Source organism: Dendrobates tinctorius, unplaced genomic scaffold (assembly GCF_039654945.1).
Source record: "Dendrobates tinctorius isolate UK_male_01 unplaced genomic scaffold, ASM3965494v1 ptg000326l, whole genome shotgun sequence".
Lineage (NCBI taxonomy): Eukaryota > Metazoa > Chordata > Amphibia > Anura > Dendrobatidae > Dendrobates > Dendrobates tinctorius.
In genome coordinates, this window is record NW_027361993.1 from 6,633,523 (window position 1) to 6,705,611 (window position 72,089).

General features: G+C 44.6%; 1 protein-coding gene and 2 pseudogenes across 6 annotated transcripts in view; all 3 read right to left on the minus strand.

The window, feature by feature from the left end:
- Positions 1–21,321: 21,321 nt before the first annotated feature.
- Positions 21,322–22,248, minus strand: LOC141074160 (polymerase delta-interacting protein 3 pseudogene; annotated as a pseudogene).
- Positions 22,249–22,269: 21 nt separating this feature from the next.
- On the minus strand, positions 22,270–27,097 carry LOC141074161 (polymerase delta-interacting protein 3 pseudogene; annotated as a pseudogene).
- Positions 27,098–69,897: 42,800 nt separating this feature from the next.
- CAMTA1 (calmodulin binding transcription activator 1) overlaps positions 69,898–72,089 on the minus strand; it is a 2,204,257-nt gene continuing 2,202,065 nt past the window's right edge. For all 6 annotated transcript variants that reach the window (XM_073561724.1, XM_073561725.1, XM_073561726.1 and 3 more), the window contains one exon: positions 69,898–72,089. This exon is cut by the window's right edge and continues 1,928 nt beyond it. The gene's annotated coding sequence lies outside the window, so the exon portion shown is untranslated.

The following is a 72,089-nucleotide window of genomic DNA, read 5'->3' on the forward strand; positions in this document are numbered from 1 at the left end:
ATATCAGCTTCATTGACATATTTATTTCAGTATGCCATGGTGTGCATTCCTTTTTTCCAGGCTGATTCATGCCTTAATTGTTTTATGTGGTATAGTGGTCTGCTTTTTCCATGGGGGATTTATTATGCAGCTCTTTATTTAGTGACCATTTATGTCTGAATTGCCATTTATATGATTGTATTTGATGTTCACTTGGCTTTTTTTCTATGGAGCTGTTATTTTTACCATCTTTATAATGCTTATGGTGTGTACAGGACCAATGCGGTTTTCTCTTGTGTGTGTGTGTTTTTTTAATGTTTTTAATCATTTGTTATCAATAAAGTCATCTCTTTTTATGATTTATTGGTAGTGTGCATTCCTATCAGTGGCCTGCTTTTTCTTTTTTGTTTTGTGCCAATGTTCCGCCGGTTCCCTTGGGTCCACCCTGTGATGATGTCTGTCCTCGGTCGGTGTCTCATGTTCTCCTGCTGTGCCTGTGCTACGCTTGATGTATAGCATATGAACTTGGCACACACAAGTGAATTCCGATGCAAAAGTATTTAATAAGGTACAGTACATACCCAAGTTCATATGCTATATATTCACGGAGTGGGATCCTTCTTGTGCACCACTACTTGGGGTTGTGCCAACGGTTTTGTTTGTGCTACGCTTGAGGCATGAGAGAGAGGCCATCCTAGTTTGACCGTGCCAAGCAACCCTGGACTGCATCAACCTGTGATGACCCTAGCTATCGTCTGAAGTCTGCCCGAGGTCGGTGTCTGATGTTCTCCTGCTGTGCCGGTGCCTCTCTTGTGGGCCAAGATAGAGGTCCTCCTAGGAAGCCCGTGCCAGATGGCCCTGGACTGCATCAACCCGTGATGACCTCCTGCTTCATCTGTCAACCTGAGATACTTACCCTTCTTGATGTGCGTAATCGGGAGCCTGGTGTCTGGATGTTTTTTGCTTCATTTAAGTAAACTTTATGTTTCTTCATACCTGGAGTTGTGTGGTGTCTTTTAGTTCTGCATATGGCCATCCTGTCCACTAGCTCAGCTGCCACAGACCCCGGTTGCTACCCTTCCCTAGTTCGGGTAGACCCAGGTCCCCCTCTGTTGTCCAGTGGTTCCACATTCCACGATCACCTGGGATGCATACCCCGTCGTCGTTATGGTTCGACGACGTGGGAGCGTTGGCTGGTAAGCCACGCTGCGTTCGCAATCGTAACAGAATCCCATCGCTGCCACCACATGTGACGAGCCCACATATCGCCATCCCGCCTGACATCACTATTATGTCCGAGGGATCATGTGGTATGGTCTACTCACTTGCACCAATGTGATGTTTCGCATCCCCTGTGGTCAAGTAAGGTTTGCTTGGCACAGTTTTACACAGACATCCCCTGTTCACATTGGCCATGGAAAGCACGGATAGTGAGAGAAGAAGCCCAAGCAGCAGCTGACATGGCACCACACTTCTCACTTCTGACAGACTGAGAGGCACGTTTCACTACACCACTTAAACTGAACCTTATCAGTCCAGTAGGACTGCCACCAGTTCCTTGTTAGATAAAAGCCCGATCCTTTAGCAGGATTATATCGGGCCAGAAACAAGCCTCTCTATTAAAACCAGAAACACTACATACACAATGATTATACATATACAATAGTAAGATATGCAAATATAAATAATGGTAGAACAAAGTATGCAGAAGATAAGGTTCAGTTACCAGTCAGACAAAAGTCTTGGCTTGTGGGGGAAGGACTATCACATGGGAGGCTGGTGTCCCTTCTGTTCCTTGACTTCTCCCCACAGGATATGTTGTTGTGACCCCCAGAAAAAAGCAATAGGTCATGCTTTACCTGAGCATTTAAACCCTTGTGGTAACTCCCCTCTTGCCCCCTGGACTGGACCTAAATCCCCTCCCTTTGCATCTAGCAGCTAAAAACGCCAAAACCTAAGATGGGTCATAACTCCTTAAATGACAGTCCTTGGGAAGCTACCTGACTCCTACTAGCCATTCTACGTATATCCCCACACTGGGGTGCTAGAATGGATTGGGACCCTGGAAGGCATTCAGCCTGTTCCAGAGTTTGGCTAGGACGTACAATAGTTCCATATTTTCCTTAAATCACTTTATGAAATTCCCCTCTGACTGGAGGAGCAGTACACAGGATAACCCCCTGTGTATACTAGCTAAGCTGAAGTGGGTTTGAATTTCTTCTTTGAAACTGAGAAAGCTGGGCCACCTGCTAAGCCAGGTGTCCTGATACAGCTACACGTTTTCAGGTGGATTGTAAAATGCCATTAAATCCCCTCATCCTTCACACATACAGTGGGTTTTGGAAAGTATTCAGACCCCTTTAAATTTTTCACTCTTTGTTTCATTGCAGCCATTTGGTAAATTCAAAAAAGTTCATTTTTTTCTCATTAATGTACAATCTGCACCTCATCTTGACTGAAAAAACAGAACAGAAATGTAGACATTTTTGCAAATTTATTATAAAAGAAAAACTGAAATATCACATGGTCATAAGTATTCAGACACTTTGCTCAGACACTCATATTTAAGTCACATGCTGTCCATTTCCTTGTGATCCTCTTTGAGACGGTTCTACTCCTTCATTAGAGTCCAGCTGTGTTAAATTAAACTGATAGGACTTGATTTGTAAAGGCACTCACCTGTCTATATTAGACCTCACAACTCACAGTGCATGTCAGACTAAATGAGAATCATGAGGTCAAAGGAACTGGCCAAGGTTCTCAGAGACAGAATTGTAGCAAGGCACAGATCTGGCCAAAGTTACAAAAGAACTTCTGCAGTACTCAAGGTTCTTAAGAGCACAGTGGCCTCCATAATCCTTAAATGGAAGAAGTTTGGGACCACCAGAAGTCTTCCTAGACCTGGCCATCTAGCCAAACTGAGCAATCGTGGGAGAAGAGCCTTGGTGAGAGAGGTAAAGAAGAACCCCAAGATCACTGTGGCTGAGCTCCACAGATGCAGTAGGGAGATGGGAGAAAGTTCCACAAAGTCAACTATCACTGCAGCACTCCACCAGTCGGGCCTTTATGGCAGAGTGGCCCTACGGAAACCTCTCCTCAATGCAAGACATATGAAAGCCCATATAGAGTTTGCTAAAAAACACATGAAGGACTCACAGACAATGAGAAATAAGATTCTCTGATCTGATGAGATGAAGATAGAACTTTTTGATGATAATTCTAAGCGGTATGTGTGGAGAAAACCAGGCACTGCTTATCACCTGCCAGTACAATCAAAACAGTGAAACATGGTGGTAGCAGCATCATGCTATGGGGGTGTTTTTCAGCTGCAAGGACAGGACGACTGGTTGCAAATGAAGGAAACATGAATGTGGCTAATTACAGAGATATCCTGGATGAAAACCTCTTCCAGAGTGCTCTGGACCTAAGACTTGGCCGAAGGTTCACCTTCCAACATGTCAATGACCCTAAGCACACAGTTAAAATAACAAAGGCGTGGCTTCAGAACAACTCTGTTACCATTTGTGACTGGCCCAGCCAGAGCCCTGACCTAAACCCAATTAAGCATGACTGGAGAGGCCTGAATATGGCTGTCCACCAATGTTCACCATCCAACCTGACAGAACTGGAGAGTATCTGCAAGGAAGAATGGCAGAGGATCCCCAAATCCAGGTGTGAAAAACTTGCTGCATCATTCCCAAGAAGACTCATGGCTGTACTCTCAAAAGGGTGCTTCAGCACGGTGGCTCAGTGGATAGCACTGCAGCGCTGGAGTCTTGGGTTTGAATCCCACCAAAGACAACATTTGCAAGGAGTTTGTATGTTCTCCATGTGTTTGCGTGGGTTTCCTCTGGGTGCTCCAGTTTCCTCCTACATTCCAAAGACATACTGATAGGGAATTTAGATGTGTCCCAAATGTAAAGCTCTGCGGAATATGTTAGCGTAATATAAAGATTATTATTCTACTCAATACTGAGTAGAATATTATTCAATATAGTCAAGTTTTTATTTTTTAATAAATTTACAAAAATTTCTACATTTCTGTTTTTTTCAGCAAATATGGGGTGCAGAGCGTACATTAACGAGAAAAAAAAAGTTTTGTCAATTTACCAAATGGCTGCAATGAAACAGAGTGAAAAATGTAAAGGGGTCTGAATACTTTCTGTACCCACTGTAGTTTTCTAATTATTTTAGAAATATAAATCTTAGAACTGTGATGTGAATTTGTATTCAGCCTCTTACAGCCTGATACCCCCAAATAAAATCCTGAGTGACCAGTTGTCTCCAGAAGTCACATAATTAGTAAATTGAGTCCACCTGTGTGTACTTTCTTCTCAGAGTTACGACAGTTGTTCTGTGAAGGCCCCTGTGAAAATCTGAGGTTGTGGGTTGTAATAATCACCTAGGCAGATTAACGATACAACTATTTTTTATTCCTCACATCCATGGTTTTAGAAACAAAATGGGGGGATGTCCAATATACATTGCCCCCAGTCCACAAGATCCCCTCCACGATGCCGATAATCCCACTGCCCCCGTACCAGACAATAGTAATTGTCTCTCAACTTTTCGTTGGCCCACAGATTTCATATCTCTCACCACTATAGTCTGCAGTCACAGTTCACGCTCCTCTAGACAACAGGTAACACAACCGAAGCCCATGTGTCTCGCCCAGAACGGGGTACTCAGGTGGCTGGGCAGCGTTAGATTCAGGAGGTCACGGGGGTGGCGGCCGTGCCCGATGCCCGTGTTCCAGGGACAGTGAAATGGGGATTGAAAAAGAAAGTAAAAATGAAAGAAATTGGAAAAAGAGTACGTGACGCCAGTTGGAGTGTTCGACTGTACTGCAGATGATCCCTGGGGGAGTAGATGATGTCAGTGCAGATGTTTAACCCTCTCCAACCAGGGCTGACCCCCAGAGATTGTGATGGAAGTAAAAGGCACGGAGTAATAAGGCAGGAGACAAGGAAAGTCACTTTATCATTTACTGTAGTTCAGGTGCAGTTCAGAGGAGATATTATAACTCTCACCAGGTTACAGTCTGATCTGCAGAATGGGAGTTATCCTTCTCTCTGCTGTGACTCGGTGTAAGCTTCCTGCTATTCTAATCCCTTCTGGGACCAAGGCTTCCTGGAGTTTGGAACTTCCAGTATAGCCACTACTCACTGTATTTTCCTCCTCTGGCAACTTGCAGCTTGGATCCTGTGTGAAGCTCCAGTTCCTTCTTGCACAATCCTTCACTGATCCTGGTTTGCTGCAGTCTTCCCAGGGAAAACACTATGCTGTTGGTTGTATAAACCCACACAGTCTCTCAGCTTACCACCCTGCTCTGAAAGCATGGATGGCCTAGGGGCTGACTCCCTGATTCTTCTTAGCTTTACTCCTGGAAGGAGCACATGTCATGGCTTCCAGGAGTGTTCTCCATCTTCCTCACATTCTTCTTCACTGAAAACAACAACTCAACTCCTCCCCCTCCCAGTAAGGGTATGTCTGCAAAGCTCTAAGGTTCAGACAAGTAAGGGAGTAAGGTAAATTGTGTTTGTGTTGTGGTCTCTAGCAGAGAAAGCATAACTCCCATTGCTCACAAAACACATACAAAACAGTACATATTTAACCCTTTTGTGGCGGTAAAGACGTAGGGCGCCATACATGTATCCAGCAGCGACAGTCCTTAAGAAAGTTTCTGAAATCCAGCCGACAAATCCCTTAACAGAAGCTTGTGTGTCTAGCCAAGTCTACAACTGATCTCCAAACTCCATGGGTCATCCATGTCCTCCAGGACCTCATCCTAGATCCTCTCCCTTCGATGTCACTCTCCCCAACTCCCTGACTAAACAGGTGGCTTCTTCCTCCCTCCCTAGCATCAGCCCCCTTTTGGGCACAAGTGTTCATACCCTCCTCCTTAAACATTTTTTTCAGCTCAAAGAATGAAGAATATTCCAGAAGGCCATCACCTGGGATTGTATGTGAGACCCCCTGTGGTGATGCTCCCCTGGGCCTAGTATCCCTATTCACACAATGGACCTAGTGGCTGGGAAACAATAACTTGAGGCCCTTGAGATACTGATAATATAAATAGAATGATTGCTTTACATTTACCTTTAGCAATTTCCTGTCTTGCCTTATGTGTACATAAGATTTAACAAGCACGTCTTCCTGTGCTTGCTGTCACTGAATGGAAACATTGATTCCTGAGGCTAAACTGACAAGCAAGCCAATCTGTAAAATAGCACAGGAAGCAAATCTGTAATGAAACACAACAATAATATTAACATAACCAATGCTCCATGCTGGAAAAAGACTATGTCCCTCAGAGCAGTGGACTAACCTCTTCGTGCATTGGTCTAATAGTCTTTCTTTAGTGGTCAGCTCCCCACAGCCTCAGAGGTTTGTTTGAGAACATTAGGGATCAAACAACATCATGAAAACCAAGTAACAAACCACATAGATCAGAAATGAATTTATTGAGAAATGTAAAGCAGGGTTGGGTTATAAAAAATAGCCCAACCACTGAACACCTCGTGGAGCACTGATCAATCCGTCATCCAAAAATGGAAAGAGTATGGCACAAGTGTGGGTCGCCCTCCCAGGGCTGTGGGGTACTCGGTACAGGGCCGGTATCAGCGGGATGTGTCACGGCAGCAGTGACCCGGTCCCTGGCCCTGGGCGCCCAATTAATAGGGGAGATTGAATGGTGGAATGTAGTGGATTAAATGAATAGTTTGTGACGCCATCTGTGGTGTTCGGCAATTGAGATGTTAAGCCGACGCTGCCTGCAGATCTTCTGGGACTGGTGGTGTGGTGCAGCAAAGATGTTGAAGCTCCCCACAGGTGGAGCTGTAGTCCCAGGGCAGTGTAAAGGAGATGATAGTTGGGAGATGTGAATGGTGCAGCGATGTAGCTGTGTTGGGGATGTTGGTGCCAGAATGCGTAGAGGACACAAGGGCCTGTAGTTCCAAAGCTTTACTCACAGTCTGTTGTACAAACAGGTGCCTGCCTCCGCGCTGTGTCCTCCAGGTCAGGGGCTCAGTCAACCTCCAAGCAAGATCGGATTCTCCCTTCCAACACTCCGCCAACATGTGCCTTTCCGAACGTCTCCTCTATAGCGCCTTTGAGTGAAGTACTCCCAGTACTGAGTTACACTGGAGTTTCTCCTGTCAGATGTTCCCAAGAACTATACTTGTACGGCAGACAGCTGTAGCCTGCTTTGGGGACTCCTTACTCCTAAGTCCCGGCTCACTATCCAAGTTGCTGTTGTGCCCCCAAGTCTTAGATGCGAGTAGTGCATTTACAGCCCACTACTCCACCGGTGTCTGCTGTAGGACCCTTAGTATCCATACAACCTCGGGGACCGGGCCCCGGCCTTGCGCTTAGAACTTCTAGGCAGGGTTCTCTTCTAACCCACGTCTTCTGTTCCCTTTTACTCCTACATTCCGTACTAGACTTTTCCTTCTTATGGAAGATCAGGGTTCTCTTCAATGTCTGTCTCTTTTTTTCCTTTCCCGTGCCAGCAGACCCAGGTCACTGTGATCTGCTGCAGCACCTCCTTCTTCCATCCCTCTCCCAGGGATCTCCTCTCCTCCACTCCGAACTCTCAACTGAACTGAACTGAACTCCTAAACCTTCCCACTCTTTTATGTATTCTAACTCCACCCACCTCCCAGCACGTTTCGTGTTCCAAGCAGGGAGCCACCAAAGGTGCTCTGCTACACTCCAAGCAGGGAGCCGCAATGTGGCTTTGCTACACTACTTTGTGATGATGGGTGCAGGTGTTGGAATGTGGTCAGGAGCCTCCAACTTACCTGGATGGTGGAGTATCACACCTCAGGAGGAGGTGCAGTACCTCTGTGGCAACTGAACCCTCAGGGGCGCCACAACTGCAAAGCTACCAAGACATGGCCCTCCACCAAAACGACATCTCATCAAGGACAGCACTAATTAGAGAATCAGCTAAGAGGCCCATGGTCACTCTGCAGGAGCTGCAGAGATCCACAGCTCAGGTGGGCGAATCTGTCCACAAATTATCTGTCCACAGATTAGTCATATACTCCACAAATTTGGCCTTTATGGAAGACTGGCAAGACGAAAGGCATTTTTGAAAACAATTCACAATAAGTCCTGTTTGCAGTATGCAAAAAACCACGTAGAAGACACATGTGGTAGAAGGTGCTCTGCTCAGATGACACCAAAGTAGAACTTTGTGGGCTAATTGCTAAAAATGTGTGTTAACTGCACATTATCCTGAAAACACCTTAACCACCACCAGACATAATAGAATCATAGAATCATAGAATGGTAGAGTTGGAAGGGACCTCCTGGGTCATCTGGTCCAACCCCCTGCTCAAAGCAGGATTCACTAAATCATCCCAGACAGATGTCTGTCCAGGCTCTGTTTGAAGACTTCCATTGAAGGAGAATTCACCGCCACCTCTCATGGCAGCCTGTTCTACTCATAGATCACCTTAACTGTCAAAAAGTTTTTTTCTAATATCTAATCTGTGTCTCCTCCCATTCAGTTTCATCCCATTGCTTCTAGTCTTTCCTTGTGCAAATGAGAATAAAGATGATCCCTACAATGTGATATTTGTAGACAGCTATTAAGTCTCCTCTCAGTCTTCTCTTTTGCAAGCTAAACATTCCCAAATCCTGTAACTGTTCCTCATAGGACATGATTTGCAGACAGGTCACCATTTTGGTCGCTCTTCTCTGAACTTACTCCAGTTTGTTGATGTCTTTCTTAAAGTGTAGTGGCCAAAACTGGACACCGTATTCCAGATGAGGTCTGACCAGAGGAGTAGAGGGGGATAATTACTTCACGTTTCTGTTAATACATCCCAGAATTGTATTTGCCTTTTTGCTGTTACATCACACTGTTGACTCAAGTTCAGTCTGTGATCTATTAGTATATCCAAGTCTTTTTCACATGTGCTGTTGCTTAGCCCTATTCCTCCCATTCTGTATATGCTTTTTTCATTTTTATTGCCCAGATGTAGTACTTTGAATTTCCCTGTTAAAAGCCATTCTGTTACTTGCTGCCCACTGCTCCACTTTATTTATATCTTTTTGAATCCTCTCTCTCTTCTCTAGTATTAGCCATCCCTCCTAGATTTGTGTCGTCAGCAAATTTAATCAGTATACCATCAATTCTTTCATCTAATTTATTGATAAAGATGTTGAACAGTACAGGGCCCAGGACAGAGCCCTGTGGTACCCCACTTGAGACTAATCTTTGGGTCCGATCACTAAGCCAGTTATGAATCCACCTAACATTTGCCTTGTCCATTCCATACTTAAACATTTTTTCAATAAGGATTGTGTGAGATACTTTGTCAAATGCTTTGCTGAAGTCAAGATATACTATATCTACAGTATTTCCCTGATCCACTCAGTCAGTGATTCTGTCATAGAAGGAAATTATGTTAGTCTGATATGACTTATTAGTTACAAACCCATGCTGACTCTGGTTAATCACTTTATTCTTATCCAGGTACTTACATACATACTGTTTAATAATTTGTTCAACGATCTTTCCTGGTAAAGAAGTGAGACTCACCGGCCTATAGTTCCCTGGGTCCACCTTCTTCCCCTTAAAGATAGGGACAGCATTTGCTCTTCTCCAGTCTTCTGGGACTTCTATTATCCAAGAATTTTCAAAGCTTATGGAAAGTGGTTCAAAAATTTCTTCTGCTATCTTCTTCAGTACTCTCGAGTGTAATTTATCTGGACCTGGAGACTAGAATTTATTTATGTTAGCTAAGTGTTTTCTCACTATATTTCTGTTTAAAGATATCCTGTATTCTTCTATTCCTTTAATAGGACAGTGAAGATCAGCTAATGTTACATTTCTTTTCTGAGAGAAAACAGATGCAAAATAGGAATTTAAAAGTTCGGCCTTCTCAACATCCTTTCTTACCATTTAATCATTTTCATCCTGTAAAAATCCTACAGCATCTTTGACTTTTCTTTTACTTTTGACATATCCCCAAAATCCTTTTTTATTGCTTTTTTCAAGCCTTAATTCATTGTCATCTTTAGATAATCTGATTCGCGCCCTGCAGGCTCTGCAGACAGCATTATATTCTTCTTTAGGCTAGGTTCACATTTGCGGTTGAGTCCACAGCGTATCGTCCGCAAACACAAACGCATGCAAAAACGCTTTCAAACGCATGCAAACGCAGCATTTTTTAGCCGCATCAGCTTATGCATGACAGCAAAAAAATGCTGCATTTTTATGCGTTTGCATGCGTTTTTGCATGCGTTTGCATTTTTTATACGCACGCGTTCCGTAGGGAAAAAAAATTCCAAGAAATTTTCCTTGACATAAGCCACGCCCAATGGGCATGTCTCATGGGATTTCTGTGTATAGACCCTTGTACAGAGGAAATCCTCAGATTTTGCTACTGTATCCCGCGTCAAGATGGATCTTTGCGTGGAGAGTTTCTATCGGAATCTGGATTTGGATATCAACTTGTTTCTTGCCTTTGTCTTTGCTTGTGAGCAAGAACTGAAAAGACAAAGATGGAGAAGACTGCATCTGCGCTTTTGGCAACACCCCATTGTTGAAGTCCGGGATAGCCGTGAAGCCAACCACTCCTTATTCAATGAGCTCCATGAAAACCCGGATAAATATTTTGAATACACGAAGATGTCTCAAGAGAGCTTCCGGGATTTGCTGGGTCGTGTACAAGGAGCCATCAGCAGGCAGGACACACAGCTATGTAGAGCGATTCCTGCTGAGGAACGTCTGCTAGTGACACTAAGGTACGTAATATTTAAAAATAAACGCCTGTCATAATTATTATTGTTCTGCAATGTACTTATTTTTTTTTCCTTTTTTTGTTTTTCAAAACCCCTGTCCTAAATATTATTGTTCTGAATATTTTTTTTCTTTCTCTGTTCGGCAGTTTCCTGGCTACCGGAGAGAGCCTATCATCGCTCCATTTCCAGTTCCGGATTGGCGGTTCCACCCTTTCTGGGATTGTTGCAGACACCTGCCGGGCTTTGGACGTTCTGCGTGTGGAATTTTTCCCCCTACCCACCATGGAAATCTGTCAGGAAACTGCAGAAAAATTCTTGGAAATTTGTAATTTCCCCAACTGTTTGGGAGCAGTGGATGGAAAACATAATTGGATTACCAAACGGGCTCTAAGTGGATCCGAGTACTTTAATCATAAAAAATATTTTTCCATTGTGCTCATGGCCATTGCGGACTGTAGGTTTGTCGCCATGGACATTGGATCTTTTGGCCGTGGTAATGACTCGCAGACATTTAAAAACTCGGACATGGGTCAACGTTTGTATGGGAATAATTTTAATTTCCCCCTGCCACGACCTCTTCCTAACACTGAAGGCCCGTCAATGCCATTTGTTGTGGTTGGGGATGAGGCCTTTCAGATGTGTGGAAACCTACTGAAACCATACTCCAGTCGGGACTTGAACACACAAAAAGGACTTTTAATTACAGACTGACCAGGGCACGAAGAGTGTGCCTTTGGTATGCTTGTCTTGAAATGGAGCATTTTAGAGACAGCAATTAATCTAAAAATTGAGACAGTTGATGAGGTGGTCAAGGCGTTTGTGGTTCTTCACAACTACATAATGACTAAAGAGCGACCAAATTTTGAACTTGATGAACCTGTTTGTAACCCATTGCCAGATTACCATCATCACCCTCTGAGGACAACAAGGGAAGTTGCCCAAATGAGGGATACATTCGCTGACTACTTTGTTTATGATATTGGACGTGTGATTGGACGTGTGGCATGGTAAGATGAAATGGTTTAGTAAAATGTAATTTTATGTAATGTTATGGACCTGGAATGTTAAAACGTACCTTTAATGTGTGCTGACAATAAAAAAAACTCTAGTGAAAACATCTGTTCACTCCCTGTCTCATGCAGATTGGGTTATGTCACCCATGCTTTACACTACACCTGTTCTCTCTGTCAGTGCGATGGTAGGTGACTTCTCATTAGCTCCATCATCTCTTTAGTCTGCATTAATCTATATTCCAATAGATTAATGCAGACTGAAGAGAAGATGGAGCTAATCCACCTCCTATCTTTACTCACCTGCCCGTGTGTCAGAAATAGTGCACTCAGGATGCAGAAAACCCAGCATCCTGAGTGCACTAGTGCTTACACCTGGGCAGGTGAGCATTGGTGACCCCTAAATCCTTTGTGCTGTATTATTTAATTTTTTTGGAGGATTTTCAGCTTTGTTTTTGCCATCTCATAGCTCCATGACAGACACAAGAAGCAAAGCTGCAGTGTAAATCAAAGATAGAAAAGGAGGAGCAGATTGTGTGTCATGGAGCTATGAGGTGGCAAAGTGGCAAAGACACAGTGTGTGTAGACGGCGATGTGTGTGTTTACGGTGCACAGTGTGTGTTGCCGGCGAATAAAGACAAAGAATAAGCAGTGATAGGGGAAAAACAACACAATTTTTTTTTTTTAAATTAACTTTTTAGAAAATAATGATGTGGAAATGTTACGGACTTGGGGGTGTGAAGCTGGGAAGATTCGCTGGGGGTGGACAATGAAGGGGTTCCAGGTGAAGAGCCTAATAAATGTGTGGGGTCTGGGAGGTCAAGGATGGAAGTAGACACATTAGGAGTGGAAACATGGGACGGGAGAGAAACATTGGAAGGGGGAGACAAATTGGATAACACAGACACATTGGGAGGTGAGGGTGGTGGCAGTAACACAACCAGGGGTGGGATTCGGCCGGTTCTCCCCGGTTCGATGGAACCGTTTGTTAAAAAAGCATCCAGTTCCCTGAACCGGGGAGATTCAGAGCTGCGATCTGGTACTGTCATTGGGGGCCCTGCAGGGCGGCGGGCAGGGAGCGATCCAAGTAGCTCTGCTGCCTGCAAGAGAAAATAGCAGCGGAGCTGCAAGGATCCGTCCTGCTTCCTGCCCGCCGCCTGCGCTTCCTGACACAGAGAGCGCCGCTGAATGACATCATCATTCAGCGGCCACTGCTGTGCCAGAGCGAGGAAGCGCAGGTGATGCTGCGGACAGGTGAGAGGTGCTGCTGCTGTGTGTGTGTGTGCGCGCTGTGTGTGTGTGCGCTCTGTGTGTGTATATGTATGTATATGTGTATGTCTGTGTGTGTGTGTGTGTAGGTGGAGCTTCGCCCTGGAGGAGAAGGCAATGATATGATGGGGACATGGGGAGAAGGCCATGATGGGGAGAGAAGGCCATGATGGGGGTGATGGGGAGAGAAGGCCATGATGAGGTGATGGGGAGAGAAGGCCATGATGGGGTGATGGGGAGAGAAGGTCATGATGGGGTGATGGGGAGAAGTCAGTGATGGGGTGATGGAGAAGACAATGATGGGATGATGGGAGAAGGCCATGATGGGGTGATGGGAGAAGGCAGTGATGGGGTGATGGAGAAAGCCATGATGGGGTGATGGAGAAGGCAATGATGGGGGTGATGTGGAGAAGGCAATAATGGGGGTGATGAGGAGAGAAGACTATGATGGGGTCATGGGAGAATGCCATGATGGGGGTGATGGGGAGAGAAGACCATGATGGTGGTGATGGGGAGAAGGCAGTGATGGGAGTGATGGTGAGAGAAGGCCATGATGGGGTGATGGGGAGAGAAGGCCATGATGGGGGTGATGGAGAAGGCAATGATGGGGGTGATGTGGAGAAGGCAAAAATGGGGGTGAAGGGGAGAAGGCCATGATGGGGGTGATGGGGAGAAGGCCATGATGGGGGTGATGGGGAGAGAAGGCCGTGATGGGAGAAGGCCATGATGAGGTGATGGGGAGAGAAGGCCATGATGGGGTGATGGGGAGAGAAGGCCATGATGGGGGTGATGGGGAGAGAGGACCATGATAGAGTGATGGGAGAATGCCATGATGGGGGTGATGGGGAGAGAAGGCCATGATGGGGTGATGGGGAGAGAAGGCCATGATGGGGTGATGGGGAGAGAAGGCCATGATGGGGGTGATGGGGAGAAGGCAATGATGGGAGTGATGGTGAGAAGGCAATGATGGGATTGATGGGGAGAAGGCAGTGATGAGGTGATGGAGAAGGCAATGATGGGGGTGATGGGGAGAAGGCAGTGATGGGGTGGTGGGGGAAAAAGAAATGATGATGGGGTGGTGGGGGAGAATGCAGTGATGGTGGTGGTGGAGGAGGAAATGATGGAGGTGGTGGAATGGGCAATGATGGGAGTGGTGGGGGAGAAAGCAAAGATAGCGCTGGGTGAGAAGAAAATGATGGAGGTGGTGAAGAGGGCAATGATGGAGTGGGGGAGAGGACAATAATGGGATGCAAAGGGAGGAGGACAATGAGGTTGTGGGATGGGGGACTTATAATGGCCTTAAGAACAGGGGGAGGTGGAGGAAGACATTATTATCGCATATTATGTCTAACACAGTCCCTGAGTATATAGTGTACTCACTAATTCTGTATAACACCATCCTTAGTTACATAGTTTCCTCTTTTATTATATATAACACCATCCCTTATTACGTACCATCCTCTCTAGGTATATATTTGGGCCGTCCCTTATTATATAGCTTCCTCTGCTGTTATGTATAGTGCTGTCTCTTACATAGTGTATACTTGTTAATTTTGTTATTCACAGTGCCCTCTTTTATTACATGGTCCCCTCTGTTATGAATGAGTCACCGAGGAGGAAAAAACAAAAAGCAAGCTAAGCCCAGAAAACCGGAGAGGTTGGTAACTAACGGATTGCAGACCCCTGATCCTATCCACACAACTAGCAGAAGCCGTGGAGCGTGCCTACGGTGGTCCTAGACACCTCGTCACGGCCGGAGAACTAAATAAGCCTAAAGAAAGAAAGGGAAAATCTAAACTGCCCCAGAGCAGACCCCAAAGCAATAGACAGCCCCCAACAAGTATTGTCGGTGAAACAAGATGAAAACACAAACACAGATAGAAAGATAGGCTGAGCAAACGATGGGGCCCTCACTAACTAGAAAGGACAGGAAAGAAAAGCTGCTGTCTGCAATCACGCAAAAACCCTGCCAAAAAATGTCTAACATGTCTGATAGAAAAAGGCCATGAAGTCGCTAGACTTCAATTCCCTATATCAGCACTCAGGTATATTCTGAAGACAGCGCAAAAGAGATCAACTGATCAGAGACAAAATGGGGATTCAGCCCAGTCCCAGCCAGGGCTTGCTGAACACAAAAAAAAGTAAACCAGACGAAAACTCATATGAACAATAGCAGAGAAAACTTAGCTTTAAGAAGGCAGGAACCAAACTGGAAAGCAGAAGCCACAGTCAGAAGAAATCACCAGCAAGAAACTAGGGAGTCGGCTGCCTTAAATCCAATCAGAAATTCCTGATGTCCAATCACAGTCCTCTTCCTCAGGTGGCCGTTCTCTGCCATTTAGATCAGCTTCATTACCTCCCTTCACCAACAGAGGGAGTCCAGATAGAGAACTCACTACTCTTCCGTCAGCACAGCCAGCTCCATAACCCTCACCAGAAGCCAGAGGCAAACCCGAAAATGAGCTCACAACACTCCTCTCTTTTTTTTTTCTGCATTTGGTTGTTGATACTGCAGAATACAGCCAGATACTTTTTATAGTAGAGGCTGAAAATCAAGCCATTTTAAACGGGTTTGCCCGTCTCAGCGATCAAATCTGAATGCACAAAAAATTCTTCCATTTTTGTTGTACTGTAAACATTTTTTGGAGTGTCTTATACAATTTCTTGACCTGTTTTTTGCTGCGTGTTACCCTAGCTCTTGACACAAATTTCCTGTAAAAAAAAATAAAAATTCAGGCCACATATTTTACTGTGTAGTATCTCCATCACACGCCTCATCTATCTGTGGGCTACAAATTTTGGCATTTGTGGCCTCCATTACAATCTTTTTCCTGTGTCTTAGACTTAGTTATTGACACCAGTTAGCTGAAAAAAAAATTGTTACCTACAGGCCAGATATTTTAAACTGTGGTTTTCCTGCACACGGATCACATATAAGTTCGCTCCAAATTCAGCCAATTGTAATGAACATGAAAAATATTGTAGTCCATTTAAAATGGGCAAGGCGCGTGGCAAGCGACGGGGAAGTGGACATGATGGTGATGGTGCATGCAGAGGTCGAGGCTGAGGTCGTGGGCAAGCTGAAATTATGCCACAACAAACACCCACATCTTCTCGCCCGATCTTCTTGTCCGAATTACTAGGGGACCGCAGGACACCACTATTGAACCCAGAGCAATGTCAAAAGGTTGTTGGTTTGATAACTGATAATGCTTCCAGTCACTTTGCCATCACCACTACCACCCTGTCTTCCACACGATCAAGTCTGAGTAGCCATGAGTCTGGACCGCATATTCCTCACCCTGATCCTCCTTCCTCCCACCATGCCGAGTGCTCGGAGACAGCTGATTTTACACTTGGACAATCCGAAGAGCTGTTCTCTTTTCCATTTATAGATTCAGGCCTTTAGCCCGGTCCACTTGAAGCAAGGCAAGATGAGATCGCAGGTAGCAAAGCCCAAATATTTGAGAAGTCACGGTCACACAAAGGCGACAGTGGGAACGTGTCATAAGAGGTGAATGATGATGAGACACAATTGCCAGAAAGTCAGGAGGAGTACCAGGGGGCATGAGTGGAAGACAAGGTGGTGGATGATATAGTAACTGACCCAACCTGGCAGGAGGACATGCAGAGCAAGGACATCAGCACACGGGGAGGGAGGCATAGCATCCCAACAGGCAAGAAGAAGCAGTGTGGTGGCCGCAGACAGGAGGCTGGCAACAATTCCTCGTAACACCAGCACGACGGAAGTTGGCAGTACAACTGTTAGGTCTTCCCGAGTCTGGCTGTTTTTGAAAGACTCTGCTGATAACCCCAATCAGGCCATTTGCACTACCTGCCATGCAAAACTACCTGGCTGACCACCATCAGCATGATCATGCCCATGGCAGCAAAGCACCTGACTTTTGGGGCCGAACACCAGGGTCCAGGAACATTGTCTGAGGGTGACACCACTGCTTCTTCCACTGTTGTGTGTGGAAGCCAATCCCCTCTCCATGGTGCCTGCAAAGATGCTTCCTTCCCTGCACCTGTCGTTGCACACACTCAACTACCACCATCATGAAGCACGTCCACGTCCTTGTCCCAGCGCATCATTCAGTTGAACATACCCCAGTCCTTGGATTGAAAGCCTAAATATGCAGCCAAAGCCCCACAGACCACAGTACTAAATTCACACATTTCTCGTCTGCTTGCGCTCGAACCTTTTAGGCTCATGGAGAAGGAAGCTTTCCGCAACCTGATGGCGGCGGCCGTCCGAAGGTACACGGTCCCCAGCCGCCACTATTTCTCCCGGTGTGCTGTCCCATTACACAAGCATGTGTCCCACAACATTACCCGTGCCCCCACATTCTACAGCTCCTGCACCTCCTCCTCCTCCTCTACAGCCTTCATCTCTGGAATGATCACATCATTCACAAGCAGGAAGCACTGCAGCACTGCCTCAGCCATGCATCAACACACTGTGCTGAAGCTAATATGCTTAGTGCTTAGGTGACAAACTGCACAATGCTGAAGTGTTGTGGACAGCTCTGAAAGAGCAGACAGATCTGTGACTGACACCACTGAACCTACAGCCAGGGATGGTCGTGTGTGACAATGGCTGGAACCTTGTGGCAGCTCTGAGGCAAAGCAAGCTCACACACATACCATGCCTGGCCCATGTGCTTAACTTCGTTGTTCATCGGTTTCTCAAAAGCTACCTGGAGCAGCTTGATCTGCTTGTGAAAGTATGCCGCCTGTGTGCCCATTTTAAAAAGTCAGCTACAGCTTCCACTGCCATTGCCGTGCTTCAGCAGCGTTTGCAGCTTCCGTCTCATCGACTGGTGTGTGATGTCCCCATGCACTGGAACTCTACACTGCATATGTTGGATAGGATTTGTGAGCAGAAGAGGGCAGTTGTTGACTACAGTCATCAACAAGGCAGTCGGTATTCAGTTCAAGCTCCACATATAAGACCTCAGGAGTGGACATGGATGTCAGGCATATGTACCATCCTACAAAACTTTGAGGAGTCCACCAAGATGGTGAGCGGGATGACGCCATAATTTGCATCACCATCCCGCTTCGCTGTATTCTGAAAAGCTCTCTGCTCACAATGAAACAGAATGCATTGCAGGCGGAGCACAATGAAATGGAGCATGGAACCATACAGGGTGATTACACACTGCCTAGCCTCATGTCATCCCAACATGGATTGGTTAACAATGAGGAAGAGAAAGAACAGGAGCTAATTTCATGCGCTATAGATGGTGCTACAAGCACAACTGTCATACTGTCACGATCCATTTTTGGATTTGTGTCAGATCTGGTTTCTTTAACTTAAAACTTTTTTCCTTTCAGGCCATCGGGGGTTAATGTCAGTTTTTTGCCCTGCTGGTCTTCTGGTGTAATTGCATTGCTGGGTCAGCTGATGTGGGGGTGACTACTCCCACATCCTTTAAAAGGTCACCTGATGCATCAGCTGACTGTTGTTAGTTCATTCTATAGTGACTAAGCTGCAAGAAGGAGCTCTCTGGGTGCAGTGGTGCTTTGCCGAGTTTGCTAGTCAGGTACCTTACTCTGCTGTGCGGTGCTTTTCAGCAGAGGGAGCTAAGTGTTGCATTTTTTGTTTACCCTGTCCATTTAGGTGTCTGTCTGTCCTTACCTTTTGTTGTATTACTGCAGCGGTGGGACCAGTGCTCTCACCTGCCAGTTCCACACATAGGAAGGGCAAGGGCAAGTGAGGGATTAGGTATCCTGCTTGGCAATGGGGTGAAAGAACCTGTATAGGGATGCTAGTAAGATTAGGGCACTTCCTCTGATGAGTGCAGGAGGTGTCCATTTCCCCCGATCCCTATCGACAGGGTCCACCATTGTTAAAGTTTCCTTGATGTTCCCTTGTGTGTTGTGCTGTTCGTTGACCAACCTATTGTGGGGTCATGTCACACCGCTTCAGTCACATCATGACACATACCATCTGTTCAGTGTGGATTGCCTGAGGACAGGGAGGAGGAGAGCATGGTTAGTCATCCTCTTCGTGAGGACATGGAAGTGTTGCCTGTTAGCAGTGTGGCACACATGGCTGACTTTATGTTGCGCTGCCTTTCCCGTGCCCCTCGTATTCTCCAAATTTTGGGTGACAGTCATTACTGGTTGGTGACACTTCAATACCCACACTACAAGGAGAGCGTTTAATTTCTTCTTCCAGAGGCAGACAGGTGTATTAAAATGGTGCAATACCAGAAGGTCCATGTTGCAGAAATATTAAAAAAATTCCCATATGAAAACGCTGGTGGCATAGGTCACAGTTCATTGGTCAACTAAGAAGTACAGGCAAGAGAGACACAACTCCAATCCAGCAGAGGCAGGGGAACACTGGCAAAGTTCTGGGAGTTTTCTCAGAGCCTCCCATCGCACTGGCCTTGAGACGCGGGGTACTCTCACAAGGAGTGCAATTTTTTGGAAGATGAGAACCTTGATGACCGTACCAACGTCCTCCATGATTCCGCTGTGCCTTTTAATTATTGGGTATCCAAGCTGGACACATGGCATGAACTGGCTCTCTATGCCTTGGAGGTCCTGGCCTGCCCTGCCTCTAGCATTTCATCAGAGCAGGTTTTTAGAGCCGCTGGTGAAATCATAACTGATAAGTGCATCCGCCTGTCAACTGAAAATGTTGACAGGCTGACACTTATAAAAATGAACAAGGACTGGAATGGGCCAGACTTCTCTACACCACCAAATGATAACAGTGAAACATAACCTCAAATTCAGTGTCATTTTTTGGGATGTGTATTCCCATGCACCTCTTCACACCCACACATGGGTATACACTTCCTGATTTTGCCTGTTTGCTGTTATCCTCCTCCTTCTCCTCAGCCACCACCACTAGATCACCATGTTGATCGTGATCCATGATGCAACAGCCACGTTATTGTGTTAAAGTGTGTTTTTGATGCCTGTAAAAATTTTTTTACACATTATGTTGATGTGTACCCCCCAGGGGGAAATGTTTGGCAGCCCATACATTTAGTGTATGTGCATTACAATTATAGGAGACCTGCTCATTTAGATGGGGAAAACATTTTTAGGAGGCCATCCTCCACCTCTCTTCTGACACCACCACTAGATCACCAGGGTGAACGTGTTCCGTGATGCAACAGCCAAGTAATTTTTTTCAAGAGTGTTTATGATGCCCGTTCAAAAAATGTTTACACAGTTTGTTGAGGTGTACCCCTCAAGAGGAAATATTTGGCAGCCCAGCCCATACACTTGGTGTATGCACATTACAACCATAGGAGACCTGCTCCTTTAAAATGGGAAAAGATTTTTAGTAGGCATCCTCCACGTCTCTTCCGACACCACCACTAGATCACCAGGGTGAACATGTTCCGTGATGCAAGAGCCCTGTTATTGTTTTCAAAGGGGTGTTTTAAGTGTCAGTGGAGTTCTTGTGCCCCCCTTTCAATGAGGAGTCCACATAAATATCAATTTAAAAAAAATTAATAGGGTTGTACAGGAAGATGAAATAGACAGTTGTGGTATGCCACTGCGCCCTGTCTACACTTGAGAATTTTTTTTTTTATTGCCAGTATTAAATACAAATTTGTAAATGCAGATGAAGTTGATAGAAAACTACAATCTTTGTCCTCCCAGCATTCCTCTGTACACATCTCAGTATTTAGATCACTATTAGCGTGATCTACTTCCCTTCAGAATTTCTTCGTATTCAGATCACAGATATCACAACATGCTTTAGCAGCAGGGCAATAAGTATTGCCTATGATTGTAGAGTTCTGGATGACATTTTCACAGTGTGAAACATTAATTAGGCATACAATTTTTTTTGTCTAGAACACAGTCGGCGGACACTTAATAATACCCCCCACCCCATTTACTAGAATATGCAGGTCTTCATATCCATTTGGAGGAATCCAGATATTAAAACTACAAAACAACAAAGATGATCTTTTAAGCAGAAACAGATTATTGAAGAAATTTAAACAAGTTATTCGACATTTAGCCTTCCTTGACATAACAGTAGAACCATAATCGTGCAGCATCAGAATACTAGAGCAAGGTTAAAATGGAAATTCTTGAGGCAATAACGCAACTGCCCCACAATGAAGGTGAACTGTAATACAATAATGGGAACAGGATTGATTGTCCAATGTCTGAAGCCAGACTCCTTCAAACATCAACTACCTGCTGGTGATCAGGGCTAAACAAAACACAAGAAGCAAAATGAAGGTTTTTTTTAAGGAGTCTCTGGGCCCATATGTGACTTGGGAATCTCTCTTATTACAGTCTCCAATTTGTGTTGGTCTCATAAGAGCTTAATCTTAAATGCAGTTGGTTGGATAACTGCCAATGACACTGAGGATTTAAAGAGTGCTTTTAAGATAGTATCAGGATCAACTTCAGCTGGAGGATTTGAATCAACACTGGAGGAGGTTGTGTTTCTTCAAGATTCACCTCCCATATTTGATGGGGTGTAACTTAATCTTTGAAAGATGGGCTGGTCTGATGTTATCACCCTGCCATTCAAATAAAGATTGCATTTAATTGGTTGTCCATCTAGGTATCTGTTGTATTTTTGTAGACACCAACTGCATCTTCCTTTTTTATAAACACAACCTCTGCAACTCCGTAACTCAAGAAGTGAGCGAGCTTCAGGGCACCATATACACAAAAAAACTACACAATATATTACTGTGACTCTTGGATGCAAATTATTAACGGTCATTTTTTTGCCTTCTAAAAGGATAAAGACAGACTCTTTTGGTGTCGGCCCTACTGAAGAACTGTCCTCCTTTGTGACAAGTGTCCATGACATGTTGGTTAGAGCCTTTGTGTGCAATAAAGGTGATGAAGTCTCATGCTGAGTAAACATTGGAGCTCTGTATGCATCATTCTGTAACACTTTAGTAAGAGGTAAAGTTTGCCCAAGAGAAAATGAATTTCCAGACATTCCCGGCCTTTTTTACACAGTGTTGGCAGCTGTGATTTTCATCTTCTTGGTAGGGATGTGGGAAAGTTCCAAGTCGTCATCAATACCATCATTATTCATATCTTGTAAAGAGGAAATTCGTGGTTTCCCTGGTTCGTGGTTAACAACGTTTATTCGCATTCCTTTAACATTGTCCATTACACCTGAAGAAATAGTTTTTGGCTGTGAAATTTTGATGGTCTTGGCAATATTTATGGGTGAAGATGAAGAACCTTGTGCCACGGGAGAGTTGATAGTTACAGTCTCCAATTTGTGTTGGTCTCATCAGAGCTTAATCTTAAATGTAGTTGGTTGGATAACTGCCGATGACACTGAGGATTTAAAGATTGCTTTTAACATAGTATCAGGATCAACTTCAGCTGGAGGATTTGATATAAACACTGGAGGAGGTTGTGTTTCTTCAAGATTCACCTTCCATATTTGATGGGGTGTAGCTTAATGTTTGAAGGATGGGCTGGTCTGATGTTATCACACTGTCATTCAAATAAAGATTGCATTTAATTGGTTGTCCATCTAGGTATCTGTTGTATTTTTGTAGACACCAACTGCATCTTCCTTTCTTATAAACACAACCTCTGCAACTCCGTAACTCAAGAAGTGAGCGAGCTTCAGGGCACTATATACACAAAAAAGCTACACAATATATTACTCTGTGACTCTTGGATGCAAATTATTAACGGTCATTTTTTTCCTTCTAAAGGGATAAAGACAGACTCTTTTGGTGTCGGCCCTACTGAAGAACTGTCCTCCTTTGTGACAAGTGTCCATGACATGTTGGTTAGAGCCTTTGTGTGCAATAAAGGTGATGAAGTCTCGTGCTGAGTAAACATTGGAGCTCTGTATGCATCATTCTGTAACACTTTAGTAAGAGGTAAAGTTTGCCCAAGAGAAAATGAATTTCCAGACATTCCCGGCCTTTTTTACACAGTGTTGGCAGCTGTGATTTTCATCTTTTTGGTAGGGATGTGGGAAAGTTCCAAGTCGTGATCAATACCATCATCATCCATATTTTGTAAAGAGGAAATTTGTGGTTTCCCTGGTTCGTGGTTAACAACGTTTATTCGCATTCCTTTAACATTGTTCATTACACCTGAAGAAATAGTTTTCGGCTGTGAAATTTTGATGGTCTTGGCAATATTTATGGGTGAAGATGAAGAACCTTATGCCACTGGAGAGTTGATAGTTACGGCAGGTGCACTCTTCTTTAAACTTAGTTTTTCATGAGCATCCATCAGTTTGGTTGGTTGTTCTCCAAAACTGATCTGCTGCTTTTTAGAATTCAGCATCTCACAAGCATCTTGCACTTTACCCTTTATACGGAAACGTGTCTTTGGCAACCAGTTTTTCACAATCATCTTTTATGCCTAGCATGAGACACGCATCTGTTACAGCTATCTTTCTGACGGGCATCAAACGCATTCCGCTAATTGGTGGTGGGTAAATGACTAATAATTGTAGGCTGGATCCTGGATCTCATACCTCCCATAGCCCAACTGTTATTAATCCTGTACATTCCCATTCCCGCCGTCACCATGTCCCTTTTCCTGATCACTTCATTCAATGACACTTACGCCATATTTCTGCTACAAACCTGCAGCTTCCCAGCAACAATTGTGTAGGAAACCACGTTATTGTTTTCAAGGGTGTTTATGATGCCCATAAAAAAAATGTTGGCAAAGTATGTTGATGTGTATCCCCTCCAGGGAAAAATGTTTATCAGCCTATACACTTAGTGTATAGGCATTACAAGTATAAGAGACCAGCTCCTTTAAAGTGGGGAAACATTTTTCAGAGGCCATCCTCCACATTTTCTTTTCTTCCTTGGGGGATTGGAGTGTGTGCAAATTTGGGGCAGGCCTTGCATTCACTTCATGGGCAAACTTTATGTGACTTAAAAAAATCATAATAAAGGGAATTTTGGTTTCATGTGGTCATCCAGTATGTGGGTTCAAAGGCTTATTAGGGTGCGTGTAACTTTGCTGCAGGGAAGGCCTTGCATACAATGCATAATCAAACAGCATGGGAGTACCAAATTGGTTTTCCTGTGGCCATCCAGTTCGTGTGTTCAAAGGCTTATTGGGGTGTGTATAATTTTGGTGCAGGGCAGGCCTTTCATTCAATGCATAAGCAAACAGTATGGCAGTACCATATGAATAATATGAACTTTGTTTTCCTGTGGCCATCCAGTACGTGGGTTCAAAGGCTTATTGGGGTGTGTGTAACTTTGGTGCATGGCAGGCCTTGCATTCAATGCATAAACAAACAGTATGGGAGTACCAAATGAATTATGCGAACTTGGTTTTCATGTGGCCATCCAGTACGTGGGTTCAGAGGCTTATTGGGGTGCATGTAACTTTGGTGCAGGGCAGGCCTTGCATTCAATGCATAGGTAAACAGTATGGGAGTACCAAATGAATAATTTGAACTTGGTTTTTATGTCGCCATCCAGTACGTGGGTTCAAAGGCTTATTGGGGTGTGTGTAACTTTGGTGCATGGCAAGCCTTGCAATCAATGCATAAGCAAACAGTATGGGAGTACCAAATGAATTATGGGAACTTGGTTTTCATGTGGCCATCCAGTACGTGGGTTCAGAGGTTTATTGGGGTGCATGTAACTTTGGTGCAGGGCAGGCCTTGCATTCAATGCATAAGCAAACAGTATGGGAGTACCAAATGAATAATATGAACATGGTTTTCATGTGGCCATCCGGTACGTGGGTTCAAATGTTTATTGGGGTGTGTGTATCTTTGGTTCACTGCAGGTGTTGCATTCAATGCATAAGCAAACAGTATGGGAGTAGCAAATGAATACTAGGAACTTTGGTTGCATGTGGTCATCCATGACGTCTGTTCAATGGGTTGTTGGGGTGCGTCCAAATTTTGGGCAGCCCTGCCATTCACTGCATACACAATAACAGTATAAGGAACCCACTATTTAATAATTGGAACAACAAAGCATAGCCGGCTGATTGCTCTCTAAGAAAAGTGAGGGCTGACTGCTGGCCCTATAAAATTAGACTTTGTGACTTTCAGAGTCCTTCCTTCATAAATGAAACAGGATGTACCTGATGTGTCACACACCACATGGCCAAATAAGGTTGCAAAATGTTAAAATGACATTTCCCAGTGAACGCATTTGTCTTGGTTGAAAGCAATGCTAAAGTTGAAAAACTCATAAAAAACGCTACATTTGAACATAGCCCAAGTGGTGGAGGATCATTTTTGTTTTGGGTCATTTATTTTGCCTTATATACAAATCATTACCCTGGAAAGGATGTTCCTATTTCCCAGAAAAATCCATTTTGGTTTAGTTTTTGTATGTTTTATTGTATGCCTGTAACAGTGGGGTAAGACTCTGACAACATTGTTCCCGTGGCATTTGAGCACTGTTCCCATCGATTTCAGACATTTTTAGACCCTAAAAGGACCCCGGGGGGGTCGCAGCAAAAATGCTCGGTTTTCCCATAGACTTACATTTGCCTCGTTGCTCGTTGCATTCTAATTTGCTCGACCCGAGCAACACGCACCCGAGCATTTTAGTGCTCACTCATCACTAATCAGTACTACTGTACATATCACCGCTGCAGCCAATCACTGATCTCAGTTAATTGTGCTGTCTACATTAGCCAGTTAACAGAGACTGATGCAACGGTGGAGGGGCAGAGCTGAATCAGGGGAGAGTGAGTAACATCTGATTTTATTTTTGTAATACAGTGCTGTCCCCAGAGTCCAGAATGCTGGAACCAGAGAAATCCTTTAATGGAAATCAGCTATAGCTATGGAAGGTTTCTCTGAATCTTTTAACCAATATAAGTCTACTGTATATGGTGCTGCATCTTGTTGATGTCAACAACATCTTTGGCAGCTGCTATGTCACACATAGTAAATTGCAAACAGATGTATAATTTGCTGCAGTCATGAACTTGAAAAATATTTACCCAACGTGGCCACATAATAAGCAGACTATAGCTGGAAGCAAAAGGAAACTACTGAATAACAGGGCAATCTCTCACAATCATCATCCAAATCATACATTCAAAACACCACAGTCCTGCCCTGCGCTAATACGGCTGCTCATATCTAGGGACATCAGATTGTTCTAACGTCTGTTGGAGTGCTTGACACCCTCAGGATCCTAGAAGTTAGATTCTTTATTTTAATAAAAAAAAAAACTCTCAAAGATGCTTCTATTTAGTCCCAGTTTCCAATTGTATTGGTGAATTCTGTTATACTGGGGTTCACAACCTTTTTGGCCCAAGGGCCTCATTGCTGTATTGTATTGTACCTCTCTATTGAGCTGTATTGAATGGGTCTACAAAATTAGCATAAGCCAATAGTACAAGCAGATATAAGAAACTTTGTGAGATAAATCTGCTTTTTTTTCTATACATATAAATCACATCTTCCCTTACTTCCTGATCTAAACATCTACACTAAAACAGAGCTCAATTCCTTCTTAGTTAAAGCAAGATTGCTGCCAGCTCAGTGAGCTGTCAAGTTAATCCTCTTATTATACTGTGTGGGAACGGGATAGGGGAAAGGGAAGTGAAGTGGACTCAGCACAGTGAGAGACCAGATAGTCACAGACAGATCAAGTTGCAGCTTTTAGCAAATGTATCTCACTTCAGTGCAGGATTCACAGCTACAAAAATCAGTACAGCTATGTAATTAATCCATGCTGCTACTTATGTCTGTGTACCACAGAGAAAAGTACAGGAATCCATCTCTTTGAGTAAAGACAACATCAATCATTCTCCCTCCATTGCCTAAAAAGCCAATCCTACATATTAATAGAAGCTACATGGTATCAGTGGACAATAGAAATTACTCTGTAGATTTGGTCGGATTTGCTAACATTCTTTCGCCGATCATATGAGTGAGTAACTAATATATTAGTTCCAATGACTTTTATCTGCATGAGTAGAGAATACAAAAGTTCATATCCTTTAACATTGTTGTTACAGAAGGTGCTCTCACTTACCTTTCCACACTCCAGCATTGTGCTCTCACATAATTGATGCGTTCTCAGCATGCTGCAGGTGATCAGTGCCCACAGCTGGTGTAGACTGGAGCCCACATTGATAAATGTCATGTGTGGCGACACAACATTTAATCTTAATTATCCAGGTGTCTATTTTCAGTAGGTCAGGAGAAATACTCAATTTACTGAATGTTGGCTATTGAATTTATGTGTTTTTCTTCACTTGGTCAAGAAACTTAGATTGTTGTCATATGATTCATACACTATTGTTTGCATGTTAACTCTTCAGTTGTTTTTTGCTGCAGCTTATTGTCTGCTATCTTTGAGGGACAGGGACATAGGGTAATTGAAGAATAAATGTTTGCTAATTTGTTGATTATCCATTGTATAAGTCCAGCTAGTTTGTTGACCTGCAAAACAGAGAAGGATTAATTATGTAGATTGATTAAATACTCAAGCAATGAGAGTTAAACTCATCCCACCTCCCCCTGACCTGTGGATGATGACCTGAACCACAGATGTGGTTATAAAAGGGATTTCTAGTCTTCTGAAAAGTAAAAGGATACTCTTTACAAAACCACTGCAAGGAACATTCTACAGGACAGCTGCCAGGGCATCCTGGATCCATCAAGTGGGACACAGATTTGACATTCTACAGAAGTCAGCTTAAGGGCCACAGCCCTAACTGGAAGAATACAGTTCTGCTCCATTGACCATCGCAGAATCCATGGATAAGTTTGGGGAAGTCATGTTGTGACCCTCCAGGCATATAGGTGGACTCCACTATGCTCAACCCCACCAGCTCTTTCTTGAGAAGACTAACCTCAACAAGAAACAGCAACTGCAGGAGCTATGCCAGCTTTGAGGGATCGAATACCGGGTAACCGATGTGAAGAACGCCATGTAAGTTTGCAATGGATATGAGTCGGTTCTCGTCAATTACGTAAGAAGTTACCCAGGTTAAGCCAAGGACCAGGAGAAGGGTGATCGGAATCCTATCACATCACATCTAGTTAATTAAGATGGGGGAGCAATGTGATAACACAGTATTTAATCTTAATTATCCAAAAGTCTATTTTCAGAAGTCCAGGAGAAATAGGCTATTGTCTGAATCTTGACTATTGAATTTATGTGTTTTTCTTCTGTTGGTCAAGAAACATACACTATCGTCATATGACTCATACTAAACAGCAATAGCACAAAAAGAGGACTTAAAATTCCTCCAAAAATTCAAAAACACAGCAAAAAAGGCAGAGATGTTTACCTGCCCAGGCCTCTAAACAAATGCACTATCAGGATGCAGTGGACCCATATAGTTAAGATGGCGGCAACACAGGTGCAAGAATACCGATGAGACAACCGCTCACAGCCTACCAATACATGGAGGGGGCAGTTGCTTGGTATAACCTGGATGCTGTGCATTGCTATAGTGTGAACAGCGCCACATACAAGTCGTCATTGTGCATTAATATAAAAAGCAACCGCCCTCTCCATGTATTGGTAGGCTGTGAGCGGTTGTCTCATCGGTATTCTTCCACTTGTGTTGCCGCCATCTTAACTATATGGGTCCACTGCACCCTGAAAGTGCATTTGTTTATAGGCCTGGGCAGGTAAGCATCTCATATGACTCATACACTATTGTTTGAATGTTAATTCTTGAGTTGCTGTTTGCTGCAGCTTATTGTCTGCTATATTTGGGGACTAGCACAATGGATGTTGGCTAATATATATAAGTCCAGCTATGCAGATTGAGTAAATACTCCAACAATGAGAGTTAAACTCATCCCACTTGCCTCCTGACCTGAGGATCATGACTTGAACCACAGATGTGGGTATAAAAAGGGATTTAGGGGCTTCCTCAAAGTAAAAGTAAATTATTTACAAAATTACAGACATGAGCACTCTACAGGACAGCTGCCAGGACACCCTTGTTCCATCAAGAAGAACACAGATTTGACATTCTACAGTATTCCAACTTAAGAACCACAGCCCTAGCTGGAAGAATACAGCTCTGCTCCATAGTCCATCACAGAACCCATGGATATGTTTGGGGAAGCCAGATTGTGACCCTCCAGTCACCTGGCCCCATTGATACGTTTGGGGAAGCCAGGATTGGTACTCTCCGGTCAGCTGGCTCCACAGAGACATTTGGGGAAACTGGTTGGGACTCTCCAGTCTCCTGACCCCCATGGATATGATTGCAGAAGCCAGGTTGGGACCATCCAGTCACATGGCCATGGGCCTTAATGGACTGTCAGCTTCCTAAGCTTGTCGTTACCTTGTCTCTGTGGGTGCACGCCAAAAGCGGGGTGCCATGGGGGGTAGTTGGCCCTGTAATCTCTGAAAATGTAACTGCTCTGATCCAGGCGAGTCAGTGGAAGTTTGAGACTCTGTAATTTGCACCATATTGTGTAATTACTTGGACTATTCTAAATTATATTGTCTATTTCGTGGTTCAATAAAGTATTGCCACACTATTTTACCCTTACTCTGTGTTGTCTGAGTAGTATTATGTCCACAGGAAAGGAGAGTAGGCGTTCAGTGGGATGAGCCCTGGTCCATGCGTTCTCAGACCAGCGGACGAGAGCACCCCCTGGCCCTCTGTGTCTCCACATCATGCTGTTCTGATTTTCTTAAGCATGTAACCCTACTATCCTGCAGTTTGTGATTAATAAGTCCTTCTTTGCTGAGCGCTATTATTTTAGAGCAATTCCTTAGTTTTGGCTGCTTGGAACAATGAGATCCTCAACGGTCTGCTATGTAACCCATCAAGTTGTGCCATATACTGTGTGAATCTCCAGTCATTTCTATGTCTGCCCTTAGCTAGTAAATTCCTGTTTAATTACCCATATACAGCAGGTGAAATAAGTGTTAAACACATCACCAATTTTCTAAATAAATATATTTCTGAAGGTGCTATTAACATGAAATTCTCACCAGGTATTGGTAAGAACCCATCCAATCCACACAGGCAACAAAATCAAATCATAGATGTCTATAAATTAAGTTATGTGTAATAATGAGAAATGACACAGCAAAAAAGTATTGAACATATGAAGAAAGAGAGGCACAAAAAGCCATGGAAAGTTATAACACCAGCTGAAATCTGTAATGCTAATGCAGATAATGCAGATAATGCTCTTGCATGGTTTCTCTCCCCACCATGCAGGGATGCCGGCATACCCACCACCTCGGTCACTTGATGTGGTCCCCGGCATGCTCCCTGCATGCACCGCACTTCCCGGCGGCGCACCTACTGCGTGTGCTCTCCCCTGCTCTTAAAGGCATCTGCGTATAAAAGGCACTCTCCCCATTATGGAGGTGCCTGAGCAACCCGTATAGTTTACTAGTAGTTGGTAGCGTGTGCAACTGTATGTTGCCAGCTCGTCCCATGTCCTTGTATCCAGAAGAGGAGTACTACAGAAAGACCTGGAATCAGCAGGTACAATTGTTTCAAAGAAAACTGTAAGTAATGCACTCAACCTCCATGGCCTGTATGGACGTTCACCACGCAAGACTCCATTGGTGAACGAAAAGCATATTCTATCGCATTTAAAGTTTGCTCAACAACATATAGACAATCCTGGGAAATACTGGGAGAATATCTCATCTGGCTAGATGAGACCAAAATTGAACTCTTTGGATGCCATAATACACATCATGCTAGGAGGCCAAAATGCACTGAATATCACCCCAAAAACACCATACCAACAGTCGGGCAGGCTGGGCCGGGTGGCAGGGAGGCACATGCCCCCCGGGCCGCTCCCCCAGCAGCTGTGCAGGGTCGGCCGCCTAATGGCCCTGCACAGTGAACTGCGTGCGGCCGTGTCTGCTGTGCTGTGATGCTGCCGGCAGCAGATAGTGACACATCGCCCCGAGCAGTAACCCATTACAGCCGTGACACAGGCCGGCCCAGCCCGCCCCTGCACAGGAGAGCCCCTCCGTCACAGCCTCCCTTAGTGGCGGCATTCCTGCATGTCTCTCTGCTCCTGGCTACACACTGCATGGACTACAGCAAGAAACTCCAGGCTCCCCATCAGCTGCGGTCTGCGGCTTATGAGTGGCGCGATGACGTCATTGTCTTGAGCCGCTCTAGTCTCTACAGGCCAGAAGAGGACATGGAGGCCGCGGTGCCGGGAATCAGTATGAGGTGAGTATAAACTTTATTATTTTCATATGAACCGGCTGTGGGGCCATCATACTGTATATATAGGGGGGGTGAACTGCGACCATCCTACTGTATATGGGGGGAAAAGAGCGGCCATCCTACAGTGTATGGGGGGGAAACTGCGGCCATCCTACTGTGTATAGGGGGGAAACTGCGGCCATCCTACTGTATATGGGGGAGGAAACTGCGGCCATACTACTGTATATGGGGGGTAAACTGCGGCCATCCTACTGTGTATGGGGGGAAACTACGGCCATCCTACTGTGTATGGGCGGGAAACTGTGGCCATCCTACTGTGTATGGGGGGAAACTGCGGCCATCCTACTGTGTATATGGGAGGTAAACTGCGGACATCCTACTGTCTATTTGGGAGGGGAACTGCGGCCATCCTACTATGTATATGGGGGGGAAACTGCGGCCATCCTACTGTATATGGGGGGGAAACTGCGGCCATCCTACTGTGTATATGGGGGGTAAACTGCGGACATCCTACTGTGTATATGGGGGGGAACTGCGGCCATCCTACTATGTATATGGGGGGGAAACTGTGGCCATCATACTGTATATATGGGGGGAAACTGCGGCCATCCTACTATGTATATGGGGGAGAAACTGCGGCCATCCTACTGTATATGGGGGGAAACTGCGGCCATCCTACTATGTATATGGGGGGGAAACTGCGGCCATCCTACTGTATATATGGGGGGGAACTGCGGCCATCCTACTGTATATATGGGGGGGAAACTGCGGCCATCCTACTGTATATATGGGGGGGAAACTGCGGCCATCCTACTATGTATATGAGGGGGAAACTGCGGCCATCATACTGTATATATGGGGGGGAAACTGCAGCCATCCTACTGTATATATGGAGGGAAACTGCGGCCATCCTACTGTATATATGGGGGGGAAACTGCGGCCATCCTACTGTATATATGGGAAGAATCTGCAGCCATCCTACTGTATATATGGGGGGAAACTGCGGCCATCATACTGTGTATATGGGGGGGGAACTGCGGCCATCCTACTGTATATATGGGGGGTAAACTGCGGATGTCCTACTGTGTATATGGGGGGGAACTGCGGCCATCCTACTGTGTATGGGGGGGGGAACTGCGGCCATCCTACTGTATATGGGGGGGAAACTGCGGCCATCCTACTGTGTATATGGGGGGTAAACTGCGGACATCCTACTGTGTATATGGAGGGGGGGACTGCGGCCATCCTACTATGTATATGGGGAGGAAACTGTGGCCATCATACTGTATATATGGGGAGGAAACTGTGGCCATCCTACTATGTATATGGGGGAGAAATTGCGGCCATCCTACTGTATATATGGGGGGAAACTGCGGCCATCCTACTGTATATATGGGGGAGAAACTACGGCCATCATACTGCTATGGGGGGAAACTGCGGCCATCCTACTATGTATATGAGGGGGAAACTGCGGCCATCATACTGTATATATGGAGGGAAACTGCAGCTATCCTACTGTATATATTGGGGGGAAACTGCGGCCATCCTACTGTATATATGGGGGAGAAACTGCAGCCATCCTACTGTATATATGGGGGGAAACTGCAGCCATCATACTGTATATATGAGGAGAAACTGAGGCCATCATACTGTGTATATGGGGGGAAACTGCGGCCATCATACTGTGTATATGGGGGGAACCTGCGGCCATCAAACTGTGTATATGGTGGCTGGGGCGATCCTACTTTGTATATGGGGTGGAACAGGGACCACCATACTGTATATATGGGCTGGGGCCATCATACTATATATATGAGTGAACTGGGGCCATCATACTATATATATGAGTGAACTGGGGCCATCATACTATATATATGGGGGGTAAACTGTGGACATCCTACTGTATATATGGGGGGAACTGCGATCATCCTACTATGTATATGGGGGGAAACTGTAGCCATCATACTGTATATATGGGGGAGAAACTGCGGCCATCCTACTATGTATATGGGGGAGAAACTGCGGCCATCCTACTGTATATATGGGGGGGAAACTGCGGCCATCCTACTGTATAAATGGGGGGAACTACGGCCATCATACTGTATATGGGGGGAAACTGCGGCCATCCTACTATGTATATGAGGGGGAAACTGCGGCCATCATACTGTATATATGGGGGGAAACTGCAGCTATCCTACTGTATATATTGGGGGGAAACTGCGGCCATGCTACTGTATATATGGGGGCAAACTGCAGCCATCCTACTGTATATAGGGGGGAAACTGCAGCCATCCTACTGTATATATGGGGGGGAAACTGCGGCCATCATACTGTGTATATGGGGGGGAAACTGCGGCCATCATACTGTGTATATGGGGACTGGGGCGATCCTACTATGTATATGGGGTGGAACTGGGACCACCATACTGTATATATGGGGGCTGGGGCCATCATACTATATATATGAGTGAACTGGGGCCATCATACTATATATATGAGTGAACTGGGGCCATCATACTATATATATGGGGGCTGGGGCCATCATGCTATATACAGTGGGGCAAAAAAGTATTTAGTCAGTCAGCAATAGTGCAAGTTCCACCACTTAAAAAGATGAGAGGCGTCTGTAATTTACATCATAGGTAGACCTCAACTATGGGAGACAAACTGAGAAAAAAAACCCCAGAAAATCACATTGTCTGTTTTTGTTTCATTTTATTTGCATATTATGGTGGAAAATAAGTATTTGGTCAGAAACAAAATTTCATCTCAATACTTTGTGATATATCCTTTGTTGGCAATGACAGAGGTCAAACGTTTTCTGTAAGTCTTCACAAGGTTGCCACACACTGTTGTTGGTATGTTGGCCCATTCCTCCATGCAGATCTCCTCTAGAGCAGTGATGTTTTTGGCTTTTCGCTTGGCAACACGGACTTTCAACTCCCTCCAAAGGTTTTCTATAGGGTTGAGATCTGGAGACTGGCTAGGCCACTCCAGGACCTTGAAATGCTTCTTACGAAGCCACTCCTTCATTGCCCTGGCGGTGTGCTTTGGATCATTGTCATGTTGAAAGACCCAGCCACGTTTCATCTTCAATGCCCTTGCTGATGGAAGGAGGTTTGCACTCAAAATCTCACGATACATGGCCCAATTCATTCTTTCATGTACCCGGATCAGTCGTCCTGGCCCCTTTGCAGAGAAACAGCCCCAAAGCATGATGTTTCCACCACCATGCTTTACAGTAGGTATGGTGTTTGATGGATGCAACTCAGTATTCTTTTTCCTCCAAACACGACAAGTTGTGTTTCTACCAAACAGTTCCAGTTTGGTTTCATCAGACCATAGGACATTCTCCCAAAACTCCTCTGGATCATCCAAATGCTCTCTAGCAAACTTCAGACGGGCCCGGACATGTACAGGCTTAAGCAGTGGGACACGTCTGGCACTGCAGGATCTGAGTCCATGGTGGCGTAGTGTGTTACTCATGGTAGGCCTTGTTACATTGGTCCCAGCTCTCTGCAGTTCATTCACTAGGTCCCCCCGCGTGGTTCTGGGATTTTTGCTCACCGTTCTTGTGATGATTCTGACCCCACGCGGTGGGATTTTGTGTGGAGCACCAGATCGAGGGAGATTATCAGTGGTCTTGTATGTCTTCCATTTTCTAATTATTGCTCCCACAGTTGATTTCTTCACTCCAAGCTGGTTGGCTATTGCAGATTCAGTCTTCCCAGCCTGGTGCAGGGCTACAATTTTGTTTCTGGTGTCCTTTGACAGCTCTTTGGTCTTCACCATAGTGGAGTTTGGAGTCAGACTGTTTGAGGGTGTGCACAGGTGTCTTTTTATACTGATAACAAGTTTAAACAGGTGCCATTACTACAGGTAATGAGTGGAGGAAAGAGGAGACTCTTAAAGAAGAAGTTGCAGGTCTGTGAGAGCCAGAAATTTTGATTGCTTGTTTCTGACCAAATACTTATTTTCCACCATAATATGCAAATAAAATGAAACAAAAACAGACAATGTGATTTTCTGGATTTTTTTTTCTCAGTTTGTCTCCCATAGTTGAGGTCTACCTATGATGTAAATTACAGACGCCTCTCATCTTTTTAAGTGGTGGAACTTGCACTATTGCTGACTGACTAAATACTTTTTTGCCCCACTGTATATGAGTGAACTGGGGCCATCATACTATATATATGGGGGGGAAACTGCGGCCATCTTACTGTATATATGGGGGGAAAACTGTGGCCATCCTACTGTATATATGGGGGGGAAACTGCGGCCATCCTACTGCATATATGGGAGTAAACTGCAGCCATCCTACTATGTATATGTGGGGGAAACTGTGGCCATCATACTGTGTATATGGGGGGGAAACTGCGGCCATCTTACTGTGTATATGGGGGGGAAACTGCGGCCATCCTAATATATATGGGTGGGAAACTGCGGCTATCCTACTGTATATATGGGGACTGGGGTGATGCTACTATGTATATGGGGTGGAACTGGGACCACCATACTGTATATATGGGGGCTGGGGCCATCATACTATATATATGAGTGAACTGGGGCCATCATACTATATATATATATGAGTGAACTGGGGCTAGCATCCTTTATATATAAGGAAACTGGGGTCATCCTACTATATAAGGGAAATGGGGACATCCTACTATATATATGAGGGAACTGGGGCTATCATACTATATACAGGAGGGGTCTGGGGCTATCATACTATATATGTGGGGGAACTGGGGCCGTCCTACTATATATGTGGGGGAACTGGGGCCATCCTACTATATATGTGGGGGAACTGGGGCCATCCTACTATACATGTGGGGGAACTGGGGCCATCCTACTATACATGTGGGGGAACTGGGGCCATCCTACTATACATGTGGGGGAACTGGAGCCATCCTACTATACATGTGGGGGAACTGGGGTCATCCTACTATACATGTGGGGAAACTGGGGCCATCCTACTATATATGTTTCTGAACTGAGGCCATCTCACAGTAAACAAGGGGGGAACTGGGGCCATCATACTATATATGAGGGAACTGGGGCCATCCTACTTTATATGTTTCTGAACTGAGGCCATCTCACTATATACAAGGGGGTAACTGGGGCCATCCTACTATATATGTTTATGAACTGAGGCCATCTCACTATATACAAGGGGGGAACTGGGGTCATCATACTATATACATGGGGGAACGGGAGCCATTCTAATATATATATATATATATATATATATATATATATATAAACTGGGGTCATAATATATATGGGGTGAGCTGGGGATATCTTACTATATATATGGGGAGAACTGGTGCCTTCACACTATATATATGGGGCTGTGGGACCATCATACTTTGTATATGAGGGAACTGGGATCATCATGTTATATACATGGGGGCAACTGGGGCCATCAAACTATTTATTTGGTGCAGTGGGGACCTTTATACTATATATAAAGGGCAGTGGGGCCATCATACTATACAGTTGAAACCAGAAGTTTCCATACACTATATAAAAAGACACATATGACCTAAAACGGGAAAGGTTTATTCTGATTTCATGTCAGATAGAGAAAAACATGCAGATTTGTATTTTTATACAGTACTAGCTGAAGAGCTCGGCGCTGCCCGGGCATAGTAACTAACTGCGCTGTGGTTAGTTATAGCAAATTATAATTATCCTCCATCCCATAGTCCCATGCCCATATACCCATCATACATATCCACGATCCCATAGGCCCGTGCCCATATACCCATCATACATATCCTCCATCCCATAGTCGAGTGCCCATATACCCATCACACATCCTCCATCCCACAGTCCCATGCCCATATACCCATCACACATCCTCCATCCCATAGTCCCTTGCCCATATACCCATCATACGTATTCGCCATCCCATAGTCGAGTGCCCATATACCCATCACACATCCTTCATCTCATTGTCCCATGCCCATATACCCATCATACATATCCTCCATCCCATAGTCCTGTGCCCATATACCCATCATACATATCCGCCATCCCATAGTCCCGTGCCCATATACCCGTCATACATATCCTCCATCCCATAGTCCAGTGCCCATATACCCATCACACATCCTCCATCCCGTAGTCCAGTGCCCATATACCCATCACACATCCTCCTTCCCATAGTCAACCATTATGACGTCATAATGAGCGGCGGAGCTTGCAACCTACGATGACATCAGCATCGCCATAACAACCACTTTGACATCATAATGAGGGGCAAAATTGTTTGGTGAATTGGAACGCGCGGGGTTAAAATTTCGCCTCACAACATAGCCTAGGACACTCTCGGGGTCCAGACGTGTGACTGTGCCAAATTTTGTGGCTGTAGCTGCGACGGTGCGGATGCCAATCCCGGACATACACACATACATACATACATACATACATACATACACACACTTGAGCTTTATATATTAGATATAGTTGATGTAAACTTCTGGTTTCAACTGTATATACATGGGGCAGAGGGGATTTCATACTATATACAGGGAGCAGTGGGGACCTTCATACTATATATAGGGGGCAGGGGAACCTTCATGCTGGGTCATTGGGGTCCATCATACTATATTTAGGGGCAATGGGAACATCTTATTTCATAAAGGGGCTATGTAGCGATTTTACCATATATAGGGAGATCTGGGGTGCTCCATGTATAATAAAGGGCTTTGGGGACCATCGTATTTTGTTTTGTGGTATGTAGGACCATCATTCTGTAAATTCAGAGCTTTGTGGGCACTCAGAGGACATTGTTTGTTATAAATGGGGACATTCATAGAATCATAGAATCATAGAATCGTAGATTTGGAAGGGACCTCCTGGGCCATCTGGTCCAACCCCCTGCTCAAAGCAGGATTCGCTAAATCATCCCAGTCAGATGTCTGTCCAGCCTCTGTTTGAATACTTCCATTGAAGGAGAACTCACCACTTCTCGTGGCAGCCTGTTCCACTCATTGATCACTCTAACTGTCAAAAAGTTTTTTCTAATATCTAATCTGTGTCTCCTCCCATTCAGTTTCATCCCATTGCTTCTAGTCTTTCCTTGTGCAAATGAGAATAAAGTTGATCCTTCTACAATGTGACAGCCCTTTAGATATTTGTAGACAGCTATTAAGTCTCCTCTCAGTCTTCTCTTTTGCAAACTAAACATTCCCAAATCCTGCAACCTTTCCTCATAAGACAGGGTTTGCAGACCGGTCACCATTCTGGTCGCTCTTTTCTGAACTTGCTCCAGTTTGTTGATGTCTTTTTTAAAATGTGGTGCCCAAAACTGGACACAATATTCCAGATGAGGTCTGACCAAAGAGGAGTAGAGGGAAATAATGACTTCACGTGATCTAGACTGTATGCTTCTGTTAATACATCCTAGAATTGCATTTGCCTTTTTTGCTGCTGCATCACACTGTTGACTCATATTCAGTCTGTGATCTATTAGTATACCCAAGTCTTTTTCACATGTGCTGTCACTTAGCCCTATTCCTCCCATTCTATATATGCTTTTTCCATTTTTATTGCCCAGATGTAGTACTTTGCATTTCTCCCTGTTAAAAACCATTCTGTTAGTTGCTGCCCACTTCTCCAGTTTATTTAAATCTTTTTGAATCCTCTCTCTCTCTTCTCTAGTATTAGCTATCCCTCCTAGCTTTGTGTCATCAGCAAATTTAATCAGTTTACCCTCAATTCCTTCATCTAAATCGTTGATAAAGATGTTGAACAATACAGGGCCCAGGACAGAGCCCTGTGGTACCCCACTTGAGACATTCTTCCAACTGGATGTGCAGCCATTTACGACCACTCTTTGGGTCCGATCACTAAGCCAGTTATGAATCCACCTAACAGTTGCCTTGTCCATTCCATACTTAATCATTTTTTCAATAAGGATTGTATGAGAGACTTTGTCAAATGCTTTGCTGAAGTCAAGATATACTATATCTACAGCATTTCCTTGATCCACCCAATCAGTGATACCGTCATAGAAGGAAATTAAGTTAGTCTGACATGACTTATTAGTTACAAACCCATGCTGACTCTGTTTAATCACTTCATTCTTATCCAGGTATTGACATACATGTTGTTTAATAATTTGTTCAAAGATCTTTCCTGGTATAGAAGTCAGACTCACCGGCCTATAGTTGCCTGGGTCCACCTTAGTTAGTGATAGGGGCACTCGGGTTCCATTATTTTTTTTTCTTAGGGCTCGGTTCTGCTTTCATATCTCTGTAGTAAGCTCGGTTCTGCTCCCATATTTCTGTACTAAGCTCCGTTCTGCTCCCATAGCTCTATAGTAAGCTCCGTTTTGCTGCTATATTTCTGTAGTAAACTCCGTTCTACTCCAATATCTCTGTAGTAAGCTCCGTTTTGCCTCCTATATTTCTGCAGTAAGCTCATTTCTGCTCTCATATCGCTGTAGTAGGCTCAGTTCTGTTCCCATATCTCTGTAGTAAGCTCGGTTCTGCTCCCATATCTCTGTAGTAAGCTTGGTTCTGCTCCCATGACTTTATAGTAAGCTCGGTTCTGCTCCAATATCTCTGTAGTAAGCTCTGTTCTGCTCCCTTATCTTTGTAGTAAGCTTGATTCTGCTCCCATACCACTATAGTAATCTCGGTTCTGCTCTCATATCTCTGTAGTAAGCTCGGTTTTGCACCCAAATATCTGTAGTATGCTCCTTTCTGCTCCCATATCTCTGGAGTGTTCTCCATTCTGATCTATATCTCTGCAGTAAGCTTGGTTCTGCTCCCATATCTTTGTAGAAAGCTCAGTTCTGCTCCAATAGCTCTATAGTAAGCTCTGTTCTGCTCCCATATCTCTGTAGTAAGCTCCGTTCTTCTCCTATATTTCTGTAGTAAGCTCTGTTCTGCTCCTATATCTCTGTAGTAAGCTCGGGTCTGCTGCCATATCTTTGTAGTAAGCTCTGTTCTGCTCCTATATCTCTGCAGTAAGCTCGGTTCTGCTGCCATATCTTTGTAGTAAGCTCTTTTCTGCTTCCATATCTCTATAGTAAGATTGGTTCTGCTCCCATATCTCTACAGTAAGCTTGGTTCTGCTCCCATATCTCTGTAGTAAGCTCGGTTCTGCTCCCATATCTCTATAGTAAGCTCAGTTCTGCTCCCATATCTCTATAGTAAGCTTGGTTCTGCTCCCATATCTCTATAGTAAGCTTGGTTCTGCTCCCATATCTCTATAGTAAGCTTGGTTCTGCTCCCATATCTCTGTAGTAAGCTCGGTTCTGCTCCCATATCTCTATAGTAAGCTTGGTTCTTCTCCCATATCTCTATAGTAAGCTCCGTTCTGCTCCCATATCTCTATAGTAAGCTCCGTTCTGCTCCCATATCTCTATAGTAAGCGCGGTTCTGCTCCCGTATCTCTGTAGTAACCTCTGTTCTGCTCCCATATCTCTGTAGTAAGCTCGGTTCTGCTCCCATATCTCTATAGTAAGCTTGGTTCTGCTCCCATATCTCTATAGTAAGCTCTGTTCTGCTCCCATATCTCTATAGTAAGCTCCGTTCTGCTCCCATATCTCTATAGTAAGCTCCGTTCAGCTCCCATATCTTTATAGTAAGCTCCGTTCTGCTCCCATATCTCTATAGTAAGCTCCGTTCTGCTCCCATATCTCTATAATAAGCTCTGTTCTGCTCCCATATCTCTGTAGTAACCTCTGTTCTGCTCCCATATCTCTGTAGTAACCTCTGTTCTGCTCCCATATCTCTGTAGTAACCTCTGTTCTGCTCCCATATCTCTGTAGTAACCTCTGTTCTGCTCCCATATCTCTGTAGTAAGCTTGGTTCTGCTCCCCTATCGCTCTAGTAAGCTCGGTTCTGCTCCCATATCTCTGTAGTAAGCTCGGTTCTGCTCCCATATCTCTGTAGTAAGCTCAGTTCTGCTCCCATATCTCTGTAGTAAGCTCCAGTCCGTTTCCTTATGTACTTAACAATCTTGGTTCCGGTCTCCTGTCTATGTAGTCAGCTTGCTTCTGTTACAAGTATCTATGTAGGCAGTAAGCTTGGTTCTGCTTCTATATATATGCAGCAAGCTCCGTTCTGTTCCCATATCTATGTACCACCGTGTTTTTAAAGCCTGTTATCTCTGCTTATTTAATGCATTGGCCAGAGATAAGCAGGGCAAAAGCACCACAACTGGAGGGCCACTGCCTTGTGATTGCCCCCCAGGCTGAAAAGTGCCAGCCAGCCCGTGCAAACAGTGAAGTTTAGAGGTGGGAACATCATGGTCTGGGACTGTTTTTCAGCTTGTAGTTGAAGGAAGGATACATGGACAAATGTATACAGACATTCTTGATTACAATCTACTGCCATCTACCATGATGATAAAGATGAAACGAGGGGTTGACATTTCAGCAAGACAATGATCCCAAGCACACAGCTAAGGAAACACTCATTTAGTTTCAGAGAAAGAAAATAAAGCTGCTACAATGGCCAAGCCAATCACCAGACCTGAATCCAACTGAAAATTTATGGAAGCAACAAAATCTCAGAGTTTATAGAAGGAGCCCATGGAAGAATGGTACACCTGAGCAATGCATGTGACTATTTTCTCATACAGGAGGCGTCTTGCAGCTGTCATTGCCAAAAAAGGTTTTAGTACAAAGTATTAAATACATTTCAGTAAGCGTGTTCAATATACATTACAAATAACTTACACATAGCTTAATTTATGAACATTTATGGTTTGATTTCTTTGCCTGTTTTGATTGGATGGGTTATTACCGACATCTGGTGAGAATTTCATGTCAATAGCACCTTTAGAAATATCGAACTCTGGCAAAAAATAAGAGACCACCATATCAAAACCTGTCAAGGGCAACCCATTCTCCAGACCTGAACCCCATTGAAAACCTCTGGAATGTAATCAAGAGGAAGATGGATAGTCACAGGCCATCAAACAAAGAAGAACTGATTAAATTTTTGCGTCAGAAGAAGTGTGAAAGACTGTTGGCAAGCATGCCAAGACGCATGAAAGCTGTGATTAACAATCATAGTTATTCCACATAATATTGATTTCTGAACTCTTCCTGAGTTAAAACATTAGTATTGTTGTTTCTAAATGATTATGAACTTGTTTTCTTTGCATTATGTGAGGTCTGAAAGCACTGCTTTTCTTTTTAATTTTGACCATTTCTGCTTTCCAGAATAAAAACAAGCAAAATTTATTGCTTGGAAATTCAGAGACATGTTGTCAGACATTTGTAGACTAAAAAGAAATTTACATTTTACTCAAAAATAAAGCTATTAGGCCGGGGTCACACTAGAGAGGAATACGGACGAGTGTGAGGCGTTAAAAGCACACATTACACACGGACAAATGATTCTCTATGGGGCAGCTCCCAACAGCCGTATAATTCTCGCCCGTATTCTACGGTCCGTGCCAATCGCAGCATGCTGCGATTGTCATCGTACTACGCCCGTAGTACACCAATGCAAGTCTATGGGTGCGCAAAAAATACGGATTACACACGGACCACACGTGCGACTTGCGAGAAATACGCAGGTCTTTTGGCAGTTGACAGGAAATGGGCCAATCCATCATCAGGAAGCTTAGACATGCAAATGAGCTCATGAAGCGCTCCAGACATCCAGGAAGTACGCCTCCACGGAGTACATCAGCGTCATGGCGCCATATTTTCTCAATGTGGAGATGCTTATTGTGTTAGTGCAGGAGTGGCCAGAAATCTGGGACCAACGTGATGCCCATTATGCCAACCGGGCAAGAAAGGAGGCGTCATGGAGGCGCATATGTCGCCAGATGTTCCACGATTTTGGTGATCGGCCACGTGAGGAGCAGCAGCAACTGAGTAAGTACAACACAAAAACTGTTTAAAATTACCTCACATCAAAAAATGCATATAGAATCCGCACCCCCCCCTTTCCTGTGCTTGTACTTTTTTCCTCAAGAGGCGGGTAGATTTTGATGTGGTTTTACACTGCCATAATTTGGCCCAGGCCACAAGCTCCTCATCCTCCTAGCCAACCAAGTTAGTAAGTGTAGTTACTTGATACATGAACTACTGTGACCCTGTGTGTCTGGCCTGGATGCCCCAATTATATATGCCACCCTGGTTAGAAAGCACACCCCAGAAGGCCACATGCCTAGGCTACTGGTAGCAAATTTGACCTATCAAATATGTGAAATTGAGAATATTTCCTGTCACATTGCAGTGGAAGATGTGATGAGACGCTGGCGCAGCATCCGCGACCAATACAGGCAGGAACGTCAGCAGCGGTCCAGGAGTGGTGATGCGGGACACATAAAGAGGAAATATATATATATTATGACCGCCTCTCTTTCCTCACCCCTATTCTGGATCTGAGACCGTAAGTAGATACCTCACACCACATTACACAGATACTTTACAGGGCCAAAAATATTGATTTATTTTTGGCTCTGTTCTATTTCATAACAGAACTCAGTCCAACCTTACGGAGAGAGGAACTGGCTCAGAAACAGAGCCCATCATTGATCCTGTAGGGGATGAGGTGGCTGGGCCATCTTCTCCCCCTACAAGAAGCATGGGTGAAGAATCCTCTCAGGAAAACCCAGTGCCTGCGCCACAAACCCCAACACCAGGACCACATCCACAACCAGGACTGTCTGCTGCTGCACCATCAGCCATACAGGAGGAGCAGGGCAAAATGAGCAGCAGCCCAACTGCCCAGATCCAGGGCTCCCCACAGCCTGCTGGACCATCCCGGCGAGGAAGAAGAAGGCGTCATATCCCTGCCCAAGATACCCGTACCAATGTGGACACAGGGGTCCTCAACTATCTGTCTAGAGTCAATAATGATGATGGCGAGGAGGCAAACTCACGCAGCCTGGCCCTTTATCTTTGTGCCCTTTCCCGTGAGGTGAGGCTCCATATTCGAGGATGTTTTCAGATCCTGCTTGATGCACGCACACACCCCAATACCCCATATGAGTTATTTGAATATCTGGAGAGGTGGCAGCTTTCACCCAGAAATCTAATGCGCCTTAGACCACCCACACACATGCTTGCTCAAGCAGGCTCTGAGGATCCTCAAATACGTGGGCCTACACCTCACCCCTTTCCTCCCCCTACCCAACCTTTACAACAGCAGCCACATTTGTCTGGCTCTAGCCAACCTCACCAATATGGCCACTTTTTCCCACCCAGTGTTGGAGGCTGGTCCCAACCTGGTTGGGGACGACATGGCTATATTAGTGGGTATGAGACACGGGCCTACCCGACCCAACAAGATGCCCCTGTTCATTATCACTCTGGCCAGTACCAAGCCCAATCCCAGGAGGCTGTACACTACCCACGTCATGGGGAACAATATGCTCTCACACAGGGCGATGGGCAAGTTGGGCAAAGTAGCCAGCAGCAAACACAGGCTGGTCTTCCGCCTTCTCCTCCCCCAACGTACCAAAATTTATAATATTTCCATTTTGTTATTGGCTAATGTTATTTTTGTTGTTTTCTATGTGTGAAAATTTTATTGTCACACAATGTTCACATCTGCAAAAAGGCTAATTTGGCCCATTGCCACATTTCTGATATGGCAAGAATATGTTTTGCTTTAAAAAAAAAGAAAAAAAAAAAAAGGCAAAAGTATACATTTGTCTACTACATTTTACGCCTCTGTCTCAATTCTAAAAAACCGTGTTAGCATACTAACATACGCTTACCAATGCAATTCAACAGTCATAGAATCAGAAGGGGAATAAATATATACAGTATATTTAGACGCACAGAAACCAAAATATTATAACATAGACACAGCGTGCTCTTGCCAAGAAGTTTCCCCCTCAGGTGACATAAAGTAATTTGTGAAAATATCACGCACTTTGAGGCCAGAGAGCGGTCTACGTTGAGGGTTGATAGGTAGTCTCGCCCTGTGCACATTGTCCAACCCACGCACAACACCAGCAGAGGAGGAACAATGTATCCTGGTGAAGTTATGAAGAACCACACAGGCTTTACCTACTTCATTAACATTTTGTTCACTCAGCTGAATGGCAGACTGGAGTACCCACCATTTTGCACAAAGAATGCCAAAGGAACACTCCACCAGTCGCCGAGCACGTGATAGGTGCAAGTTAAAAATTCTGCGCCGGTGGTCAAGGTTGCGCCGGGGATATGGCCTCATGACTGTCGCGTCCGTCTGCAAGTCTGGGCTGCAGACAGACAGCGCCCCGAGTAGCACCGACACCCTTTACCCCTATACAGGGATCTGGATTTACTGCAGAGCCCAGGAAGCGCTGTCTGAACAGGAGCAGAGTGTCAGAGCAGAACGGTCGCAATAGAAAAGCAGGAAGGGAGCCAAAAATGGAGTCGGAAACCAGGCGAGCAGTGGAGGTACAGAAACGGCAGGCAGAGGCAGAGTCGAGAGTCCAGGCAGAGGTCGAAAACCGGGAGAGTAGCGGAGGTACAAAATCATCAGGCAGTAGAGGGGGTCAGGAATCCAAGCCAAGGTCAGCGTCAGTAATCAGGAGAAATGCAAGGTACAAAAACGGCAGGCAACAGAGTAGTCAGAAGTTCAGGCTGAGGTCGGAGTTAACAATAGGCAATCACAAGTAACACGTAGGGGAACCAAGAATATATCCGGCGGCTTGCAAGCCCAGTCCCAAGGTATTTGAGGGATCAGGTCGTCCCTCACAGGCTCCCGGGCTGGTGATGTCATCAGGACCGCCCCCAGGACCAGACCTGATGATGATGCACCAGCCCCTTCATGACTGACAGAGGAGCGGAGTCTGTGTCCAGTAGACGCCTGCGCAGAAGCCCTTTCATTGTTGCTGCCCTCACTCGGGCGCGAGCCACGGCGCCTCCTAGTGGTTGAGGGCGGAACAGCAGGCCCCGAGATTGACATGTTAGTCTGGCGTCTCCTGGTGGCCGAGGCCTGGACAGCAGGCCCCGAGCCCGAGGGCGGCGTGACAGTCCGTCGCCTCCTAGTGGCTGAGGGCGGAACTGCGGGCCCCGAGTCTGACGGCGACGTGACAGTACCCCCCTCTCCAGGAGGGGCCTCCGGACCCTCAAAACCCGGTTTGTCAGGGTGAAGGAGATGAAATCTCCTAATTAATGCCTTGGCATGGATGTTCCTTGCGGGGACCCAGGACCTCTCCTCCGGGCCGTAGCCCTTCCAGTGTACAAGATACTGTATGGAGTCTCTCACAAGGCGGGAGTCAAGGATACCCTGGACTTCATACTCCAAGGACCCTCCGACCGAAACAGGAGGAGGAGGGGACTGGACAGGGTGAATTGGGGAGCGATACAGTTTGAGGAGAGACTTGTGGAACACGTTAGGTAATTTAAATGACTGCGGAAGTTTCAAACGGAAGGCTACCGGGTTAACCACTTCTATAATTTCATATGGGCCAATAAATCTGGGACCCAGTTTGGCAGACGGTACTTTCAGTTTGATGTTTTTAGTAGAAAGCCAAACCTTGTCCCCAACCCCCAAGTGTGGTCCCTTGGACCGTCGTTTGTTTGCAGCTGAAGCCTGTCTAACTTGAGCCCCTTTCAAATTCGTATTTACTTCAGACCATATTGTTTTCAAGCGATGTATGTTTTTCTCTACCCCAGGGAGCTCCGACATCCTAGCCGAGAACGACCCAAAGCGCGGATGCAATCCAAGGTTACAAAAAAAAGGGGTAGTTTTAATGGAGTCCTGGTAGCGATTATTTAAGGCAAACTCAGCCAATGGCAGATGTTCTACCCAATCGGACTGGTGTCCTGACACGTAACAACGGAGGTATTGCTCCAGAGCTTGATTAGCACGTTCGGTTTGCCCATTGGTTTCGGGGTGGTAGGCCGAGGAGAAGGATAACTCAACACCGATGCGTTTACAGAACGCCCTCCAGAATTTTGAGACGAACTGGGTACCTCTGTCGGACACAATATTTGACGGAACACCATGAAGACGTACAATGTGCACAAGGAGAAATTTGCTCAAGGTTTCGGAGTTAGGTAAGCCAGACAGGGGAATAAAATGGCACTGTTTGCTGAACCTGTCTACCACCACCCAGATACATGTTTTCCCATCTGAGGTCGGCAGGTCTGTGATGAAGTCCATGGAGATGTGGGTCCATGGACTCTCAGGGGTGGGCAAGGACTGAAGCCAGCCAGCAGGGCGATTATGGGTGGATTTGGCGCGGGCACAGACTTCACATGCTGAAACATAGTTCTTACAGTCCTTGACCACTGTCGGCCACCAAAAGTTCCTAGTTACCAACCTGGTGGTATTATTGAGCCCAGGATGACCTGCCAGAACAGAGTCATGTGACTCTTTAAGAACTTGAAGGCGAAAGGAATTCGGAACAAACAATTTTTGGGGGGGTGTAGTGTCAGGAGCTCGTTCCGGAGACCTACGGATCTCCTCCAGAAGGTCCAAGGAAACTGCCGACACGACGATCCCATTGGCTAATATCGGAACGGGTTCACAGTCTTCGACTTGTGTGGGGCAAAAACTGCGAGAGAGGGCATCGGCCCTCACATTTTTCGTGCCAGGGCGAAAGGTGATTAAAAAATCGAACCTTGAAAAGAACAAGGCCCACCTGGCCTGCCTGGAATTTAGTCTTTTAGCTGACTCCAGGTAGGTCAGGTTTTTGTGGTCTGTAATGACGGTGACCTTGTGTTTGGCGCCTTCGAGAAAGTGACGCCATTCCTCGAAGGCCCACTTGATTGCTAGTAATTCCCGATTCCCAATATCATAGTTCTTCTCTGTGGCGGAGAACTTTCGGGAAAAAAAAGCACATGGGCGCAGCTGAGTGAGGGCTGCAGTGCCTTGCGATAGCACTGCTCCCACTCCGACTTCGGAGGCATCCACCTCCACGATAAATGGGCGGTCTAAGTCAGGTTGTACTAAAACCGGGTTGGCCACAAAGCATTCTTTTAATGTAGAAAATGCTTGAATGGCCTCGGGATTCCAGTTGGCCACGTCCGCCCCCTTCCGGGTTAGATCCGTGAGTGGCTTGGCAATCTCAGAAAAACTCCTGATAAACTTACGGTAGTAATTGGCAAATCCCAAAAATCGCTGCAGTGCTTTCAGCGATTTGGGTTGCACCCACGCCTTAATAGGTTGGATCTTGGCAGGATCCATGCGGAACCCCCTGCCTGAGACCATGTACCCCAAAAATTGTAGCTCCTCAGCGAAAAAGACATTTCTCCAACTTAGCAAACAAGGAGTTCTCCCGCAGTCTCTGCAGTACTGAACGGACGTGTTGAGCATGTGTCACAGGGTCAGTGGAGTAAATCAAAATGTCATCCAAGTACACAACGACATACACACCACAGATGTCCCTGAAAATATCGTTAACAAAGTGCTGAAACACTGCAGGAGCATTGCTGAGTCCGAAAGGCATTACTAGGTACTCAAAGTGACCAAGAGGTGTATTAAACGCTGTCTTCCACTCATCGCCGTCTTTTATGCGGATTAGATTGTATGCCCCCCGGAGGTCAAGTTTAGTAAACCAACGGGCTCCAATTAGCTGATTAAAAAGATCAGGGATGAGTGGAAGCGGGTACTGGTTCTTTATAGTGATTGCGTTTAATTCCCGGTAGTCAATGCAAGGTCTGAGACCACCATCTTTCTTCTCTACAAAGAAGAACCCAGCTCCAACTGGTGAAATAGATGGTCTAATGAACCCCTTTCTTAAGCTATCTGCTATGTACTCATTCATGGCCTGACGCTCTGGACCAGAGAGATTAAATATTCTCCCTTTTGGAAGACGGGCATCTGGAATTAGGTTTATAGGACAATCATACTCTCTGTGGGGCGGTAGCTTCTCAGACTCTATAACGGAAAAGACATCTCCATAATCCCTGAGAGCAAACGGTATGAAGGGGTGTTTATTTAGCTTGGTTTGATTTACTGCTACAGACATGCAATTATCCTGGCATTGCGAACTCCAGCGCACCACATCACCCAGGTGCCAGTCAATGACAGGGTTATGTTGACGTAGCCACGGCATCCCCAAAATGACTGCAGAAGATAGATTATCCAACACAAAAAAGGAAATAAGCTCAGTATGTAGTGCTCCTACTGACATAGTTATCTTAGCAGTAACAAATTTAACCCCCTCCTGAATAATGGATGTGCCATTAATAGCCGTGGTTTTAATTGGAATATTAAGTTTCAGTAGTGGGACACCAAGTTTTTTAGCAGCAAAAGAGTCTATAAAATTCCCTTCAGACCCGCTATCGACATAGGCTTTTAAACACAGAGAATCCTGACCAAAATACAACGAAATAGGTAGTAAAACTTTGGCCGCATCTGCGGGCAATACCTGAGCCTCTGCGCAACCATAGCCAGAGCTGCTCAGAGGCTGATGTTCCCGGGGTACGGATCTCTGACGTTAAGCTTTGTCCCTGGAGTCTCCTAACTGCAGCATGCTCGAGCAGGAAGGTGAGACTGATCCTCCAGGCTGTATACTGAGGCTTAGTAACAGGTGTTTTAGTCCAACAATCAGCTCAGGCAAGAGAGGAAAGGGAAAAAAAAAATTCAGAGAAACTGTCTTCATATAGGTGTGATATATTTATACACACACACAAGAGACAGTTTTATTTGGGCCGGATATAATGTCGCGTCCGTCTGCAAGTCTGGGCTGCAGACAGACAGCGCCCCGAGTAGCACCGACACCCTTTACCCCTATACAGGGATCTGGATTTACTGCAGAGCCCAGGAAGCGCTGTCTGAAAAGGAGCAGAGTGCCAGAGCAGAACGGTCGCAATAGAAAAGCAGGAAGGGAGCCAAAAATGGAGTCGGAAACCAGGCGAGCAGTGGAGGTACAGAAACGGCAGGCAGAGGCAGAGTCGAGAGTCCAGGCAGAGGTCGAAAACCGGGAGAGTAGCGGAGGTACAAAATCATCAGGCAGTAGAGGGGGTCAGGAATCCAAGCCAAGGTCAGCGTCAGTAATCAGGAGAAATGCAAGGTACAAAAACGGCAGGCAACAGAGTAGTCAGAAGTTCAGGCTGAGGTCGGAGTTAACAATAGGCAATCACAAGTAACACGTAGGGGAACCAAGAATATATCCGGCGGCTTGCAAGCCCAGTCCCAAGGTATTTGAGGGATCAGGTCGTCCCTCACAGGCTCCCGGGCTGGTGATGTCATCAGGACCGCCCCCAGGACCAGACCTGATGATGATGCACCAGCCCCTTCATGACTGACAGAGGAGCGGAGTCTGTGTCCAGTAGACGCCTGCGCAGAAGCCCTTTCATTGTTGCCGCCCTCACTCGGGCGCGAGCCACGGCGCCTCCTAGTGGTTGAGGGCGGAACAGCAGGCCCCGAGATTGACATGTTAGTCTGGCGTCTCCTGGTGGCCGAGGCCTGGACAGCAGGCCCCGAGCCCGAGGGCGGCGTGACAGTCCGTCGCTTCCTAGTGGCTGAGGGCGGAACTGCGGGCCCCGAGTCTGACGGCGACGTGACAATGACATTGCGCGTTAACTGAAATGCCTAATCTGCCACAAGGACTTAATGGACAGATTCTTGAGTGGAGCCTGGTAGCTGGCGAGGTGGTGGTAGATCCAACTGGTTGGTGCGTAGCCGCCGAGCCATAATGGAAGTATTGAAGACTCGAGAGTCTCCCGTCCTTCCATAGGCCCCAATGTCAACAATTATAAACTTGTATTGAGGGTCTACCAGAGCCAACAATACAACAGAAAAGTATTGTTTATAATTGAAGAATTGGGAGCCAGAGTTCGGCGGCTTACGCACCCGGATATGTTTGCCATCAAGTGCCCCAATACAATTAGGAAACTGGCATTCCACCTCAAAGTCCCTTGATATCCTCAACCAGTCTTCCATCCTGGGCTCGGGCATGACAAGTTGATGTAGTCTTGACCATATTTCACTACATGTCGACCTGACTATGCCAGAAATGGTAGATCTTCCAATCAGAAACTCATGGTGGAGGGCGGCATAAGACAGGCCAGTGGACAGGAAGCTGAAGAACAACAGAAAAGGAACATTTTAGAATGCACAAATTAATCAAAAAACAGGTACATACATAACAAACTTGTTAAGATTTCAGATCTACTAACACACATATATTTGGTCGGACAATGACTAATAATAATAAATAATAATCTTTATATAGCGCTAACATATTCCACAGCGCTTTACAGTTTGCACACATTTTCATCACTGTCCCCGATGGGGGCTCACAATCTAAATTCCCTATCAGTATGTCTTTGGAATGTGGGAGGAAACCGGAGTACCCGGAGGAAACCCACGCAAACACGGGGAGAACATACAAACTCCTTGCAGATGTTGTCCTTGGGGGGGTTCGAACCCAGGACCCCAGCGCTGCAACGCTAACCACTGAGCCACCGTGCTGCCCTAAGTAATATTCAGTACATATTACACATAACATGCTGTTCTGTAAGTTTCAACATATCTGGAATAAGATGAGGGCATTAAAATTAGTCCATGAAGCAATAAATACATACTTTGGGCAACACATCATGTACATAGAGAATGTGGTTGTGTATTACATACCGTAATGTGAGTAGAAGTCGCTCCTCTGCAGATATAGCTTTGCGCCTCCTTGTGTCCTGAAAGGTTATCCCAGGGTGCACTGTCTCCAAGAGTCGATCAAATGTTGCAAGGTTCATGCGACAGTATTGGTAGAATTTTGCAGGATGCTCCCGCAGAGAAGAATAGAGGCGGTGAAAATGACCTCTTGTGAGTCATTGCCTCAAAAGTGGATGTACCCACATGCGTCTCCTCCTCCGCGGATCCACTATCACTGGGTATGGTTGACCAAAGTTGCGTGACAAAAGCCAGTTGAAGAGAACCTGCTAAGCTGTGTTGAAAGTCAGACTGTCTGCCATGTGGCACATACAACACCAACACACCTAGTGAAGGCAAGGTCACAAATGGACAGAATGGAGGCTGCCACCTGTTCCTGAGGCAATAAATAGGGTGCAGGCTAATGATTTAAATAGTTTGCAGGCCTCAAAACCGTTAAATGTCCATTTTGCAAGCCTGCGAGAAAATCTCACAATATGGATTCCATACGGATTACATACGGATGCTGACATGCGCAAAATACGCGACCACACCTTGCTTACGGATGACATACGGAGCACTATTTAGGGTCATTCACCCGTATTACACATGTTAGCTACGGACCGTGTTTTGCGTCGGTTAGTGTGACCCCGGCCTAAAGAGAAAAATCAGACAAACTGAACATTTGGAAGTGGTCTCTTATTTTTTGCCAGAGCTGTATGTCCCTCATTATGGTATATACAAGTGCTTCTCACAAAATTAGAATATATTCAAAAAGTTAATTTATTTTTAAAGAAAAAAAAGATGTGGGTCTCATGATGTATGTGAAGACCTAAAATCCATAAAGCAATGTGTACAATAATTTAGCCACTATATTACTGCTTTCTTTGTACAATATTGTAGCTGCTATGATACTGCCCCTGAAGTATAAGAAGAATAAAATAAAATACTGCCTCTTTTGTACAACATGGTAACTGCTATAAAACTGCCTCCCATATAAAAGAATATAGCCACTATAATACTGCTCCTATGTACAAGAATATAACTACTATAATACTGCTCCTATGTACAAGAATATAACTACTATAATACTGCTCCTATGTACAAGAATATAACTACTATAATAATACCTTTGTACTAAAATATAACTAGTATAATACTGCCCCTATGTACAAGAATATAACTACTATAATACTGCCGCTATGTACAAGAATATAACTACTATAATACTGCTCCTATGTACAAGAATATAACTACTATAATACTGCTCCTATGTACAAGAATATAACTACTATAATAATACCTTTGTACTAAAATATAACTAGTATAATACTGCCCCTATGTACAAGAATATAACTACTATAATACTGCTCTTATATACAAGAATATAACTACTATAATAATGCCAATATGTACAAGAATATAACTACTATTATATTGTCCCTATGTACAAAATATAACTACCATAATACTGCCCCTAAGTACAAGAATATAGGTACTATAATGCTGCTCCAATGTACAAGAATATAACTACCATAATACTGCTCCTATATACAAGAATATAACTACTATAATACTGCCAATATGTACAAGAATATAGCTACTATAATTCTGTCCCCATGTACAAGAATATAACTACTATAAAACTGCCCCATGTACAAGAATATAGCTACTATAATACAGCTCCTATGTACAATAATATAACTACTATAATACTGCTCCTATATACAAGAATATAACTACCGTATATACTCGAGTATAAGCCGAGATTTTCAGCCCATTTTTTTAGGGTGAAAGTGTCCCTCTCGGCTTATACTTGAGTCATTGTCCCAGGGGGTAGACGGGGAAGGGGGAGTGCAGAGTCTGCGGCTGTCAGATCATACTCACCCCCTCCTGGAATGGTCTCTGCATATCCCTGCTTCTCAAATGGTCTCCGGTGCCACAGCTCTTCCAGTGTTCAGCGGTCACATGGTTCCGCTCATTAAAGTAATGAAAATGCACTTGTCTCCACTCCCATAGGTGTGGAGGGCATATTCATTACTTTAATGAGCGGTACCATGTGACCGCTGAACACTGGAAAGAGCTGCCGGTGCCGGAGACCATCGGAGAAGCAAGTGCAGAGATGCGCCAGGAGGGGGTGAGTATGACGGGGAGAACAGGGGGAGCCATGTGATATTCACCTGTCCCTGTTCCACCGCCGTGCGCCACTCTGTCTTCCGCATCCTCTGGCTGTGAGGTTCAGTTCAGAGGGTGTGATGACATGTTTAGTACGCACCCTCTGCCTGAACAGTCACTGCAGTTACCCGGAAGACAGAGCGGCATGCGGTGGCGGAATGTGGACAGGTGAATATCGCAGGTGCCGGGGGCCTGAGCCAACAGCGACACCGGCACCTGGTCCCCATTGCGCGCCGGTGTCCCCGCCTGCTCAGGACACCGGCACCTGGCCCCCAGCGATGAGAGGTGATAATGTCCTTTTTTTTAGTCGCAGCAGCAGCATATGGGGCATATATATCTATGGAGTATCTTATGGGGCCATCAACCTTTATGGAGCAGAATATGGGGTATATTATTCTATGGAACATCTCATGGGGCCATTATTAACCTTTGTGCAGCATTATATGGGGCATATTTTTTGTATGGAGCAGCATATGGGGCCCATCATGAACTGTATGGAGCATTATATGGGGCGTATTTTGTATGGAGCATCTTATGGGGCCCATCATTAACTGTATGGATAATTATATGGGGCTCCTGATTCAAAATAGATATTCAAAAACATTTAACATACTTATGTCTCAATTAATTTTACTTTTATTGGCATCTATTTTTATTTTTGAAATTTACCAGTAGCAGCTGTATTTCCCACCCTAGGCGTATACTCAAGTCAATAAGTTTTCCCAGTTTTTTGTGGCAAAATTAAAGTAGGGGCCTCAGGTTATACTTGGGTCGGCTTATACTTGAGTATATACGGTACTATAATACTGCCAAAATATACAAGAATATAACTACTATAATACTGCCCCTATGTACAAGAATATAACTGCTATAATACTGCCTAGTATGTAAAAGAATATAACTATTATAATACTGCTCCTACGTACAATATAATTACTATATTACTGCCCCTATGTACAAGAAAATAACTACTATAATATTGCCTTTATGTACAAGAATATAACTACTATAATACTTCTATGTACAAGAATATAACTACTATAATACTGCCAATATGTACAAGAATATAGCTACTATAATACTGCCTCCTAGCTGTGAGGTTGTGTTTTGTGGATCTCCTCATGTCTGGAGCAAGCCCGGGGAGGGGCCACCCTGGGCGGGGAAGCTCCCCAGGCAAGGCCCTGGCTTCCCGGCCTACACTGGGACAAGCCTCCCAGGCTTCTACCAATGGGAATGTTAATCCCAAAGCCACTGTGAGACCAGTGAACGCAGCGAGCCAAAGCTGCAGCAGTTCAGTGATAGAGGAAAAAGCTGTGAGTAAAGTTTTGGGAGGAAAACCTTCTCCAGTTCCAACAAAGAAGCAAGAAGGAAAAGTGTTGGTGAGTGATGGAAACCAGCTGAATGTGAAGTCTTGTAGCTCCCCAGTCAGTAAGCAGCTCCTGCCTGGTGCACAGGTGAGATTGGCCCCAGCTGTGCAGATCACCTCTCCTACTTCCAGGCAGAGACGGATGTCTTTGGAAAGACAGACAATGCAGGAAAACCTACAGCAACATGGCAGTATGGCGTGGTCAGAACGCACACGGTCGCAATCAGGTGGCAGCGATAAACCTGCTGCGGAGCCTGCATCCAGCCAAGGAGCCACAAAACCATCCATGGTGGACCCACACTGTGTTCAAAACCCCTGTACCCGTGGTCAAGACTAAACCTGTGGGGCCGGCGCGTGCACCCGAGCTGCAGCTAGCGGATGAGATACTGGGACTTGTCCGAAAACTGGGTGAGTTACAGCAGCAAAAAAAGCACTGCAAATGTAAGTAGACTTTATATATAACCTAAAGACTACTAATCCTGCCAGTAATGACGCATATGACCTGAGACTGAACACACTGGGTGTACAGCTGGCAAGTGTTGTGCAGGAACTGAATCTGTACTGGAGAGCATGGGGCCCCTGGCAGAGACCTACAGGACCCGCAAGCGGTTCGCCTCCTATAAGCAGGACTGTGCTGTAGAGGCCAGGACCCCTGATGTTCAGGACAGGACCCCCCAGCAGCGGGCACGGCCAGTGTTACAGGCTGCCCGCTTCTGCTTCCAGGAGGGAAAACAACTGCAGCAGCAGGCAGCTCAGTGTGAACAGGAGCATACACTTCAGACTACATCTGAGGCACCACAGGACCCAGAATGCCCCACACAGGAGCAGGACAGTGTATGTGAGACTGTTTGTGCTGATGAGGCTGAGGCAGCCGAGTTTGAATAAGAGCACACACTGCAGACTCCAGCAGAGGCACTACAGGTCCCAGAGTGCCCCACACAGGAGTAGGACAGTATTTGTGAGACTGTGTGCTGATGAGGCCGAGGCTGAAGCACAGACTGTGGCTGGTGATGCTGTGCCCATGGGGTCGGGGGTTGGAGGGGTTTCACGTTCTGTAATGGACGTCGCACTGTCTGATGAGAATGCTGCTCATGATAATGTGAATGATATTTGTGACTATCCCCTTTGCCATCTAGTCCACAAGGTGTAACAGAGCCCCCTGCTGCAGACCCTCTTCCTGTCAGTCAGCCCAGTGTGACCCGGCAGGTGCCCCCCAGGAATGCCTGGAGCCGCGGCCCCCCATCCTTCACTTCCAGCACCAGGTATACCGGCCAGACATTCAAACGCATTAATGTGGTGCTGCTTAAATACATAGGTGCCAAGGATGATCTGCCACAATGCAGGTATGTGGTGAGAGAGCCGCTCTGCGGCCAGATGGGGTTTGTGGCAAATGAAATACTGGCAGTTTCTAATCTTCAGGATAGGCAGGGCTACGAGGTCAGCTTCAAGCTCATGTCTGACCTGGATAGATTCTGGGCTAATTACCCCAAGTTCAGAGATGTTCAGGGCTGGAATAAGTTTGTGTTGGTTCCTATCTCCAGGTCGGACACAGTCGCAGTAAACATCACGTTCTGGAATGAGGCTATTCCTCCACAGGACATCGAGGTGTGGCTCCGGAGACACTGTGACCTCGTCTCTGGACTCACCAAGGTCAGAGATGAGGATCGTATCTGGACAATGGGGTGGCGGGTCTTGGTAAAATTGCGGCAATGTGATAACATCACTGCCCACTTACCCAACTGCTTTTTCATTGGGAGGGAGAAGGGAAGGTGTTATTATCCCGGGCAACCCAGAAAGTGTTTCAAATGTGGTGGGAAAGGTCATCTGGCTAACGCCTGTACTGTGGTGAAGTGCAGTCTGTGTGGGGCAATCGGCCATGTCTCTGCAGACTGCCGGGACGTCAGGTGCAACCTCTGTGGTAGGATGGGCCACCCTCACAGGGACTGTCCAGACGCCTGGCACAACATCTGCAGAGTCTACCCTGATGAGTTTGTGATGGCAGGGGCAGAGGCTCAGGAGGATGAGGATGTGGTGGCAGGGACACGTGAGGAGGAGGATTTAATGTCAGGAGAGATGCTGACCAGCTCAGATGCCCACCAGGAGTCCACTCAGGCAGCACCAGAGAAGCAGGGTGCAGAGGGGAACATGGAGGTCGTCCATCAGGTCCAGCAGCCTCAGATAGCCCCCCTTCAGCATCACTGTTTGTATCTGATGACTGGAGCATTAATAATAATAAAAGAACACATTGTCCCGTAAACCTGAGGCAGAATATGATACTGGTCAGAGTGCCAGTAAGAAGGTTCAGAATTCTGCAGGAGTGATGGTCGTGTCCAACAAGTATGGAGTTTTATCTGACTCCAATGGTGACTATTATGAGGAAGAGTTGAGGAAAGTTGATGCTGAGTATGACAGGGACATAGAGGACCATCCCCCGCCAAAGCAGAAGCCCTTATCTGTAGACCCTCAGGCAGAGTCTGACATGGACACCAGTGGTGGACAGAACATCTCTGACTCATGATAATAGCTGTTACTCTGCTCCTTCTATATTGTGTTGTGATGGCAGGGTTCTCATTGACAGTGACCTCGAGTAATGTGAATAGCATTAAGCTGAGGAGAACTAGACACGCGGTGTATGAACATCTCAAATATCTTGACACAGATGTCATCTTCCTGCAGGAGACACGACTGACATCTCTGGGGCTTATGAGAGAGGCTGAGAGGGAATGGCGGTCCGGTCCTTCTTTCTGGTCACTGGCTGTGGAGCCTTATGCTGGGGTCGCTGTTCTGTTTAACACCAATGATGTGACTGTGCATAGGATGATGGAGGTGGTCATGGGAAGATGTCTGGTCCTGGAAGTCACTATTCATGGGAGGCGACTCCGGCTTATTAACATCTATGGGCCACTGACAGTGACTGACAGGATCCAGCTGTTTAATGACATCAAGCCTTACCTCTTCACTTCTCTTCCAGTGGTGATGGCGGGGGACTTTAATGCCATACTGACATCAGGTGACAGCTCCTCAGGCAGGGCAGTGACCAGGGATGGTAAGGTCCTACATAACGTCATAATGCAGGCAGGACTGACTGACATTTTCACACAGGGTGGGCGACAGCCAAAATTCACGTATTCATGTTCCAACAGGAGCAGTAGAATAGATTTTGCTTTTGTCAGTCCTACTGAGGCTGTCGGCGCCCTGGGTGAGAAGGTCGTCCCTTACTCTGATCACCTCACCTTGTGCTTCTCTTTGGGGACCTCTAACCGTCCGGACATTGGTAGAGGGTTGTGGAAGCTCAATTCCAGTCTCCTGGATGATGCCTATGTTCAGAGCCGTGTTCACTCCCTTATCCAGCTTCATCTAGACAGGGTTGACTTCTATGACAACATGACCGACTGGTGGGAGGACGTCAAGGAGGATATCAGATCCCTCTTAAAGAGACTGTCAGTTAATAAAGGGAGGAATAAGTACAGCCAGTACCTAAATCTGCGCAAAGAAATGGAGTCACTGTATTCGGTGGGCGGGGATGACAAAGTGAAGATCGACCGGCTGAAATCTGAGATAAGGCAGTATCAGTATAGCAGGTATACCTCCCTGGTTCTTGAACGAGATTATGGGTCCTTAGGGGCCCCTGATCCCTTTGAGAATTGCAGGGAGAGGGTGGCCAAAAAAATGGTCACGGGTCTCATTGACTCCCAGGGTGTATTGCAGGATTCACGGGAGGGTATCCTGGAGGTGGTGAGATCTTACTATGCTGACTTGTTTCAGAGGAAAGTTTTGGATAAAGATAAGATGGCTTAATTCTTGGAGGCAACTCCAGTACCTGATACTAATGATCTGGACTTTTCTCCTTTGACAGCAGAATTAACGGTGGAGGAAGTTAAGGAGACTATTGATAAGTTATATCTGAAGAAGGCACCAGGTCCAGATAGTATATTGGCAGAATTTTATAAGTAATTCAGAGACCTCCTGGCTCCAATTCTCGTGGATGTGTATAGAAATTGTCTAGAAAATCACCTGATGCCTCCATCCATGAAAGTGTCTTCGCTAATTCTGCTGTCTAAAGGTAAAGAGCCGAGCGACATCAAGAACTGGAGGCCGATTGCCCTCTTGAATGTGGACAGGAAGATTCTAGCAAAGATCCTATTTTCTAGATTAGTCTGTTTGTCCCCGGCACTGTTGGCAGGCTCTCAGTTTGGCACAGTAAAAGGGCGGAACATCTCTGGAGCAGTCATCTCGATACGGGAGATGTTTGAGAGATGTAAAGCTCTGCGGTGTGAGAGATATGTTGTTAGTCTGGACCAGGCTAAAGCCTTTGACAGGGTTGATCATGACTATCTGTGGGACACTTTGTCAAAGTACGGTATTCCGGGACAATTTGTGGATTGGCTGAAGACGTTGTACAGAGAGGTGGTGAGCTTTCCTCTGATTAATGGTTGGCAGGGTGACACTTTTAGAGTTGGGGCGGGGGGTGAGGCAGGGCTGCCCACTGAGTCCGCTCCTGCATGCTTTTGCCCTAGACCCGTTTCTGAGGTCACTGCAGGAGTGCGATTTTTAGGGGGTGCCGGTCCCCCACTGCTCGCCTCTGAATGTTGTTGCCTATGCAGATGATGTGACGCTGGTGATCTCCAATCCTCGTGAGGTGCAGATGTTATCTGCGTCCATCAGAAGCTACTCAGAGGCCTCTGGGTCTCTGGTCAACCTTGAAAAGAGTCAAGCTCTGTGGACATTAGATACTGAGTCCAGCTTTGATCTGCCGCAGTTTTCCAAAGCCTGCACCCATATTAAGATCCTAGAGGTTAAATTTGGGAGGGATGATAATGCCACGCTAAATTGGGAGGAGAAATTGGAAACCGGAAATGCAAAGGTTCAGCGATGGAAGAACTGGAGGCTGACCTACAGAGAAAGGGTCACAATGTTGAAGACCTACCTGGTCCCCGTTTTCTTGTATGTCTCTGTCATTTTCCCTTTGCCAGAATCTCTCTCAGCGAGGCTCTTCAGCCTGTTCTTCCAGCTCTTGTGGGGGAATAGGTTGAACCTAATAAAGAGGGGAATAATGTACCTACGGCGGAGAGAGGGTGGACTGGATATGTTGAATTCAAGGGTTTTATTTGACTCCTTGTTTCTAAAGGTGAATTTTGAGAACATGGACTCAAACAGTAGCTCCCTATGGGTAAATAGTATCAGGTACTGCATATTGCCTTTTGCAGAATCTTGGGTGCGAGGCGGCAGTCTCAAGAGGAGGAGATGGACAGGTGACCACCTCCCCCAGTATCTGGACTATGGTCTGAAGTGTGTTAGGAGATGGGGACTGGAGAAGTCTTATATTGAGAGCAGTACCAGAAGAGACCTGTATGCTCATGTATGTGGGACTTTCTTCTACTCTCCACTGGCCCTGAGAGATTGTGTCACCACCACCCTGCAGGAAAGCCTTAGGTTCCTAAATGGGAAACGGCTTCCTCCTAAACTGTTTGATGTCACTTGGCTTTCACTGCATAGTCGGCTCTTTGTCAGGGGGAACCTGAAACATCTGTGTGTCTCTGATCGGAATTGTCCCCTTGGTTGTCAGCAGGAGGAGACTATGGAACACTTTATATGTGATTGCTGGGGAGGGAGGAAGATCTGGGAGGAGGTGTCAGATAATCTAAAAATCCCCAGACTGCGGACCCTAAAGTATCCCGACATAATCTATGGTGTCCCCTCCACTGTTAGTAACATCAACAGAGAGACGATGTACATTATAATCAGTGTCATCAAATATTATCACTGGCACATGAGAACCCGGGTGTCACTGCACAATGAGCTGTTCGATCACACCGCTGCCGCCAATCAGGTTATGTCAGAACTCCGGTGGATAAAATCACTGGAAGTTGGATGGAGTCCAGGAAACATAACGTTATGGAGAAACGTAAAATTCAGTTAGGAAATATGATAATTTCTTTTTTTTCTTTTTTTTTTTCCTCTAACTTTCTTTTTCCATCCCCAGGTGTGGGCACTTTCATTTATTTATCAATATAATCTGATTATTTAGTGCTGTGTATGTATATTACCTAAGTCTTTTGTGTTTTGTAATGCTGGATGATTTTTGTTTTATTATAATTGTATTTATGTTTGGTTTTATAATAAAAATTGCCCCTTATGTATAAGAATATAACTACTATAATACTGCCTGCTATGTACAAGAATATAACTATTATAATACTGCTCCTATGTACAATATAACAACTATAATACTGCCCCCTACAGTATGTACAAGAAAATAGCTGCTATAACACTGCCCCTATATACAAGAATATGACTACTATAATACTGCCAATAAGTACAAGAATGTAACTACTATGTGATATTTAATTTTAATATTATATAAATAAATTATTAGTTCTATAAAAAAAAATGTGAAGTTATTCATAATGGTATATTAAATCTTGCCTTATGATAATACCCAATGGTGTTCTTGTCTATAGTATATAGATCCACCACGTTTCCTGGTTTATTTTCTTTGGTTTGTGGTCTCCTCTGATGGGTGGTTTAGCACTTTGTATGCCGGTTACTTGGAACCTAGAAACATTTCCATTAAGTCTGACCACAAAGAGCCAGAGGTTGCTGAGCATTTGATCAGTATTTTATTAACTTCATCAGAAAGGTGCCTTCCTTGGCGGGTTTTTAGTGGATCTGACATACATCAGACATACTGATGGTTACATGTAGTATGTAGTGCATGTGATGAGCTACACAACATATGTGGTATTACAATTAATGTATGTAGAAATATTGTACTTTGGTTTATTAATTGAAGTAAAAGTTTTTATATTATTAATAGATTTACAACCTGTGCATACAATATGTCCACATTTAAAAGAGCCCAGAGTTGATACCCAGTTTTTGGGGGATATTATGGTATTACTTAAATATAAACTCCTCAAAAGTATATTCCCGATCATTGGTGGTTTTTAGCTACAAAATCAATTGGTTCATACAATATTTGTTATAAGTTTTTTTTCTTGAAACATTATGGGGGTTTGCTGTTGGATGATATTACTGACTGCTGTAAATTGGTGACTATAAGTTGTAATGAATGTCAATTGTCTTTGAGTCATATTTTCATTAGTAATTACTTCTGTCAATATTTGTGACCGATTTTATTTTGTACTATGTTTTTTCCTCTGGTAAGTATCCAATTACGGTATTTGCACTCAGCCATGCGGTTACATTGATGAGCAAAAGGATAACAATGTTTTGAATTTTGACTTTCAGGCTTCATATTTCACCATCCACTACTGTTTCGAAGCAAGACTACCATGATTTTATAGACAATCATCTTGGCTATCTCATACATAAATTTGACTTTAAATTATTTTGCATTGTTACTGTTTTGCTCCTGGTGGTGGGAAAATCATTTTCTTCCTATTGGGGCATTGCGACTGGTCATGTGATTGATGGGCGGTATGTATCGCATAGGTGGTTGGCCCTGTGATGGAAGCTGGGCGTGTTTTGCTCAGCAGATCTATTGCTGAGGGTTGTCACGTGCCCCGTCCTGAGTGACACGGCCAGCAGGCCGATAACAGATACAACAGGACGCGGCACGTGTAATTGTCCTATGTGACGCTGCCCGCAGGCCGGTAACTAATACAATAAGACAAAGGGAATAGGGAAAACCTGGGTAACAATAACAATGGTGGCCCTGCGATAGGGAATGGGGAAGTGGAGACCTCCTTGCACTCCCCTGAGTTAGTGCCTCTACACTCCTAACGTTCCCTAGGCCGGTTCCGCACGGGGCGCCGATCAGGAACCTAAAAACCCTGACTCGCCCTGCACCTAAACTGGGGAATTGGTCGGTGCGGAAACTAATCCCACCACTGCACTAAACACACATAAGGAAAAGTGACAAAACAGGGGAACACCACTTAGCATTGCTCTGTTGCTTACGCTCCCAGCAACAGAGCCCACCACCTGCGTGCATCCTCTCCTCCACCGTGTCCAACATCTGGGTGCACTGTCCAGCAACGGAGTCCAGCACCATAGTGCAGCCTTGGAGCAAACAGAGTCCACACCTGCGTGCAGCTGTCCGGAAACAGAGTCCAGCAAATGAGTCCAGTTTTTCTGCCAAAGAGTCCAACATTTTGAGTCCAGCTTTCCGCAACCGAGTCCAGCATTCTGAGTGCATCTCTACACCATAGCTGTCACTCCACCAAGCAATGCCAGCCCTCCTTGCAGACACCATAGCTGACACTCCATCATTCCATGCCAGCCCTCCTTGCAGACACCATAGCTGACACTCCATCATTCCATGCCAGCCCTCCTTGCAGACACCATAGCTGCTACACCAGCACTCTGACTGGGCTGCCCGTGACTCTCCTTCAGATCCATTCTTTACCCAGGCTTGCTTGCAAATGTGGAACTATCACCAACAGTGATTGACACACCTGACACTCTTTTATAGAGCATTCACACCTGTTACATAATCACGTGCACAAACTAAGGTAACCACAGTGCAATGACCCTAATGGCCACCGGGGGAAAAACCACCTTTGGCACACAGCCAAAGGAAAAAAAAGGTTACTTTGTGCATTTAATCTGCCAGATCCCACCTGGATCATGACAAGGGTTTTTGCTATACATTGAGAAGCTTCCAGGTGGCTTGGAAAGATGGGTCGGTCCAGTCACCTACATACCCACCCAAGGAGGTGTGTCTGAATACCCAAGATGAAGCCTGTGTGTGATTATGTGTTTGAGGACCTGCGGTGATGTCACGATCACCTGACTAGCCATGTAATAGGTACCTGGGAGTGGTTAAGGCTACCTAATTGAGCCTATGTGTTTGGCACATGTTGTAGTGCTGGCTAGTCTGAGCCAGAGGAAGGAGGCCTGTGAGATACCTCCAGAGTGGATGGTCTGATAACCGTGAGTGATACTGACCAGGGTCAGCTAGAGACGTTTATGGGATACCTCTCAGAAAAGGCGTCAGGGAACCAGTGTGGCCGACACCAACAGGAAACGGACATGGGTCCATTTTATGCTGACCTGGGTCAGAAAGAGACTGTTTTCCTATAGAGGTGAATGTGTAACAGACTGTGTACTGGCTGCATGTTGCTAAGTTCCTGAGGAGCGGTTTATGATGTACTTAATAAACCTAATGGATTTTTTTAACCCTAAGTGTTCCAGTGTATGCCTCAAGGACCAGCCAAGTGAGTACTCCCCGTCCATAGATAGTGTGGGACATTACACTATATACTACAAATTACAACCTGTTCTCGCATTCCCTTATAGCTCAGTGTGTTATTAGGTTGCTTCCAGCCATGTAGATGATTTACCAAGAAAAGAGAAACAGCATCATCCAGCTCATCAATAGTGGTTTCTCGACCAAGAATACTGCCAAACTGCATCATGTAAGAGTCATGACAGATGGAAGAATACAAAATGAAGTCCGTCCATACATTCAAAAGCCAAAAGGTAGACGTCCAGGCAAAATATTGGAGTCAACAAGTCGGCTCATCAAAAGGTTCTATCAGTTCTGGTGCAACAAACATGGCAGTGGAGGTGGCTCATATGCTTCATAATAATGAGATCACAGATGTGAATGCCAGCACCATCCAATGCACATTACCCAAGTCTGGAATGGCGGCCCTAAAAAAGGTGAAGAAGCCTCGACTTTAATATCGTCACAAGAAACGTTGGCTCAAGTTTGCAAGAAAGTACAAAAAGTGGACTATAGAAATGGGTGATTTGAAGTGATGATATGGAAGTCAAAAGACTAGGCTCTGATACCCATCAGATCAATCTGGAAATGGGTCTGAAAAACGGGAAAATGGGGCTAACGGATCAAGAAATTGAGGAGCTGTCAAGTTCGGTTTTGGAAGCCTTATGATATGTGGTTGTTTCACAATCAAAATGTGATGACACCACTGGTGTCACTGGCGCAGACTAGGGGGCACTGTAAGGGGGCACGTGCATGAACACAGGGAGTGAAGGAGCCAGGCACACTGTGCGCAAGGACCTGGGCCTAAGCAGTGAGCACAGGACCTGGAACTAGGCAGTCACGTGACCAGGAGGCAGAGTCACCGCACGTGAGGACAGGGAAGGCAACTGAGCACACGGAGTACAGGGCACAGAAAGTAAACGTAGTCAAAGCCAAGGGTCAAAAGCCAGATAAGAACGTGGTACCTAGGGATTAGACAGAGAGTAAACTGAGACAAGCCAAGGGGTCAGATAACCAGGAGAGACAGGGCAGTACAAAGCAGGGTACAGAGGCAAAAGTCAGGGGACAAACCGGGTCATACACAGCAAGGCACACAAGCACAACAATTACGGACGAGAAACCTGGGTCAGCAACCACAAACCGAGTATACGGAAGTATCACCGACACCAAATCCAGGAACTGCCAACATTAAATAGCTGCCCCAGAACCAAAGAGAATCAAACTAAAATTAACCCTGACCTGACCAGGATGGAGGCGGGACCATCCTGTCCAGAGTCATGACACAATACTTGACCAGGATGGGGTCTGTCTTTTGCAAGGATGTCTTTTTTAAGGATAACATCAAAAATATGCCAGACATAACTCCCTGCTATAGATGCTCCACTATTATGATTACTATGCTTCATTGTTGCTATCAATCTGACAATCGATTTGCTTCCTCCTCAGGTATGTCCACTGACTGCTGCAATACCATAACCCATCTTTCCTGATCCCAATCACCCTGTATCTCTCTATTACTGGTATGTCCACTGACTGCTGCAATACCATAACCCATCTTTCGTGATCCCAATCACCCTGTATCTCTCTATTACTGGTATGTCCACTGACTGCTACAATACCCCATAACCCATCTTTCCTGATCCCATTCACCCTGTATCTCTCTATTACTGGAAAGCTTACAGCCTGCAAGGATCCCCGCTGCCTCCCCACCACTACTGGAGCTACTGCCTCATCATCACTGGAGCTGCTGCAACCCCCCAACCTACTGCCTCCTTCCCCACTATCCTGTAGAATGTAAGCCCAAAAGGGCAGGGTCCTCTCTCCCCTCTATATCAGTCTGTGATTGTTAGTTTGTTTACTGTAATTGATATCTGTAATTTGTATGTAACCCCTTCTCATGTACAGCGCCATGGAACCAATGGTGCTATATAAATAAATAATAATAATCTCAATACTGAGCTATATGTGAGTATCCTACAAGATGAGTTACTTCATATATTTGAGTTCTATGGGTATGAAAAGGACAGCATAGTGTTCAAGCATGACTACAACCCAAAGCATACTTCGAGATTGGGATAGAAATGGTTAAATGACAATGGGGTAGAGATGCTGGATTGGCCCCACAGTCCCCAGACCTAAACCCAATCAAACATTTGTGGATAGAATTGAAGAAAAAGCTGTATACATGTAATAAACGTGCAGGTGCTGGTATGTCACCATGGAACCGAGACAGATCAAAAGTTAAAGGGTTTTATTTACAGGGATATGATACTCCTCGCAGGGAGAAAGCAGTGGGGGTTAAACTGATTTTAAAGCAGTATATAAACAGTCAAAAAGAATAACAGTTAGAAACAGGTGTGCTTGGAACTTATCAGTCTACCGAGTACTTGCTTGTAGGGTCGTCTTCTCCCACGTCGGGGCCGTCAGCGAAGGCACTTGTCGTCTCTCTAGTCGCTGTAGGCTCTGCAGTCTCTAAGGACCCACAACAGGGGTCTCGGGGGTTAATGAAGAAAGGCAGGGGGAACACAAGGCATTCCGGCTGTCCCCTGCTCTGAGTCTATGCTCCAAAACTAAACAGTCTCTCAGGGGGAATCAAGGGCTCTGTGTCACTATAAGTCTCTCAACAAGAGACAGGGGCTCTGCACCAAGACCACAGGTGCTGGGACTTTGCACGGGGGTCACTGTCTCTGCACGGGGGTCACTGTCTCTGCACAGGGGTCTGAGCGCACCTCTTCAGTCACTGCAGGTTCTGGTCTCACAGTCTCACATACTCACAAGATGAAGTCTCTGCACAGTCCCCCTGGATTTGTCCTCTGAACGGGAGTCCTCGCTTCTCTCCTGCGTGCAGCTACAACCTGCCCTTTCCCCTGCACACACTGCTCTGAGCTTCACGCACTGTCAGGCTGCCCTCCTTCCTGTTCCTCTTTCCTCCCAGCAGTCACATGACCCAGCACGTCCAGGGCAGAAAGTCTTCCCCCTAGCAAGCCTGCTGTCTGGCCGAGTGGTTACCGTTCAGGAGCGGAGAAGGTATCATGAGAATCTGCAAAATGACTCTGCAGAGCTAGAGCTCTAACAAATGTATTTACTCCTAAAAAGGTCTTAAAAAAGTCAAATTCAGAAAGTCAGCCCTTTTGAAAAGGACTTCTGTCAGCATGTAGCTAAAAATATTAATTACAGCATCATAGAAGTTTTCATTTGGGGCTGGGGATATCCCTTCATGTTTCTTATGTTTTCCCCTCCACATCTCTTAGTCCTCTTCTTTCGTATATTAAAAAATAAAATTTTTCTCCATGCCCAATATCTACAGTTAATACTGTATTGCACGTTATCCAAAGAACAGTCATAAATATTATCTGAGGAAGAATCTTCTGTGTTATCGTTCGAGGTGTCAGTGTCAGAAAAACATACAGTATAACTTCACAAATATTTTTTATAGAACTAATAATTTTTGGATCTATTATTAAAATTAAATACCATACTATTTTGCTTTTAATTTGATCCCAATGTTCTGTGATTGTTTATCCCAAATCAAGTGTTAAAGCAGGATATGACTTAACGGGAATCTGTCACCCCATTTTTCGCCTATCAGCTGCCGGCACCGACATCAGGGGTTTATCTACAGCATTCTGTAATGCACCTGCTCAGGAGCCACGGCAGGCAGCAAAGAAGAAGACTCGACGTTAGAAGATGGGAGGCGCCGAACCGCATCACCCATCGAACCACGATCGGACCTCCCCCCAGTGAGTATAATCTAACACACTTTTCTTATCTTTCAGGTTACATCGGGGGCTTATCTACAGCATTACAGAATGCTGCAGATAAGCCCTGATGGCGGTGCCGGCAGCTGATAGGCAAAAAATAGGTGACAGATTCCCTTTAACAACCCATCTAGTTCATAGTCAGAAATACAATGTTTCAGGACCATTGTCTCAAACGTATTTGCTTTTTATTTTTCCCAAGGTGTTGTGGTGGAGGATCATTTGATTTTCATGGATTTATATATTTATTGTACCAGTTGATTATCGCTTATAACGGAAGATCCTGATACTGGAATTCTTTTGTTTCCATATTAATCCTGTTTGCACCGCAAGGGTCAATGTTTTCGACCTCCATATGGGTGAGCTGACATTATCCTTATCTTTTTCTTTCACAATAATACTGCTCCTATGTACAAGAATATAACTACTATAATACTGCTCCTATGTACAAGAATATAACTACTATAATACTGCTCCTATGTGCAAGAATATAACTATTATAATACTGCTCCTATGTACAAGAATATAACTACTATAATTCTGCCCCCTATGTGCAAGAATATAACTACTATAATACTACAAGAATATAACTACTATAATACTGCCCCTATGTACAAGAATATAACTACTATAATACTGCACTCTATGTACAAGAATATAACTACTATAATACTGCCTCCTATGTGCAAGAATATAACTACTATAATACTGCCTCCTATGTACAAGAATATAACTACTATAATACTGCTCCTATGTACAAGAATATAACTACTATAATTCTGCCCCCATGTACAAGAATATAACTACTATAATACTGCTCCTATGTACAAGAATATAACTACTATAATACTGCCCCTATGTACAAGAATATAACTACTATAATACTGCCCCATGTACAAGAATATAACTACTATAATACTGCCCCTATGTACAAGAATATAACTACTATAACACTGCTCCTATGTACAAAAATATAACTACTATAATACTGCTCCTATGTATAAGAATATAACTACTATAATACTGCCCCTATGTACAAGAATATAACTACTATAATGCTACCACAATGTAAAAATTATAACTATTATAATATTGCCCACTACGTACAAGACTATAACCACTATAATACTGCCACTATCTACAAGAATATAGCTACTATAATACTGCCACTATGTACAAGAATATGACTACTATAATACTGCCCTATGTATAAGAATATAACTACTATAATACTGCTCCCTATATACAAGAATAAAACTACTATAATACTGCCCCCTACGTACAAGACTATAACTACTATAATGCTACCACAATGTAAAAATTATAACTATTATAATATTGCCCACTACGTACAAGACTATAACCACTATAATGCTGCCACTATCTACAAGAATATAACTACTATAATACTGCCCCTATGTACAGGAATATAGCTACTATAATACTGCCACTATGTACAAGAATATGACTACTATAATACTGCTCCTATGTACAAGAATATAACTACTATAATACTGCTCCCTATATGCAAGAATATAACTACTATAATACTGCCCCCTACGTACAAGACTATAACTACTATAATGCTACCTCTATGTACTATGATACTGCCCGAGGAAAAATATGTTCTATACTACTGCACATCACTTTCAAAAATGAAACTCCTGCACAAAAAAAGATACAAAAATAAGAAAAATACTAGTCATAAAAATAAGATCCACAATAATTAGAGTAAACACACGTAACATGGGGAAATTTAATTTGTTTTTAATTTACAGCAGAAAGAATAGAAAGCATTCAGAAAACATTTTCAATAGGTTTAAGGGCAATTCAAAACATTTTGCATGGTTCCAGCAGCTGAGTTCTTCAACAGATCCATTGATTTCAGTGATGTATTTTTTCATTTTTAGTTTTTTACATGCACAATTACAAAAATAAAACTTACAAAAAAAGGAGACATCTATATTAGCTTTACATGCAAGCCTTGGGGACCCCCCCGTTGGCGCCAACTACTGTGTGGAACTGCCGTAAGCGTGCAACCATGTAGGGATTTCACGTTATATTGTCTATTTCTCTCACACAGTACAGATGTGGGTTTTTTGTTGTTTTTTGTGTTGTTTTAACGTTCACACTAGAAGCTTAAAATAAAATGCTGAAGACAGGATAGATTTAACAGTTACATATTATGACAGACTCCTGGCACTTGGGAAATTTCATGTACCCCCATCTGAGTGAACTGTTGGTATGCAATGCATCTTACATTCAAAAGCCTAAAATTTCACAGCCAAGGAAAGGTCTATTGCAAAAAGTTTGCTTTCATCAGATGCCCCTTTTTTGTTAGATTTTCAAAAGCACAATGCATCTGATGCACTAGAACAGGCCCCTGTGACTGCTTGTGTGTTGGTACAGTTACTTGGAGAGGTCCTGCATGTTGCTGAATCTGATAACATTATTAACACACTGCACAACACTGACCTTTTTGTTTTTGTTTTTTTTAGTACAAATATACAGATAATACAGCATAACAATTGAGACCAGTACTCTTGCCAGGGTGACAAAAAAGTTACATTCGTCATGAAAAGTGGAAATATTAATATACAATTCCAGATAACAAAATTCTAAAAGATCCACTAATGCTATTACTAATACATAAGCAGTGATTTATTTTTTTTTATTTATCCAAAAAAGGCGTTTTGATATGTTTTTTTTTTATTTTTTATTTTTATTATTTCTTCCCGTTCCTCATGAATACATAATAAAATACATTCTTCTAGGGACAATCAATGTCCCGTCAAAAAAGAGCAGTATATAACTATTTATTTATTTTTTTTTAATGTACAGACTATTCATAATGGTGTATTGTGCGTGAACTCATGAGAATTTATATAACATATACATTAGTGTATTCAGCTTGTTCCTATCTGTACATCCCACGTGAAAGGAAATGAACGGTTTTTAAAAAAATTGCAGCAAGAGTACTGACCTCATCATTTTTTTTATTTTTTTCGGCTTCAATTTTTGAACCTTCGTCTCGAACAACCTGATTAAAAGTTTTCTTACATATGCACATTGTGTAATCTTTACATGTTATGTCTTAGTATAAAAAAATTATACAATAGAAACTGTTTCGGTAAAGGGAAAAAAAAAAAGGCTAGCGCACCCCTGAACAGCACTTTCTCCTCTTACAATCAAAACCTTAGCAGATTGTATTCCAAAAAGTTTAGACAGGTATCGGCATTGAGTGCCAAAATGTTTCGTACTGAAGCACACATTTGCATTTTACTCCATGTTATAAATACCTCATAATCTGATCACTTTGGCTTTTTAACCTCTGTGTGGAAATAATCATATACCATGAGTTCCCTACAAGACCAGTTTGCATCATTTATTTTTTTTATTATTATTTTTATTTATTTTTTTCATACTTTTATGTGCAATTTTTTTTCGTTTTTATCATTTTCTGACTTCCAGCAGGGAGATATGAAAATGTGAAACATATTTCTACTTTCTTACTATGTCTTTTTTTAATAGATTTTTAAATATTTTTTTTGTACTTTTTTTATTGAATTTCATTCTACATATTTTTTTTTATATTGGTGTGAGTTTATGGTGTTAAGCGCATATAGTTTTCTATGAGTATCTGCTTTGCAAAATGTAACTTAATTTTTTTTTTTTTAAGCGATATAGCATTCACATTACTTGGCACCATTGGCAAAAAAAAAATAAAATAAAATAAAAAAATTAAATAAAAAAAATATATATTGTAAGATGAAATAATGTTTGGGTAGCCAAAATTAAATGTAAACATATCAGTTTAGTAATGTTACTTTGCTTTTTTTTCTAAGTCTAAATACAGTAGCTTTTTTTTTGCAGTTTAGTCATGCTTCAGCAAAATGTTCTTCTACAGAACATTCAAAATAAAGTTTTCTTATAGTGAAA